The sequence below is a fragment of the Vipera berus genome (genome assembly GCF_964194415.1).
Source record: "Vipera berus genome assembly, chromosome: 1".
NCBI lineage: Eukaryota > Metazoa > Chordata > Lepidosauria > Squamata > Viperidae > Vipera > Vipera berus.
In genome coordinates this window covers 180,768,462-180,829,409 of record NC_138202.1, presented here as the reverse complement: position 1 = coordinate 180,829,409, position 60,948 = coordinate 180,768,462, and the positions used below count along the sequence as shown (strand labels likewise).

Below are 60,948 nucleotides of genomic sequence, written 5' to 3'. Positions count from 1 at the left end.
AATATTGGTCACTCTGCACGATGCTAGACATCGTAGAAAAAAAAACCCCTGAGCTTCCTATTTCCCAGGAAGTTTGCAGCCTCCGTGACTTGGGAGCGGGCGTGGGGACGCAGGAGAAGGAGTTGCAAGCTTTCAATCCGAGTCGAAGAAGTCCCCTGGGGGAGAAACTGTTCCAAATACAATAGCCGGGTAGGGTCCGAGGGGCGCTGCCCAGGTCGCGTGGCGAGGACCAGGAGGGCCCGTCACCCAGTCAGCTCGCCAGGGCGTCAGACTGAAAGGGGGCCGGTCCCTTTAAGAAACCGGCAGCGTGGAGTAGAGGCCCGAGGCGCCGATTGGGCGGCGTGGACCGGAAGTCAAAGGAGGGCTCGTGCTGCCGTTCGGGCGCAGGCTCGGGGCCGTCCGCCGTCCCTTTTTCCTCTCTTGGCAGGTGGAGGAGCGGCTACCGGTGTTAGGGGGCGGCGGGGAGCGGTATTTGGAAGGGGTGCAGCTGTAGGCGCTGCTCCTGCTCTGCAACGCCCGCGGCGGCTTGCGATTGAGGCCGGAGCAGTCTGTCTGTGGGTGGGTCGGTGGTAGGTGGGTGGTGAGTGATTGGCTCTCTTTCTTTTTCCCCCGGCAGGCCTGGTGCCACCATGGCTGACAGGGCTTTTCCGAATCCCTTTGCAGACTACGACAAATCCTTGGCCGCAGGATATTTTGATTCTTCAGGGAAGGTGAGTGCTTGGATTTTGGCTTCTGCTTGCTGCTCCTTTTAAGCGGTTCTTTTCCCTGAAAAATAAGAGTCGATTTTGGTGGCAGCCGCGAGGGAAGAAGAAAGCGTTTGGGCTTTTTCCTCTTATAATCTCCGATAATCTGGAAAATAAATGTAAATAAGATGTAACTTTTATTGTTTCAGTTTGGACTTCATAAAGACCTTTTTACACATCCTTTGCCAGATTCCAGGTCATTAATCTTACTTTGAATTCAAGGACAGTTTGACAAAAATTATATGTATTATTTTACAGCACTGTGTGGTGTTCCTGTTTATGTAATGCCACCTTTGTATAGCATCCTGAGGGTGTTTGTACAGGTGGAAATTTTTAGTTTTTAAGGAAGCTCTGTAAAGACATTGCCTCCCAAAATCAGGCAACATGGGTATGTTTTGAATAAACGAAGATAAATTTTAGTGTCATCTACTGAAGTGGAGAAATACAGTTCCATAATATTCTTTAATGACTGAATGGTGGTGGGAATTGGGGGGGGACTATTTTTAAAGGGTGCTTATTGACTTAGCTACATTAATAGGTCATGTCAATTGTGAGGTAAAGACAGAATTAGTTTAATTGTGTTAAACTATTAGTAGCCTTGGTGGAGCAGTGGGCTAATGCCTCCTTAAGTAACACCAGCTGCCTGCAATCATTGCAGGTTCACATCCCACCAGGCTCAAGGTTGACTCAGCCTTCCATCCTTCCGAGGTAGGTAAAATGAGGACCCAGATTGTTGGGGGCAATAAGCTGACTTTGTAATAATGCCGCTTGGGGGGGGGGCAAAAGCCCTAATAAGCAGGCATATACATAGAATGAAGGCTATTGCTAAGCACATTTGATTTGTGCTTAGATTGTAAGCCGCCGTGAGTCTTCGGAGAAGGGCGGGATATAAATGGGATTAAAATAAAAAAATTAAAAAAAATAAAAAAATTGATTGGGAGCAGGATAGTGGAATTCTTTTTCTTAATTGCATCACCTATGATTTTTCGAAGAAACAGAAGATTCGCTCTCATACATTGGTATGTGGAAAGCATAGAATGAAAACCATGGCATTTCCCCAGTGAATTCTTTCAAACCAATTAAGGAAGCCTTGTAAATATTGAGATTGTCTTGATTATGAAACTCAGATTAAAACATGTTTTTGCAGCTGCTGCTCACTGAATACAACTGGCATTTTTAGAGAAAGGTGTGGCATGAGAGTGTCCCTAGGAAAGCCAGGAACTCTGAACTGTAATTACTCTGTCAGTACCCTTAGGCAGAATATTTGGCAACAGCTTTACTTCTTCAGAAGATAATCTACACATTCACAATAAGATTTTTGGCTAGAGCATAAAGTGTCTAATATCCTGTGGAGAAATATGTGATGTGCTATCCACAAATATGAGTGTAAAAACCCAGGTGTGTTAACCATAGTGTTTGCCATATCTCTGAAATCATAAAAAATGTCAGGCAATTTAGGTGGAAGAGTATCAAAAGGGAACCAATAAATGCTGAGTGAAACATTTAACTGAGGTTTATATAGCAGTACTGAAGAGATGTCACCGACTGTGTATTAGCTTTAAATCAAGATGAGGATCTTGTTATTGACATATAAAGGCCTAACTAATTCAGGGAAAGACTGGTATCACACCAGTTTCTTTCCAAAGAATCACAACATTCAAGAGAAGAATCCATTTTTGTTGGTTTAGATTGTTCTTTGGCAGCAACTGCTAGGACCTGTTTCAGATGTCTCCTAGAGAAGCATCTTTACCCAAGTCTTCCTTTTATAGATATTGGCTATATACATGGATGCATATATTTACATTTAAATGGTTCCAATTATTGTTTTTTATTAAGATTTTATATACCTAACACTTTATGAAAAATGTATTCTGCTTCAGGTTAAACATCAGTTATAAGCAGATGTGTCAGTTATGTTGCATTTGTTTTTAGCTGTGTATGGATGGTCTTCATTTAGCTACCACAATTGGGCCAGCAATTTGGTTATTAAACAAAGCTAAGTGAAACCACAACTATGTTTATGATCTTACTTCAGACTTCATGTGCTTTACAGACTTATGAGGATTGGCCGCAAAGTTAATTTTTCATCATCATTGTAATTGCAAATGGTCATTAATGCACTTGCTAAACTTGCTATCTGTATATTTCAGTCCAAACTTATTTGAAGCCATACTAGCTGAGTTTGACTCTATAAGATGCATGTATCTGAGCCCTTTTCAGACAACACAGTACAGCATTTTTTTTACTTGTAATAGCTGACAATGACTGAAAATGTCTGAAAAGGGCTCAGATACATGCATCTTATAGAGTCAAACTCAGCTAGTATTGTGAGGCTATACATTCTGGAGGCCATTGAAGGCATGTTATCTAGCAATCTTTACAAATCTTAACTCAGGTGCCTAAAGAGCATGGGACAAAGTGCTGCACCAGCAAGCCCGTTACAAAGACATCTAATTGCCAACTCTGTACCTTTATCTTTGGCAAATCTATATAGTCTAAAATGATTTTGAAGTATTTCTTTAAGAACAGATTAAAGGACATATCCAGAATGGTCTGAAGAGGTTTCACCAGAACCTATTTAGTTCCTGCTGTCAACATCATTATGACGCTTGTGCATTTTCTGAAAAGCAATTTAAATGTGTCTGTACAGGGGAATTAACAAATTTTATAATAGGATAACCAATTCTTGGAACTTAACAAAATAAAACAGAGAAAACAGAGAAAAAAATATATTGACACTTGTTTAGTCAACTGGGAATGTAAAGTGGCCTATCGTATTTAGACATCATTGGACTTTCTGTGTTTACATAACACATAACTAGTGTTCCTCTTGTCACAGGGTAGCTATATTTACTTATATCCATCTAAATAATGAAAGGGATGTGGTTCAGGAGTTGGGGTGGAGAGTTTCAAGCACATTACGGTTCCAGTGTCAGAAATGAATATATAAATCAGATTGGTTTGGTATACATCAAGAAGAAGTAATGCTTCAAGCAAAGCAGAGAAGGCTTGACTCTCTAGTATGGCCTTTAGAATATCAAAAGTAATTCCTCCTCAAGCTTTGTTAATGAAGCAAAATAAGCAGAGGAAGACTAAATGTGGATGCTCCTAACTATCTAATGCAGGCTTGTTTAATATGTAAGGGCTCTTTTCAACATGAATTGTATTAGTACAATTTATTATATATCACACATAATCCATAAATGGAGACAGAGCAGCTTAAACAATTGTCTCCAATAAGTATGTAGTGATTTGGTGGGCAGCTGGAAGTGTCAAGTGATAGACTGTAGGGTTCTGTTCTAGCCTCTAGCTATTCAATACATTCACTATTTGGCAGAGGGTAACAAAATATGGTTACCAAATATTCAGACAACATAGGGAGGTAGTAGCAGATACTCTGGAGGACAGTATCAGGGTTCAGGGGGATTTTGACAATGTATAAAAACTGGATGAATAATTTCAACAAGGATAAATGCAAAGTCCTATATTTGGTTGTGGACTTTCAAATGGTGGGAGGGAATTGCTGGGCGGAAGTACTAACAAAAAAGTTCTGGCTGCTTTGATGATCACAAACTATATGAACCAACAATGGGATGCAGCTATAAATAACTGCAATCCTAGGCTGCATCAACATAGATGGAATATCAAAGAGAAATAACCATTTATCTTTGAAATGGTGGATGACAGAAGCCTTCAGAGTTGTACCAGAGTACAGGTCAAGAAATAATGGGTTTACAAGGAGACAGAATTTGGTCCTTTATGAGGCACAATTCTTTGATTTGCTGAAGGTCTTTAAATAGGATGGATCTCCATGTCAGGATCTCCTGTAGTAATGGACTTATGCATAATTTCCCTTTCCCTTTCAACCTTTATGTTATGCATGTATTTCTATATGATGCCAGTGTTCATCGCAAAGTTTCAAACCTGAAAGGGTTTTTAGGCTTAGAGCCTTGATAATACTGGACTGTGTTAAGAAATGGATATCTCCTTCAAGCTTTTTATGCTTACCCCAGCAAATGCTGGTTAATCTATAGTGCCCTGTAGAAAAGCTTCCATGCGGTAGAATTCTGGTGAATCAGCACAGACTGTCAAGTAATATTGTATGATAATATTACTTTGACTAATGGCAATCATCTAGCAGAATCTGCCCTTAAAAATTTGAGTAGCCTTCAAGGCCCCCTCAGGGGAAAGTACAGCACTCCAATAACCTCAGGGTAATAGGCATGGATAGCCACTGTACAGTATCACCAGGGGAGAGAAATACAGTTTTAAATATTTAAGATTCAGTTTTTAATTGTTACTTGGAGGAAAATGTGGCTGAAGACGTAGGGTTTGCTATAAAAATGGATTTGGATTCTTCTTTCCCTTTTTAAATTACTGCTTCCAGTCTGGCAGCTGTTTATTTCCTTTTCACTTCTAAAAAGGTGGTTCTCTTAAAAGTAGAGCCTTTCAAAGGACTTAGTTTGGCACATCTTGATAAGTGACAGTCTGTCTGCTGAGACATAACTGCTGTGTTTTTATTAACATCTACAGCTCACTCCTGAATTCACTCAGCATCTGAATAATAAAGTCAAGGAGCTTCTTCAACACATGGAAAGAGGTCTGAAATCTGCTGACCCCAGGGACTGTACTTGTTATACTGGCTGGGCAGGTAGGATGGGAGACCTGCAAAATGTGAATGTTAAATAGCACTTTTTAAACTCTGGATATTTAAAGAATGGCTGGAGGACATATGGTCTTATTATACTGCTAGGATTGAATTTGTCTTGAAGAAGGAAAGACTTGGGGAATCCTCAAATGTTATTTATCAAGGTATGTGTAAGCTATCTGATTTTTTCATGGTGGATTATCTCCTGAATTTCCAAAGTATTCCCGAATGTGATAGTAATTATTTGGACAGAGAAATAAATAAAAGAAAATAGGTTTCCCCTTTTTGCTGTCGTTGCATCTGATTGATAATGGCTGCCATCCTTTTTACCTTATCAGAGATGTCTCTGTGTTGCTATACTGGAATTCTAATCTAGTTTACTGTTACTTTGCTTTTAGATAAGCCAGTTTCTCACTATTCTTTTGAAATATATTAGGAGTATGTTTGCATCCATCACACTTAACCATGATTAATGGATAAACTATTGTGGACTTGAGTTTTAGAAAAACTAAACCATATGCTGTGCAATCTTGTCACTTGATTCATTTAAGAGCTAGGTGAGCTGCAATGATTCACAGTAGGCTTCTGGGTGCAATTCAAGGTGCTGGTCACTTTAAAGCCACACATGGTGTGAGACCAGGGACTGCCTCTCTACAGTGGTTTCTGCCTGCCCCACCAGATCTGGCACAGTGGGTATGCTACTAGTACTATTAATACAATCATGCCATTTAGCAGGTCCCTGGAAATAATGCCTTCATTGTCATGGCGCCAGCTCCTTGGACAGCCTCCCCCTGAAATAACAGAATCCCTAGGCCTTTCACTAGACTAGACCACCCGCGGCTCCGGAGCCGCATACGGCTCTTTGAGCCATCTCCTGCGGCTCCCAGTCGCCCGGTGCGCACGCACCACTCCGAACGGGAGGAGGTGCGCGCGCACCACTCCAAAGGTTTGGAGAGCTGCGCGCGCTCTCCAAACCTTTGGAGAGGTGCATGCGCACCTCCGCCCGAACACCCATTTGGAGACCTGCTGGTGCTGCACCAGCAGGTCTCCAAACGGGTGTTCGGGCGGCAGTTTGGAGGTCCCGGGGGTGGCTCCGGCGGCGCCCAGGCTGAAGGCGGTGCCGCAACCCAGCGCCCGTCACCACGGAGACCCGTCGCCGCTGGCATGCAGGTGCGTCCACATAAAATAAAGTGGAACCGCGCGCGTGTATCTACGCACGCGCATGCGCAAAAAACAAAACGTTTTTGTTTTATGCACTGGCTAACGGCGGGGGAAGGGAGGGCAAGACTGTCAAACACCGGCGCTAAACCGAAGAGGAGGTAGAGCAGCTCTTCCCAAGACGCAGCATAAACGTGGGGAGGCGAGGGGGAAACCTCAATGCTTCGCTTCCTAAGCAGTCCTAAGGATCGCTAATTTAACAAAAACGGAAAAATAAGAAAAGGGGAAATCGTCGGGAGGGTGTGGGGGGGGCCGGGCGGAGTGGAAGGAAGAGAGAATATAAAATGCTTCAGGCGTCGGGATTTCTCTGCCTGAAGCGCTTATAAACACCGTTGAGAAAGTTTGTGTCAATAGCCTTGCGGCCCGCTTGAGGAATCTCCTCAGGCGCCACTTCTTGGATTATTACAGTCAGGTTGGCGGCCTGTCTCCATTGGTGGAGTCCTCGCCACCAGCCGCTCCCTGGCCCGCCGGAGAGAGAGCGAGTTTTTTTTCCCCTTTTCGGCCGCTCACGTAGCGGCCAGGTGGCTCAAATCTTGTTCCCCTTCCGCTTCCTCTGAGATCGATGCAGCTCCCGCTTTGAATAACTCATTGCTGGGTTGAATAAGCCCCTCAAATCCTTTCCGCGAGTCTACTGGGGGGCAGGGGGAGAAACGGCGATACCTTGGGGAGCACCCGCGGCCGGCATCAACTTCCCTCCGCCCAATACGCTCCCACAGAGAGGGTCTCCTCAGGGTGCCTCCGGTCAAAGAATGCCGACTGGCGGCCCCCAGGGGGAGGGCGTTCTCTGTGGGCGCGCCGGATTTATGGAACCATCTTCCGGTTGAGCTCCGGATGGCGCCCGACCGTCGCTCCTTCCGGCGCGATCTAAAGACGTATCTTTTTGAACAAGCTGGCCTGGCCTGATGGGAGGGGGTTGGGTTTTTATTATTTTTAAATGCGTTTTAATCTAAGAGTTCTGGGCACTTGTTTAATCTTTTTTTAATTTTTGTATTCTGTTTTTTTAACATGTATTGCCCTGTTCACCGCCCTGAGTCCTTCGGGAGAAGGGCGGTATACAAATAAAATTAATTAATTCATTAATTAATTAAGTACCGCGAGAATCAGACCGTTGCCTGAACCTGCGGTTCCTTCCATCTGTTCAGACGGCGAAGTTGGAGAAGGGGAGTGGGGGGGGGGAAACATTACGTCAGTTCCAATTTACACGGAGGGAAATTCGCCAATCCCGCAATTACAATATCTTCCCACCACTCCGCTTCTGTTAATGGTTTCATATATTTTAAACATGGCATTTAAGGGAGGGGGTGGGTGTTCGGCTCCCGCGACCTCTCATTTTTTTAGTCTCACGGTTTGATTCACTGAACAAACGTGCGTAACGCATTTACTGTATTTTCCTCTGGACTATCCTAGCAGCGTGACTTGGACATTTTGTTTTATGCGTGTGCGTGGATGCACGCGCGCGGCTCCCACTTTTTTTTATGTGTGATGGAACCGGTTTCCAGTGGCTCTTTTGCTTTTTCAGGTTGCCGACCCCTGGACTAGACCATCAAGACCATGTTGCTCCCCCACACATTGCAAGCAGGAAGCATTTGGGAGCTTCAGCACGGATGTATATGTGTAATGGTTATATTTTTATTGAGCTTTGAAGCTGTTTTAGTTGATTTTTGTTTTAATGTATACCACTTTGTAACAATATTTGACTCGGATCAATACATTAAGTTCTTTCTCTTTTAGGCTACTATCCTTCTCTTTATGTCTTCTTCTCAGACAAAAAACATTCTCAGTTCTCCTGTTCTGACACAACTTTGGTTTCATTCTATTGGTGGCATGGGCGTTTCTTTAGACCAGCATGCTGGCTGGGTAATTCTGTGAGTTGAGTCCACGTATCTTAAAAGTTGCCAGGATTGAGAAGCACTGCCATAGATATTAAGGACATAAAGGTCCAACATGTTTGCAACATTTACTTTCTAGGATATGCTTCATTCAATGAAACCTCCTTAGGCTTTTAAGCTAAGTGTTCAAACTCAGGGCAAACTCTTTTTAAATGATTAACACTTGAATAAAACATTACATTTTAAATATCAGCTTTGGCAAGGTCTTCAACAAATACTAAATTGTCAATTCTGTTCTTTTTTTCCTTTTTCCTAAAGTACTTCATTAGAGGTAGGAACATGTTGCAAACCAAGTGAGTAAAGAGTGATGTTTAAACCTCATTCACCCCTTTGCATAGTTTCAATCAGGATTGGTCCCACATTCTTACTAGCAGTACAGATTACTTTAGTAGGAATGGGGATATTCTGAGAAACGTTATATTGTAGAAAATGCTAAAGTACTATTTTGGATTCTCACACTCAAATATGCCCATGTATATTCCTTGAAACAATATTCTGCATTCATATTGTAGTGCTAATAAAACATGAATTTTGATGATTGCTTGTTTAAAGAAATCATACCCAATACCTATAAATTTCCACTGTAAATAAGCCCATATAAAGATAGCGGGAGGAAGCATTTCCAAGAACTTTTATTGAAAATCAAGTTTCTAAAAATGTCTGCTCAGATCATGAGGAGGGGGCACATTCTCTTGTTAATCAGTTACACTTTTAATCAGTTCATACAGCTAATCAATAAATCATAATGTTTAATTTAAACTGGATTAAAGTTATTTGTTATGCAAATAACAAAAAAATATACATTTAAACAGGTTGAGTAAGGGTTGTTTTTTTAAGGAGAATTTGTGTTTCTTGAATATAGCTGGTGAAATGGAGGAATTTATTACAGTATTTGTTTTGACATACAAAATCTAGCATACAAACGTGATATACAGTTGCAAGAAAAAGTATGTGAACCCTTTGGGATTACGTGGAGTTTTGCATGAATTGGCCATAAAATGCACTCTAAACGTCATGTAAGTCACAACAATAGAAAAACACAGTCTGCTTAAAATAATACTACACAAATATTAGCTGTTGTCATGTTTTAATTGAACATAACATGTAAACATTCACAGTGCAGGGTGGAAAAAGTATGTGAACCCATAGCCTAATGACTTCTCCAAGAGCTAATTGGAGCCAGGAGTGAGCCAACCTTGACTCCAATCAGTGTGATGATATTGGATGTGTTGCCGACAGCTGTCCTGCCCTTTAAAAACACACACCTGTTTTGGGTTTACTGGTCTCAAGAAGCACTGTGTGATGTGAACCATGCCTCGCAGAAAAGAGCTCTCAGAAGACCTACGATCAAGAATTGTTGACTTGCATGAAGCTGGAAAGGGTTACAAAAGTATCTCCAAAAGCCTTGATGTTCATGTGTCCACGGTAAGACAGACTGTCTACAAATGGAGAAAGTTTAGCACTGTTGCTACTCTCCCTAGGCGTGGTCATCCTGTAAAAATGACTGCAAGAGCACAGCGCATAATGCTTAATGAGGTAAAGAAGAATCCTAGAGTGTCAGCTATCTCTGGCACATGCTAACATTTTTGTTGACACATCTACAATAAGGAAAACATTAAACAACAATGGAGTACATGGTAGGACACCACGGAGGAAGCCATTGCTGTCCAAAAAAATATTGCAGCACGTTTGAAGTTTGCAAAAGAGCACCTGGATGTTCCACAGCACTACTGGCAAAATATACTGTGGACAGATGAAACCAAAATTGAGTTGTTTGGGAAAAACACACAACACTATGTGTGGAGAAAAAAAAGGCACAGCACACCAACATCAAAACCTCATCCCCACTGTAAAACATGGCGGAGGGAGCATCATGGTTTGGGGCTGCTTTGCTGCCTCAGGGCCTGGACGGATTGTTGTCATTGATGGAAAAATGAATTCCAGAGTTTATCAGGACATTTTGCAGGAAAACATACGACCATCTGTCCGCCAACTGAAGCTCCGCAGAGGATGGGTGATGCAACAGGACAATGACCCAAAGCATACAAGTAATTCAACAAAACAATTGCTTCAACAGAACAGAATACGCCTTCTGGAGTGGCCCAGTCAGAGTCCTGACCTCAACCCGATTGAAATGCTGTGGCATGACCTTAAGAGAGCGATTCACAGGAGACATCCCAAGAATATTGCTACACTGAAACAGTTTTGTGAAGAGGAGTGGTCCAAAATTACTCCAGATCGTTGTGCAGGTCTGATCTGCAACTACAGGAAACGTTTGGTTGAGGTTATTGCTGCCAAAGGAGGGTCAACCAGTTATTAAGTCCAAAGGTTCACATACTTTTTCCACCCTGCACTGTGAATGTTTCCATCTTATCTTCAATTAAAACATGACAACAGCTAATGTTTGTGTAGTATTATTTTAAGCAGACTGTGTTTTTCTATTGTTGTGACTTACATGACGTTTAGAGCGCATTTTATGGCCAATTCATGCAAAACTCCACATAATCCCAAAGGGTTCACGTACTTTTTCTTGCAACTGTACATAACACATATGTCATATACATGACATATATACATGACATGCAAAATCTTAAATGATTTATTTAAGGATAGAATTGTCTCGTAGAATAGAATAACAGGGTTGGAAGGGACCTTGGAAGTCGTCTAGTCCAGCCCCTCCTCAAATAAGAGACCTGTGTGATTCAGGACAAATAGTTGCTCAATCTTCTTTTGAAAACCTCCAGTGATGAAGCACCCACAACTTCTGGAGGCAAATGGTTCCACTGATTTGTTCTCATTGTAAGGAAATTTCTCTGTATTTCTAGGTTTAATCTCTCTTTAATCTTACACCTTCTGTCTTCCTTGTCCTGCCTTCAGGTGCTTTGGAGAATAGGTTGACCCCCTCTTCCCTGTGACAGCCCCTCAAATATCAGAAGGCTAATTCATACCTATTTTGACTTGTATTCCTACTTTGTCTCCCACAGTACTGCTTTTGATAGCTTGGAGTATTTTTTTCGTTTGCATAACGACAGATGCAAAGAATGAATTAAGCAGTTCCACTTTCCCTGCCATCTATCACCTCCTTGCAATCTTCTCCCATAAGTGGACCAATTGTTTCCTTGACTTTTTTGTTTTTTATATGTTGAAAGAACCCTTTATTATTATTTTTGACATTTGTTGCTAGTCTTGGTTCATTCTGAGTTTTCTGACTCCAAGAAACTTGCAGATTCAAGCTATTTGCTGGCATTTATTTGGTTTTAGTTTTGTGTCCCTCGTTCTGTTTTTTGTACTTGTCCTTTTTGTCTCTCAGTTAATTAGAGGGTTCTTTATGAAGCCATGCTGGTTTTGTCTATAGTCTCTTGTTTTTTATTCTCAGTGGTATTGTAGTAGATGGGGCTTTTAGAATCTAATTTTACAATCTCAGTACTTCTGTCTCATTTATTTATTTATATTTTATAATTCTTAACCACCTATCTGTCTTGAAGAGGGTCTCTGGGTGGTGTACAATTGAATCAAATTAAACATTAAAATCAAAATAATGTCTTCTTCCCCACCCACCCTCCCATGCAAGGCTACACAGCCAAGTTTTGATCCCTTTGTGGAAGGCCAAGATATTGGGGGCTTTCTTCACCTCTGATGGCAAGATGTTACACAATGCAGGGTCAGCAGCTAAAAAGGCCTTCCTAGATCCCACCAGTCAAATCTATTTTCTGCTTACAGATTTTTCTTTGCAAACCTGGCCATTTCCAATGAAATGAAATGTGTTGTTACCATAAAATGTATTCTTCATTTTTCATACCCAGTACCTTCCAAGATTTTGAATTTACTAAGGTATTCAGTGTGATTTCAGATTACAAGAAATGAATTGGATCAAAGTGTTCTCCTTTAACTGCCTCTGTTGAATATATGACTGCTAATAAATAATGCTGGGAGAGACCATCCCCAACCCTTCCACTCACACTTTATCTGTTGTAGAGGCTGATGCCATTTAGACATATGCTGGGACTGAGGTTTAACAGCAAACTTAATTTTACATTTCTTCCCATGTTAGCAGTAGGGATTTGTTTAAACTTCATTAAAACTGCCAAAATTGCATAGAACTACCTTTTGAAAAGAAGCCATGGTATTTTCCATTAACTTCAAAGATTCCCTGAAGGGCAAAGTATTTCTCACTCATCTAATGATGTCCTCAGTCCCCTTGTATACTGCATATTAAAAGGTGCTGCTGCTTCCTCATCACAGGTTGTGTGGGCAACCTGCAGACTTTCATTTTTTAGCCTTTGGAATGTCCTCTGATTATGATTGCTGAAAATGATCATGTTTCCTTCCATTTTGAGATTGAGGACTGTTGAGAACTGTAGTGTTATCAAACCATATCATGTGAATTTTTTAAAGTAAGAAATTCCCCAAAAGTTATTCCCAAATTTTGGCCTGCCCAGAGGTGATATCACCTTATCTATTATGTAGCCTCCTCTGTTGCCTACCCCGCCTTGAAATCCTGTGCATGGCTCTTACCCTTGAAAGTTCTTCTCCTATGCTAGAGCGGTTAGAGCAGGGGTCCCCAACCCCCAGTTCATGGACCGGCACCGGGCTATGGCATGCCAGAAAGTAGTCTGTGCAAACGAGCAAAGCCCCATCCGCAGGATGCAGACAGTACATGAAACCACGCCCCGTCCGGTCCGTGGAAAAACCTCTCTCCACGGAACTGGTCCCTGGTGCCCAAAAGGTTGGGGACCTCTGGATTGGAGGAGTTGCAGTGTCAGCAGTATAGGGCTTTGCTTACTCTCTGTAAGACAGATTTTTTAAATGGACAGTTTTATAGTATCAATAAAAGCCTAAAGACATGTCATGCTAGAATTCTATAGAGAATTAAATGGATAGAACTCTCTGCCAACAGACAGAAAAGGCTGGAACGTGATCTGTGCAATCAGCCTGGTTTTTCCTTGATACAATAATAACGGGTCTAGGACTTTTAGGCACGGACCCTTGGCCACACCTCCTTTGCTTCCCACCTTAGCCCATTTACGGGTGTGTGCAGGTAAAGCCACAGCTTCTGATGGGGATGGTGGCAGGCCAACCACCCATTGATATCACACTGGCGTGGGCGCCAAACCAAATGGCCAGCCTGAAACTGCCCCCCTGCAATCGCCGCTCTGGCCCTGCCATTCCCCTGCGCATCCTCCCACCTCTGCAATCGCAGACACTGCCCTGGCCCTGCCTTTCACCTGCACTCCCTCCGACCCCCTGCTGTTTGCCTGCCGAGCCTCCCCACAGTGCCAGAATCTGCACTGGCCTTGGTCCTCCTCCTCCCTTCTTTTGTTTGTGTTGTGAGTCAAGCTGTCATTGTGAAGCGCCCTTGAGGCGCCCCTCTGTCCCTTCCTGTTCCCCCCAACACACCCTCGCCTGTCTGCCCCACCCAGTGGCCCTGGTGACTGCTACTTCTGCCACCACTCCCCATCCCTCCAGTCTTGGTGACAGAGCTGCAAGGTCCCAAAACTTTTGGAACAGCCGCAGCACTTTTTAAAAAAATCTTGCAACCCCTACAGCCACTGCGATTGCCCATTGCACGCTGCCCCTGCAGCACCATGACTTCTTCCTGCCATCTGATTGGCTGGTGGCTATTTGTCCCTTGCAGCCAAAGGATGCCTCAGTGAATGGGCCAGGAAGAATGGTGTGGGGCAGAGGGCCAAGGGCCCATTGGCCAGGGAGAATGGCTGGGGGAGGACCAGCAGAGAAGGAAAGCTGGCTGCAAATGGGCTGAGGTGGGAGGCGAAGGAGGCGTGGCTAAGGGTCTGTGCCTAAAGGTCCCATTCCAGTAATAGTGTTAACTTCGCTCGTTCCCCTTGCCTCGGCCACTGTGCCAGCAAGCATCATTTTGTTAGTTCCAAAATTTTATAAAAAGGATTTCTAAAAAAAAAATCACATTTTTTAAAAAGTTATCCTTTTAGAAGCATATTTTCACTCTGCAAATTGTATCTCAGTTTTTAAAATTACAATGTTAGGAAAATAGAACCAGTAAGATGTCAGAAATTTAAGTTCAGATTACAGTTTGGTTCAGTTGCAGTTACCTATTTTCTCAATTGAGCCCTGAACAAACTTGTGATCAGTTTCTATCTCTACTTTTTATCTAAAAACCACAAATTAAATGTATGCTTCAGAGTAGAAATCTAAATATCTAGATATAAACTGGTTTCTTCTATATTGCCAACTCCAAAAACTGTAGAAGGCCATTCCTATTCACATCTTCAGTGGTTTTTAGTGGATATTTCTATTAGTTCCTCTTTGCAAAATATATACTGTAGTGTAAATTATATTTTGTATATACAGCTAGTGCTTTCTTCAGAGGTTTAAGCTCTCTGTAAACAAATGCACAAGAAAAGGATTTTTGGTTCTTTTGTAAACCAATTATGGTGGGGGAGCAGCGCAAACTACTACATTGTACTACTATATACCAGCTCGAGAAATTAGCTGCTTAAGAAAAAAAGCAAACTTTTATAGATAAGATTGGAGGGACTATTAAAGAAATACATAGTATCATACCAGTACCATCAGAGGTAATTACAATAATGAATGTAAGATTTGACCATAACCATAGTGGTTTAACTGTCATGAAACATTCAGTACATTCTGTAGAATTATAAACGTGTCAGCCATTCTTTAAAAATTAAAAGATGTAAATTCTTACTATTCTAAAAGAAAAGGTTAACAGTTTTTTACTTTCAGACTCAGAAAAAGGCAAAAATCTGGATAGTGCTAGGTTTTAAGTATTGGAGTATTAATTATTCTCACAGGCCTGTATAATATATTTTCCTTACCTAGTTTTCTTTGTGAACCCATTTTTTATTTCATCTGCAAACTTCAACCAAAAGTGACATTTAACCCGAAAGTCTGCAAACTCCGTATCATACAAATTGAAATGTGGAAATATTGCTTATTCCATGCTACTGTTAAAATTTTGATATTGTGCTATGACTTAATTAGCTCATAGAAATATGGTGATATCCAGAATAAGGCATTTTCTTCTTAAAAATAGTTTCAGGTACATCGCATTGCAGGTGAGACTTACGATAAAATACCTTTTTACGGTCTTCATTGATAGTACTATCACAGAAACTGTCTAGAGAGTGGACAAGGTTATTAACTTCAGCAGGAAATGGAGATTTGTCCTTAATATACATGCATAATTGAATTGACTATGGTATGACGCTTGGGAGATTACCTATGCAGAATGAGAAAATGATCTAAATTTTAAAAATCCGATGAGCAAGAGAAAGTAATTTTGGAAGCTGCTCTTCTTTCCCTTTATTTATTTTTAATATAAGCTTAAGTACAGAGGTCTGCATCCTCTTAGCAATGGTTAATGAGTTTGAAAGTACACTATAAATTGAAAAAATGAAAAATCTGAAATTACAGTGTGTCACTCTTTCCTACAGTACTTATTTTTGAAAATGCCTCTACAATGCATACTGTTTCCTTGAAGACTTCAGACTCACATTAATAATGTTTCCATTTGTATTTAATATATTTACCAACTTTCCCTCTTTACTGGAAATAATCCACATTTTCTGATGTTCTCTTTTCAGTAAATCATTGTTCCTTTTTTGACCTTGGCATTTTATGACTTGCTAGGTTTATAATTCCTGTTTCCCTAGGTCAATGTTGATCCAGGGTATTAAAGATTAAAAATTTAGGTTTAAAAATTAAATCTATTAATGGCATTAGCATCAAGTATAAATTTCTGTCAATAAGAGTATCATGTATATAGTAACCCTGATTGTCAGGAATACAGACTGTTGTCCATCTCTAAGAGTATTAACCCAAAATTATCTAGAAAGTATCTTTAAATATATGACAATGGATATTTATGGTTAGACTGCAGATAGTACATTTAATGTAACTAATGTATTTCCCTATTTTTGGAAATATTTTATGGTTTGGGATTATCATAAAAATACTAGCGCTGTAATTACATGATTTTCTGTTTTGTATTACTGCACAGTTGAAAAGGCTTTGTCTTATTTTTTTTATTTTAATTCCATTTATATCCCACCCTTCTCCGAAGACTCAGGGCGGCTTACAAGCTTAGCAGTAGCCTTCATTCTATGTATATGCCTGCTTATTAGGGCTTTCACACACACCCCAAGCGGCATTATTACAAAGTCAGCTTAATTGCCCCCAACAATCTGGGTCCTCATTTTACCTACCTCGGAAGGATGGAAGGCTGAGTCAACCTTGAGCCTGGTGGGATGTGAACCTGCACTAATTGCAGGCAGCTGGTGTTACTTAAGGAGGCAATATAATTTTATAGTAATCTTTGGCTTATGACTGCTGTTTAATGGTTTTCCAAAGTTACAATGGCATTGGAAAGGGGGCTTTACAACCTGTAAATCACTTCTAGCCATCATAAATTTTACCATTCCCCTCCTGCACAGTCACATGATTACACTTTGGACACTTGGTAACTGGCTCATTTACAACTGATTGCAGCGTCATGTAGTCACATGATTAGGCTGGCTGTTTTTTGCTGGTTTCTCCTTTTGCTGTTTTTTTTGGTAAAAAGTGAATTCAGGAGAATGGATTTAGACTTAAGACCATGTGATTTGTTTAATACATGATTTAATGCTGTAAAAATGGTCATAATATTACATCTGGTCTTGTGGGTACCTTGACGTAGGACCATCACAACCTATGACCAAAATTCCAGTTCCAGTTGCCATCGTAAGTCAAGGCAATTATAATTAACAAAATGAAACTATTAGTTATTAATGGTTAAATAATAATAGTGCTATTTGTAATATTTTTCCAGGCATTGCTTTGCTATATTTGCATCTATATGAGGTATATGGAGACCCATCCTATCTTCAGATGGCTCAAGGATACATAAAGAAGAGTCTTAGTTGCTTGACAAAGCGATCAATCACTTTTTTATGTGGAGATGCTGGACCTTTGGCCGTGGCTGCAGTTGTATATCATAAACTACACAATGACAAGCAGGCAGAAGATTGCATTGCTCGGTAATGTCTCAAAATATTTGAGTAAATGCTCAGTGACACCTTAAACTCTTCATGATATGTATTGCCTTACTTATGGAGAGAGAAAGCTGTTTCCACCAGAAGGTTGATCTTTGCAGTGCAACATCTATTATTTCAGACATAATAGGATGATGAATAAAGCTGTCATTCTTAACTAAATTAATAATATTTAGGAAGGGAAGTACATTTGTTTTTATAATGATTAATTTTGACAGACTAGACTAGATAGAGAAAACACTGGTAAATTGCATAGGTTTTCCTTGAACAATAATCTGAATTTAAAGTTTCATTGCTAATTGTTTTTCATCCAAATATGTATTTCCTATTTATATTCTGCTAAAATATTCAAGTCTCTATTGTTTAAAGCAATGGTATATGAACAGTGATATTTCTGAAGTCGGAAAAATGAGGACCCAGATTGTTAGGAGCAATATGCTGACTATAAACCGCTTAGAGAGGGCTGTAGAGTCTAAGTGCTATTGCTAAATGCTATTAGTGTTACCACTTTGTCCTTTACTTTCCACATATTCTGTAGTTCCTTCTTCAGGCCCTGTTATTTGTCCAGCTTCTACTCCTTCTTCCTGGTGTTGCTGTCACTTGGGACTGCTACATATAACATCACCACTGTCTTCTTGTCCTTATCTACAACCACAGTGTGTGGTTTATTGGCTAGTATCTGCCTATCTTTCTGGATCAGTCCCACAAGATCTTAGCTCACTTATTCTCCATCACCTTCTGTGGAATTTCCGATCTGGACTTTGGAGACTCTAGCCCATATATTGTGCAAATGGTTATACACAATGCTAGCATAGTCTCATATGGCTTGTTATAAACAGAACTGGAGAGATACACATTCTCTATAAGAACTGTATTTGCCATCGCGGGCGCCGCAGATGCTGGAAGAGAAACTCCATCTTCTGTGTTTGATTTCGTTCCACTGGGGGACCCTGGAAAGGGTCAGAAGATGCCCTGTAGGGGTGACGAGCAAGGAGGGGACCCTCCAAACTGGCGGAGGAAAGACCGGCCATAGCAATATGGCTCATCACCAAGCTGCAGACAGCCGAAGTCAAAGTTACCATCAAGCACGTCTAAAGCAACGCGGATGAAACTGAGTGAGATCTGATCCTCTCTTTAAAATCCTAAGTATTTTCTTTTCCTGCAAAAGCTGCCCAAAGTATTTTTCCCCCTGTGAGGAGAGAGGGAAGGGAATTTTTGCCCCACCCTCTAAGAATAGCGGTGACTGACTACCCAGGGGAGTTAAAGCACTAAAAGAACAATTTCAATCTAATTGGATGTATATGTTTCTGAAACTTGGGTACCAAAAGTTTTCTTATTTTTACTGAAGACTTTTGTTTTTATCTACAAAAAAAAATAAAACTGGAAAAAGGATTATAAAAATTTTGGACTTAAAAAACTTTAAATGGCATCAGTGACATCTTGTGGTGACATTTGGTATTACAACTTGTTATTGCCTAAAAGAGACTTGGCTTGAAGCCCAGACTTCAGATAAAACTCTTTCAACCTTGATAGATACCACCTGTGAGAAACTCAGCTGTTAAAGAGAACTTCTGGGCGGCATAACTGACCTGCTTGAACTATGAATGTAAACTTTTGCTGACTTTCAGAGTTATATGTGGGGAATTGTTTTCCTATTTCTTTATCTGAGGAACATTGGTTATTATATGAGATGAAATACCTTGGACTATAAAATCTTATTTGACAAACAACTTCTACTATAAAGACTACCTATAAACACGTGAAATAGAGGTCCCATACCTAGTTATAAAATTATTTTTACCGTCTGATTTTAAAGTCCTCAACTTAACACTGTCATGGTTCTGACTAATGAGACAGACAAACATATTATTAAGAGAATATGGATGAAGATCAGGAAAAGATCCTGTCCATGTTGACAGCAATACATGAAACTATTTTTTCAGCTTGTGACAAAATAAGACCCAACATAAAAGAACAATATGCCAGCTTAGGTACACAAACCCAAATTTTGACTACAACCAAACAACTAACAACGCAGAAGATAACAGAAGAAGTGGAACAATCAAATACTAAGACAGAGGACTCAATTGACCAACAAATACAGTTAATGGAAAATCCAGAAAAGGGAGTGACAATACTGAAAATGGAAAAGACTTTCTATATAAATCAGAAGAAATTTGATGAGAAATAAGAAGAACAGATTTAATGGAAGATAAACATATCAGGACAATCATGAGGAACTGGAATAACAGGGAGATGATCTAATGAATACAAATGGGCTAGCCGTTCCAAAAAAATGGCAACTAAATGGTCTCTCTTATTTCAAATAATATATACCGGTATATTATAATAGAGGGAGATCTATTTTGATGATTTAAAAGCACTGACATGGAAGGCTAGTTGGCAAAGGAAGAAAGCCAGAATAAGGCTGAAGAAAATTGGGGTTTTGATTTATTAGAGGGTTAAAGGGAGAAGTTGAGATAAGGGGAATTTTGGTCATTAAATTTAAAATATTTGGAAATTAGTTGAAAATAAGGATTCTATTTGTTTAATATTTAAAAATTAGACTCAGAAAAAAATATGAATAAGTTTGATTTATTGATTAACCCAGAAAATATATATAATGGTTTTGATTTATTAAAGGGGATGCTGTATTATTAATTACATGATTTAATATGGTGGGAAATAGATAACTTTTAGGAAATGGAACAAGACTATACTCTGATAAGATGTGTATTTTGAATATTAGATTCTGTTATGAATTGAGATAAGGGAAAGTTTGGTTACCTAAAGCCTGGAAATTATAAATATCAAATGTTAAATTTGAATGTTGATGGGAAACTAAAAATTGGGAAAAAATACCAGGACATTGATTGTCTATAAAGATTGAATGTAAAAGTAATTAAGATATGTATAAGCTAGAAAATTATTGGTAAATGTAACAATGATGTTTTTACTTAGTTGATATAATAACTGTATTAGCTTAAATACGAGATAGTTGATATTAATAGGGCCACAGTGGGTTAGGACGCTGAGCTTGTCGATCAGAAGGTCGGCAGTTTGGCGGGTCAAATCCTGAGTGCCACGTAACAGAGTAAGCGCCTGTTACTTGTCCCAGCTTCTGCCAACCTAGCAGTTCAAAAGCACGTAAAAATGCAAGTAGAAAAATAGGGACCACTACGGTGGGAAGGTAACAGCATTCCGTGTGCCTTTGGCATCTAGTCATGCTGGCCACATGACCACGGAGACGTCCTCGGACAAGCGCTGGCTCTCCGGCTTTGAAACGGAGATGAGCAACGGCCCCTAGAGTTGGAAACGACTAGCACGCATGTGCGGGGGAACCTTTACCTTTAGATATTAAGGTGAAAAAGAGAGGAAATACTTGAAGTTGTAACTTGAGATTTGTACTAAAGTTTTTGCATGTTATTGAACTATTCATTAACCCAGCCACCATATTGCTTTTTAAATACCTAAATGTAAAATTAGAAAATTAATAAAATAGTATTAAAAACAAGAACTGTATTCATGTATTCTTTGTTTCATTATATGTTGTTATATGTAAATTACTGAGAATTTATCCTGAACACAGAAGTGTATAAATTCAACCAGTCAATCAATATGGGGATTATGAAAATGGATGCTTGATAAGTAAAAGAAATTGTTGCAGAAAACAAGGTTGAAAAAGATATTAGGTGCACTGTGAGGAAAAATGTAGAGGAAGAAACAATTAAGAATAAAGACTTCAAAATCACAGAGTGATCTTGATGGAAAATAATATACATATTTTTGAAGAGAGCTAATTAAGGATAATATAATGTATACATAGTCCTCGACTTACAACAGTTCATTTAGTGACTGAAGTTACAAAATCACTGAAAAAGATGACTTATGAGCGTTTTTCACATTTACAGTCATTACAGCAATCCCATGGTGATGTGATCAAAATTCACATGCTTGGCAACTTACTCATATTTATGACAGTTGCAGTGTCCTGGGATAATGTGATCCCTTTTGTGACTTTCTGGCAAGAAAAGTTAATGTGGAATCCAGATTCACTTAACAATCATGTTACTAATTTAACAAATGCAGTGATTCACTTAAAAACTGTGGCAAGAAATGGGGCAAAACTCACTTAACAAATGTCTCACTTAGCAACAGAAATTTTGGTCAATTGTCATAAGTCGAGGACTGCCTGTAATGTAATGTAATGTAATATATATCATATCATATATCATAGCAAAATAAACTATAGCACAATTTAAACATGCTTATAAAGGTTTCTCAGCTTGGGAGTAGGGGGAACTTTTCATGCCATTGAATTATAAAATCTAATAGACCTTTTTCCCCCCCCAAGCTTATTGCATCTGCCCAAACCAGATCCACGAATCCCTGATGAAATGCTTTATGGACGTATGGGTTATTTATCTGCTCTGCTGTTTGTGAACAAACATTTTGGAGAAGAAAAGATCCCTCAAAATCATATCCAACAGGTACTTATCCTTTTTTTTATCCTGTGCTACTTCGATAGAAGTAGTCCTTGATGTACAACTACAGTGAGCCCAAAATTTTCACTGCTAAGCAAGACAATTGTTAAGTCAGTATTGCCCCATTTCACAACCTTTCTCACTACAATTGTTAAGTGAATCACAGCAGTTGTTTAGTAACATGATTGCTAAGTGAATCTAGCTTCCCCATTGACTTTACTAGTCAGAAAGGTGATCACATGACCCCGCAACACTGCAACCATCATAAATACATGCCAGTTGCCAAGCATCTGAATTCCGATCATGTGACCATGGGGATGCTGTAGCAGTCATAAATGTGAAAAATGATTATGAGGCACTTTTTGAACAGTTACTAAACGAATATCTTTTTTTAAAAAAAAGTTGATGGAGAAATATAAGAGCAGAAAGTTGTGGTTTTAGTTTATTATTTTTAATAATTTGTAGCTTGGTCTGCTTTGCTGTGGGTGGCTAAAACTTTCTGGTTTTCATGATTCCTAATTGCCCAGCAATTCTTAAGTGACTTACAATGACTAAAGAAAGTTAAGAAGATGGAGGAGCAGTGCTTTTTTGTAAAAGAAAAAGGTGCTGGAACTCACACATATCATACAACCCACCTTGCCTATCCTACAAGGTTCCATCCAAAAAAAGGTGCCGGAACTCTGTTCTGAGCGTTCTATGACAAAAAAAGCCCTGCGGAGGAGCAAATTATTAGAAATATATTTGAAAAATCTTTAAATAAAGCCCATTAACTATGCTCCAAGGATGTAAAAAAAACTTCTCAAACTACTTTTGTGATGCAAATATGTGTAGAGAGTTGCCAAACCACCAAAGCAATTTTACAAGTAGCTGACAATGCAGAGGATTCAATTGCAATTTTGGAATATAAACCTGATGCCAATTCTTATTATGATGGTTTAAATATAAACCTCCCAATTGAAAGAAGAGCTCCAAGAAAATCTACAACTTTTAAAAGGAGAAGTTTGGAACTTTTTCCTCATAGATATTTACAAGATTGAGAAATCCTTGAGAAAAAGGGAGACGTCAATGCTGCTAACATCGGATGTTCTTGCTTTGACAACAGATGGAAATGCAGCCATTTTACTCTTTTGCTTCTAGAGTTAGTTGATGCTGGGAGGGGGAATGTGGATGAGAGTCCAGTTAGTCATAGCAATAATAACTCAGCCATGGGAATCCAAGGTTATTGCGCCCAGAGTTGATAAAGATTTGGTGAGCTAGGGAGAAAGACCACGCTTCAAGCTAATTGGGGGATGTGATTTATGACTGTTAATTGGAGGAGGGAATTGTGCTTTGTTACTTTGTGTTCAGGGGAGAGGAATTCAGTTTTTGGCTTTAACTATGTAGTGCTGATACTTTGTTCTCGAATCAAAGATTCTTTAAGGTAAATAATGCCTCGAAGTTCTTTTGAAGAGTTTCATCTGTTAGAACTATGACAAGAATTTTATAACTACTTGACAAACATTCCAGAGAAGAAAAAGACTTTATTCCTTGAAGGCAAGCTGGAAGGAGTGACCTAAACTTAATGAGTCAATTAGAATTAAGATGTTTATTAATTGGATATTTGTAATTGAAAGAAAGTCTTAATCTAAAGTTTGAAAATGTATTTTTCCTTTATATATAAAATGCTTAAATAATTCCTAAAGTTTGTAAATATTATTGAAAGTGTATTTGAGAGTATCTGTGTTAAGAGAAAGTTAGAAAAAGATGTATTAGTTTAAAAAAAGTTTAGAGTTTAAAAAAAGATGTATACAAAAAGAAAAAAAAATATTCTGTGAGGGTAGCTTGGAAGGAGTGATCTAAATTTAATAGTGAACTATAATATGCATGTTAAAAGGAAGTTAAAAATGTATTAGAAAGTTTTGATTTTAGAAATGTTTTTAAAGAAAATTTTAATGTTTTAAATGGATAAAAAGTATTTTTCTCTTTAAGGTTAAAGAATCTGAAAGAGTACAGTGAATTTTGTTGTCATAAATGGTAATAGTTTATAAAGACTGTTAAGTGCAAATAGAAATCCATATTATTTCCACAGCAAGGAAGATAAAACAAAAATGGTTAAATTGATTGCTTTATTCAAAGAGGAGAATATATTTAATTATGTTTTTTTATTTGGATATCACTTCTGGACTTTGTGCTTGTGATATAAAAATGAAACTTTGGCTTTGGTTTTGCCGATTAGATAGATTTGTTGTTATAGAAATGGCTAGTTACATACTAAGGTGTAAAAGTAAAAAGTTGAGGTTATGTTATTTTGCACCGTGCTACAAAGAGTCAGAAGTCAACACTTTTTTTCTTTCTTTGTACCTCATATTTTCTTTCCCCCTCTTTTTCCTTCCCTTAATTTCCCATTTTTATTTTTCTTTGTATTTTGTATATTGATAAAAAGTGTGTGTGTGTGTGTGTGTGTGTGTGTGTGTGTGTGTGTGTGTGTATGTAAATTTTTTGGATTGCTAACAGAATTAAAGGGAGATTGATATGGCCATTTCAAACTCATTTGTTCTCATCAGTCAGCCATACCCTTCTGAGATTCGAACTTGGGCCGATTGCACATTAGGCAGTTGTTTTAACCTCTAGGCCACAGGCTCTTTCTCGCTTTGCTAGCTGAGAGGCAAGGGAGATATGTGTTAAGTATTTGTTAAGTATTTTAGAATACCTTGCCAGGCCCAAATACAGGCTAAACCTTATTGCCTGTATCAGCCATATCAGTCTCCCTTTAATTCTTTGTTAGCAATCCAAAAAATTTACATATATATGTATATGTATATGTATTTTTTGGATTACTAACAAAGAATTAAAGGGAGACTGATATGCATTTCAAACTTATTTGTTCTCATCAGTCAGCCATACCCCCCCCCCAAAAAAAAATTTACACAAATATGAGCTGTCACTGCTGTGACTACTGCCTGTTGATGGCCTTGGGTTAGGCTGAAACAGGAAATAAGATTTGTCCCATGTTTGGGGCCTAGCAAGGTAATCTAAATACTTAACAAACATTTAACACACATATATATATAGAGAGAGAGAGGGAAAGAGAGAGAGAGGGAAAGAGAGAGAGAGAGTGAGTCATAAACTAATGGTTGTAAGTTGAGGACTACCTGTATCTAGAAACTCTTTCCACAGTTAATAATGCTAACCCCATTTTAAAAAATCGGCCAAAATTTCATAAAATTTCCAGATCTCACATAATTGGCCAATTCTACAAGATTTGAAGAGTATAATTACAAAATCTCCTGAGATTTGGAAAGGTCTGATATTTTTTTTGAGAGGGGAAGGGGGTTCCTGGAAATATTTAAATATAAATTAAATATTTATTTATTTAAAAATGCAACACTGTTCCTTAAATACCAACTAGCATGATAGTTGTAAGTTAAGAAAGTTATTTATTCAAATTGCACTTGGCTGTGAACAGGTAGAGGTGTAGATTACATAATCATTTTATCTGTGAAATTCCTGTGAGGCAGTTTCTTAGCAAACCTCATGGAGGGATACTGGAATATTTAAAAGTTCAAGTCCATCCTGCTATCTAAAATACCTAAAGTAAATTATTGTCATACTTTTCCCCTTTTATTTATGCCGGCTATAAAATTTTGAAGCAAAGCCATTATTATTTCTGATTTCTCCTATAGGTCTGTGAGGCAGTTGTGGCATCCGGTGAGAATTTAGCCCAGAAGCGGAACTTCACAGCTAAGAGCCCACTCATGTATGAATGGTACCAGGAGTATTATGTAGGAGCAGCCCATGGTCTAGCAGGAATCTATTACTACCTGCTTCAGGTGAGAGGCATCCTGCAGTAAGGAAAAGGTCTGTTTAGAAGTGTAATGTCATTCATGTAATGGCTTAGGTATGGCCAGAGATTTCATCACCATTAATGTGGCACAAGTTGTAAAATAAAATAAAACACTGTGAGTTTGCAAATGGGGCAAATATTCTTTTTCCACTGAAATTTATATCCTGTGTGCAAAATAGAGTCCACTGATATTTACAACCGTATGCCAAAAATATAACTAAGGTATTTTAAAGTTTTAAATAGCAGTACATGAAACATAAGACCTTATGAAAACATAATAAACTCAATATTTTAACTGAATTTTTTTAAAGATTAAAACCTGAAAAAATAAAAAGGCTGCCATAGTCAGAGCACTTTGCTTTGATTCCCCTTCTGCTAGCTTTTTCAAATAATTGGTAAATGATACCTTTTTCTTCTGCTTTTAATATGACTTTAATAGTACTCTTCTGAATTATGATACTCCTTTTTAATAAGGTAAATTAAATCTTGCTGTTACTTTAATTTGTTATTAGGGATCAAGAACTTGGGCATGCATATATTATATTTAATGTTTGGAATATTTTACAGTCCCCTTCAGAGTCAGACAATTTAGGGGCAGCCGCATCCTTTGTATTTGTAAGGCCATGCATAAACTCAGATGAAGTTGCATCTTATAATTGATTTAAGATCATGTGTATTTTCTTATTTCAGCCTGGGCTTGGTGTGAGTCAAGCAAAGTTGCATAACATGGTCAAGCCAAGTGTGGATTATGTCTGCCAGTTAAAGTTTGTCTCTGGCAATTACCCCCCCTGCATCGGAGACAATAGAGATTTGCTGGTCCATTGGTGCCATGGTGCACCTGGTGTTATCTATATGCTCCTTCAGGCCTATAAGGTAGGTAGTAACAACTAGACAACCGAACAAGATTTTATCCCTTCCTGTCGGATTGTTTAAAATTTCTGTTCTAACTAAAATGGATATTAGATGTCTCTGCCATGCGTTTTGATGGTCTTGCTGTTGTGTAATAGCGACAGCTGGTAGTGACATTCCTTCCATTTATCGCTCAAGAGATCTTTTCAAGGAAAATGACAAAGTCTTTCTGTTCTTGTCCCAGAGAGATTGAATAGCCGCTAATTAGCAAGAATATGTTGGCCCTTTTCTGTCTCATCCTTGAATGATGGAAGAAGCTGCCAATAATAAGGAAGACAACAAAATGTTGCTTGTTTTCTCAGGTGTTTGGGGAACAGAAGTATTTCAGTGATGCCTTGCAGTGTGCCGATGTGATATGGCAGTGGGGGTTGCTGAAGAAAGGATACGGGCTGTGCCATGGTACTGCAGGCAATGCATATGCCTTCCTGGCACTGTACAACCTTACTCAAGACATGAAATACCTCTACAGAGCTTGCAAGGTGAGCACATGTTTCACATAACTTTAATTATCTGCCTTGAAAGACCGGAAAATGGACTTCTTATTCTGATTTTATTTATCTGGATTTTTAAAACCCCCACAAACTGTTGGGAAAAAAAGTTAGCAAGTTGCTTGGGATTCAGATCTGCAGACCTTCTGAACTGCTACCTTTTTTTACTTTATTTGGCAAATATGCAAAACATGGTTTACCATTGGAAAGTTGTTGGTATTGTAGATTTCATACACAGAAGCCACTTTAGTTAATCTATGATTCCCCTATTAGTCACAGCTTAAAGTGAAATTACCTCTTTTTACCGTATTTTCCGGCGTATAAGACGACTGGGCGTATAAGACGACCCCCTACATTTCCTGTTAAATTATAGGGTTTGGGCTATATTCGCTGTATAAGACTACCCCTCTTCCAACGCACACCAAATATAAATTAAAAAACATCAGATTTGATTTTAATATGGTAATTTTAATTCAAATGCTTATGACATGCAGGTACTTATAACTGTCACTTATAAACATAAGGCTGTTTGTCATCAAACATGTAAACATAAAACAGTGCAAGTGGATTAAACTTTTCCTAATTCACTCTAAAGCTTTCCCTGCGCAGACCAAATGGGAGATCCGCTCCAGGTTTTCCAGCCAGCCCACCCAGTTCCTGAGTCAAATGTGTCCTTAGACCTAAGCAGCTGCTCTGGCTGCTGCATTCCCCACCTGCCTTTCAAGTTGGGATAGACTGCAGCTGCTCTTCAACTTTAGAAGGAAAGACGCCCAGACCCCAGCCTGTAAAAAATCACAGACTGCAGCTTCTTCTCCAATTGGTCCTGCTTTCCCTGCGCAGACCAAATGGGAGATCCGCTCCAGGTTTTCCAGCCAGCCCTGTCCCTAAAGTTTCAGCACCCGGCGTATAAGACGACCCTGACTTTTGAGAAGATTTTCATGGGTTAAAAAGTCATCTTATACACCAGAAAATACGGTATTTTCTTTTTCCTTATATAGTCACAGGCTTTGAATTTTGGTGGTAATGGTAATTGAAATTTATTGTCAATATTCCATGCTTTTGTAGGAGAAAGAAGTTACTTTTATCATTTGCCCTACCGTATGTTTATAAGTGACAGTTTTCCTACTAAGTACCTACATGTCATAAGCATTCGAATTAAAATTACCATATTAAAATCAAATCTGATGTTTTTTAATTTTTATTTGGTGTGCGTTGGAAGAGAGGTAGTCTTATACGGCGAGTATAGCCCAAACCCTATAATTTAACAGGAAATGTAGGGGGTCGTCTTTTACGCCCAGTCGTCTTATACGCTGGAAAATACGGTATTTTCTACAGCCCTTTCAATCTTAAATAAAAACCTGCTCTGGAGGATATGAGGTCTTCTAGTACAGTGTTTCTCAACTTTAGCTATTCTGAGGTAATGAGCTTAAATTCTCAAGTTCCCCAGCCAAAATTCTAAGGCTTGAAGTCCACCCATCCTAAAGCACAAGAACAATCAGGATTAGGAGCCTGAATGTGAAGAATTCGCTCAGCCTTCTTGTCTAATCTGCCTACCCTAAGCTTTCTTGTCCCATATGTGTGCTTCTATTCAGCTTTTGGGCTTGATTTGTGCCAAAAGGTGGCTCTTCCTTCCCAAGCCCAGCCTGGTTTTCTTTTTTTTCCAGTCATTTTTTTAGTTTTCCTAGTTAAAATGTTTGCAAAATACGTAGAAAATACTTGCAAAACAGTTGCAAATATACTGTTAGCAGCAGGTAAAGTTCTTGAATATTCTATATGTCCAGATTGATTGATTTTCAGTATTAGCATATCTTGAGACATATCTTGTGAATTGAATTAATGACTGTAAGAAATGATCCCTACAAAAAATTACTTATACTAGATAAAAGTGTGCTTTTTTTTAGTTTGCAGAATGGTGTTTAAGTTATGGGCAACACGGATGTCGAACACCAGACACTCCTTTTTCCCTTTTTGAAGGTAATAGTCACTTTCCTTTCCTCTTTTCAGAATCTTAATGTTTTGACTGAATAATAGTAACAATTTGGCTTGGATAACTAAAATATTGACTCATACACTCAAATATCTGCCTAGGCTAATAATAGCATACATGTGGATCAAATCAAATTATTTGCAGCTAACATTACATTTCTATATGTAGCTTCTTGCATCAGTTGCCCTCCAGATGTGTAAGAATTATTTATTAGTTGAGATTGCTGGTATATACCGTAGTTACCCCAACCCATCTAAAAGTGTTCATGGTTAAATAAGGCTTCTGTTAGAGCAGACAAATGGGTTGTTGTTGGGGGGGGGTTGGAGGGGGAGGGTAGAAATCTCTGACCTTACTAAAATGGGTTCAGCTGCTTCTTTTGCTTATCCATGACAGACTGAAACAGAAAGAAAAAGCATTTGAGGACCTCAAAGTCAAACTGACGAGAAGTAATTAAAAATATAATATGGACTTCTCTGTCCCTCTTCCATATCATATTGGAATTGATCATACTACTATTAGCACCAACACTTATATAATACTTGAAATATTTTATATTATCAGAAACTGTTGTATTGCAGATACTGAGAGAAAGTGTCCCACCGTAAGGTTTTTGGCTAGTTAATTGCACACCTGAAATTAATTGTTCAGAAACTGTCCTGTTTCACCGTTCCATCTAACAGTCACTGTGCAACACTTTCAGTTCATTCTTTATTTAGAAATGTTTATTACATCTAGATGTTTGCTATTTCACTATTACCATAAGTAAATCATTGCAAAATACATGTTGTCTGTTCTTCTAAAGCAGGGGTGTCAAACTGCTGGCCCGCAGGCCAGATGCATCACACCAAAACCGTGCCCACCCCATTGCCGACAATGGGGGAAAAGTCGTGATAACGTGACACGTCACGTGACATCACGAGTTTGACACCCGTGTTCTAAAGCAATCTTCTTCCAACCTAGGTGCCCTGCAGATTAAATCCCCAGATTTCTTTAGCTACTATTGATATTTGCTAATAGTTCTGGAAATTGAAGGCCAGGTATCTGTTTAAGGATAATTATTGTTGTCTGTTGTTTTTACAGGAATGGCTGGAACAATATATTTTCTTGCTGATCTTCTGATACCAACCAAAGCCAGATTCCCAGCTTTTGAACTATAAATTCCTTCTTAGCCAATACTAAATACTGACAAGAAGTTGGTGCACTTCAGTTCTTTGGAAAAGGCAGATTAAATAGGTATTGTCTTGTTTCTTGGCTAGAAATTTCAAACCTTAAGGGGAGGAGTATTAATATTTACATTCTCTTCTATGTGTGATCTACTTTTAAAAACTATTAGTCTTTTGTCTAAGCATTCTAGGTTTTATTGAAGGGGGTTTCCAATTTGACTGATGTTTTTTGGAAGATAAAAAGTAATATATATTTGGCAATCAATTATTTTGCCTTGTTTATTAGCTATAGGACAAATCTTGAAATTATCTGGCAGGAAATATTCCTTGTGTTGGGACTCCAAGACACAGCAAAGGCTATGGCTAACACAAGAATTTATCAGCGCCTTTTCTGAAACATATATCCTTCTGATTTCTCTGCACGTTTGTTGTTAAAGCAAATGTATTGCTTTTATCAGCAACTTGTCACCAAGTGTATAACTGCTAAGCTTGTAAGCCGCCCTGAGTCTTCGGAGAAGGGCGGGATATAAATGGAATTAAAATAAAATAAAAAAATAAAAATAACTCTTGGATGAATGTCCCTGTCTTCAATGAATGCTTTAAAGCTGTTTATAGCACACTTTCAATAGGAATTGAATATGTTTGGATATATTTACTGTTGCATTTTTCTTATCTGTAACAGATTAGAATAATTTGGCTTATAGGACCTGTCTGAAATCTTTTTGTGAACAGCACATATTACTCAGTATTTATCAGAAGCTTGTAAACTAATAAATCTATTATATAAAAAAGAATTTACCAGTAACCTAGTATTAGCTAGCATTAAGGTAAAATGTCAACTGTACTTCAGCTTTAAAAAAGGCTGAAATGATTCTTCTCACTTTGTTAAATTAGCACTTGGCTGATCTTGCGAGGCAAGTACTGAAATATGCATTTCATATAAAAAAGAGAGGTAGTAGCTGACTGCTTTGCACCTCCAAATGATTATAAGAGACTGTTCTGTAGTTCTTGCATCTTAAGAGTGGCATAAGTGACTTGAGACTGCAATAGTTACCAATATGAACGGGGAAAAAGGCATTGTTACCTGGATGTTCATCATAACTTTCAGACAATAGTATTCAGTGTGTTGAATATTATCTTAATACAAGTATCTTGTTCATTTGACTTTTAGGTACATTATAAGCTCTGTTTATGTGGAAAATTAGTTTGAAGTCTTTGGAACATACTCTAGCCTGCTTTGTTGCTAAGGTTCATTGAATTAAAACTGTTTTAGACAAACACCTTGTTTCATGTTCTTTGTAAATGTCATATGTATATACATACACACACACACATACATGGAGAGAGAGAAAATATAATAGCCCTTTGAAGGAAAGAAATTCTACAAATGGTCAGAATACAACTCTGCTGTATAAATTAAAGATGAACTACACAAGTAAAGAATCACCCAAGTCACCTGCAATTTTTGATAACCATATGGACTTAGTTATATAGGGTTTTTTTGCTGCAATAACATGGCTTGTTATTGCCATGTTTATGCATACAAAATATGTACATATACATCCCACTATTCCCTTTTGGGATAAGCAATAAGATGTCTCACATATAGATACAAGCAAGTGTGGCCTATTTCTGTTTTTCTGAGGTAAGCCAAGTTGGTTAAATGTTGCTACCCTAAGTTGTTCTTCTATCAACCTTGACTCTTTTAGACTGGGAGGATATGCCCATCTTGTTTTCTGTGCAGCCATGCAAAAGTAGATAAGATCACAGAACATGGAGTTGCCATCTATGAAGAAAACCAAGGTAATCTTTGAGAAAAAGAGATGGAATTACAATAAGCTGCAAGGGAGGCACCCTTGAGTACATTTTAATCAAGCTTTGAATGTAGAAATAAGATTGCTCATACATGATTGTGGAACTAGAAAGTAGGAATGGGGCAGTGCTGAGAGTAGAAGAAAGTGATCCATAAATGAGATGCATAAAGAGAAGGAAAGCATGGATCATCAGGCTACCCTCATGGGTTCAGAAAGGAGCAAAGCAATGGGCCAGAAGAGTAGGCCTTGCTGTTTTGTACCTAAGGAATCTCCAGAGACAATTAGCCAAGTGACTGAGAGGGAAAGGGAGAAAGATGCATCTCCCGCTGCCTTGAGAGCCACTGTGCTGGAATCAGTCTGCCACCTTTGATCAGGGAGTTGCCATAATCTGTGTGTCTTCAGCTAGAGCTTTTTATCCCAGGGGGCTAATTGTGGCACGTTTAGCATATTCATTCATTCATGTCAGAAATGTATATGGCCATCCATCTCATATCTATCACTCTGGGAGGCTAACAATAAAAACTGCCTTTGCTGTGACTAATTTTTGTTTAGAAAAAAGTATCATTTAGAACAGACATGTCAAACACAAGGCCCGGGGGCCAGATCCGGCCCGCAAAGTGGTTTCATGTGGCCCGCGAAGCCATCCTGGAAACAGTGAGGGAACGGCCCCCACTGCCTTGGCCCTGGCCCAGAGGCCCTCCTTCTGCCAGAGACCCTCAGATCTGTCCCACTCCTGCCCAGGCCCCCATAGGCACCCTTGATGTGAACGATGTAGAGCTGGCCACGCCCACCCAGTAGGCCATACGCACTTTAGCCATGCCCACCCAGTAGGCTACGCCCACCCTGACCATACCCACCCAGCCCCCTGAGGGCAACCGCAATGCTGATGCGGCCCTCAATGAAATTGAGTTTGACACCCCTGATTTAGAACACTCATGCCAGCAGATAGTTTGAAGATCTTGAAAACTATAGGCAGAGATAATTATTGCTTCAAGTTGTGAGACTTGAGAAAATCAGTTCCTTTGATCCCTACCTTGGTCTCTTCTAGGGCAATAATTATGTTATTGGCATCTTTAAAAAAATTCCCCAAAAGGTGGAAATACATTTATTACAATATAATATAATTTATTATAGTGAATACTCGTAGGGCAACTGATAAAAGTAAATAGATGTTTTGATTTAACAGCTGTATAGATTTTATGTTAGTGTGCCTACAGCCTAATAACATGAAATCTAATGTAAATGTATAAAGGTTTTATGCAGAATTATTCATTACATAGGCAATTTTAGTCCCTTGCTCAAATATTTATGTGCTAATTGTATGTTTCCACTGCCAACAGATGGCAGTATAGTCCAAAGTTTTTTACTAGTATGCTGATAAAAAGGTAAAAATAAAAAAGTAGTTACATTTTTAAAAAACCATTAAAAACCATATTAAACCTTAATCATATGGAATGATATTGATCATTATGTTGATAATTTTTTATGCCAAAGGTGAAAACTAGTCACTTAACTGTCTTTATTATAAAACAGTAATAATTTCTACTGTTCCTTTCACTCAACAAATCTGATCCTACAGATATCAATAAATTCATTTTTTTTCTTTATAACCTCAAATCATATATCTTTAAATCATACTACCCTTGTTAAAAGGATATCAATAAACATGGATATTAAACAGGAAAACAGCATCATATGCAAATGTTCTATCATTTTTTGCTTGGCATGAGGAGACTTGATGGCTAAGCTTTTAAAATATTCTCTGAAGTGCCATTATGTTTTAAAATGTATGAAATGTATCCCACTTTAAGATAATAAGGAACATTTTAAATGTTCTTTAAAACCCTTAACTACTAAGAAGTTATGTTAACATATTATTTATTTATTTATTTATTTATTTGTTATTGGGACTTATATGCTGCCCTATCTCCCGAAGGACTCAGGGCAGCTAACAACAATAACATACAATAAATACAGACGTTAAGATAAAATTAAAATTAAAGGCCTCTGTACAATAAATTAAAATTAAAAATTAAAATAAATTAAAAATTAGAGTTAAAAAATAAAAAATAAAAAAAACATAATTAAAATCCCTGTCAGTCCAGGTCAGCCAGGTGGAAAATGAGTGTTTTGAGGCCGCGGCGAAAGGACTGGAGATCTGGGGCCATCCGAAGCTCATGGGGGAGCTGGTTCCACAGGGCTGGCGCTCCCACAGAGAAGGCCCTCCCCCTGGGGGTCGCCAGCCGACATTGTCTAGCCGACGGTACCCTGAGGAGGCCTTCTCTGTGTGAGCGTACTGGGCGATGGGAAGTCGTTCCCGGCAGCAGATGGTCCTGCAAGTATCCCGGGCCGAGGCCATGTAGGGCTTTAAAGGTAAGTACCAGCACCTTAAATCTCACCCAGAGGGCAACCGGTAACCAATGCAGCTCACGCAGGAGGGGTGTAATATGGGAGTATCGGGGTGCTCCCATCACTACCCGTGCAGCCGCACTCTGTACCAGCTGAAGCCTCCGGGTGGTCTTTAAGGGCAGCCCCATGTAGAGAGCATTGCAGTAATCTATACGGGAGGTAACGAGTGCGTGGGTGACTAAGTTATTACTACAAAATCAAAAGGTGTTTTAATTAATTTTAATCCTACTGCTATTTTGAAATTTTGCTGGTAATTCAGTTGTGGATGGTCACTAGGATGCTGTTGAAAGATAATTAAATATATTGTCAGATGTTAACGTATATTTGCCTGTTATATTAAATTTTATACAAATTACTGAATCTCTTCAGTAATTAGATAAAATGCATTGATTCATCTTTCAATGGCAAGATACTTCTGTTGCCTCCAGAATTGCTTGATCCTTTATCATTTATTATTGTCACTTTTGAACACATCCCAGTTCTTTTTTACAGTAAACTGGGATATAGAAGTATAGTGAAATGGAAACTCAGTTAAATGAGTCTACCCAGTAGAATTCAGAGTTCTTTTGGAATCTATCCTGGTTAAATGTTCGTGTAACTGATCACTTATAAAGGAACTGGAACAAGACTGGAAGAAGAACAATCAATCCCTCTTTGGGGAATGCTGCTGAATCTACTGAAGATATGTATAGATTTGCTTTAAGGAATTCTACCTGAAGAAAAAGTTCTGTCAAAGTATGTTCTTTATATGTCCTAGAGCAGGGGTAGGCAACCTGAATCGGTGAAAGAGCCACTTGGAACCGGTTCTCTCACTAAAAAAAACCACTGGGAGCCGCAAAATACACGTGCGCATGAGCATGTGCGCGCGCATGCGCAGAACAGGATTTGATTAAAGTGGAGCTTATCTAAGCGAGACATACACTGGAGAGGAGGCTGAGCAAATTTTCCCCTCCTTGCCAGGCAGGCAAACGGCGGCTTCAAACACACACGCGCACACACACACACACACACAAACACGAGGAAAAGGTGCAGAGCAAATTTCCCCCTCCATCCCCAGAGGCGGAACAAAGCAGAGAGGCGAAGAACGTGGAAGAAAAGGAAGGAAAGAAAGAAGATATAACCTTCAGCAAAGCAGCTTCCATGCAGAAGAAGCACATTTGCACTTATGTGAGCAGGCATGTCCCCCCACAAGCAGCTCCCCCTCCCCCCAGCCTCCCCTGAGCCAAAAAACTCACCCTGCCTTAATTGCAGGCAAAACCTGCAGAAAGGCCAACCAGCCCGTGCAGATGCGCTGCCTGCTCGCCTTTCCAAGGCACTCCAGTCCAGATTCTTTGCTCCCTTTTAGCTGGACAACCTTTAAAATTGGCTCCCCCCTCCTTCTCCAAGGCAAGCTGCCCTCCTCTCCATCCTGCGCCCCCACTCCCAAAGAGTTTGGCTGGCAGTTTGTCAATCACAGCTCTTCCTCCTCATCATCTCCCTCCCCAATCCGGCTTCAGCACAGTTTTTGCCTGAAGAAGAAACGGGGCGCTCCCCCCCTCTTCCCATCACTTCTTTGGCGCGTGTTTGCTGGGAGCCCACCCAGATTTGAACACCTTGGCGTCCCCGTTTCTCACCAAAAACAAAACATTGGGAGCTGCAAAATTTAGGAAATCGCTGAACTTCTACAAATATTTTTTTTTTATTTCTGTATACATCAAAAACATTTTGAACTTCCAAAAAAAGTCGCTGGGTCGAAGGTTACTTTCAAATAAAATACTCAATGTCCATTTGAGTCCTCTTCATATTTATTAAATAAAAAGACAAACTTAACTTTTCCCCATGCAGCAAACCCAAAATGCTGTCTGCTTGTCATTCTGTCCGTCCGCCCATCTGCCCACCCGCCCATCTGCCTGTCTGCCAGTCCATCTGCCCATCGTCCTCTTGTCTGTCCACCAGTCCATCTGCCTGCTCATCCGCCCATCTGGCCATCCGTCTGCCTATCCACCTGTTCATCTGTCCATCAGCCACTGACACAAGGTGGGTGGTGTTGATTTCATTGGTTCTAAAATAATCCAAGACAGCCTCACACATGTCCTCTCCCCTTGTTTGGCCTTTCAGTGGTATCAACTCAAACATTTCTTCTTGTGGCCCAGCAGAGTTCACATATCGGCAGAACAGCGCTATTTGTTCAATATCACCTGTGTCTTTGGATGCATCACAGGCAATTGAGTATGCCTCATCTGAATTGATGTCTTTAATTTGCTGCCTGGTGATGTTTTCTGCCATTTTTAGGGTTCTGTCTTTAACAGTCTTCGCAGAGAGGGGCATATCTCTGATTTTCTGCACAATTTCACTCTTGTTTTTGAAGTCTGAGAATAGATGTTCTGAAATCTTAATGAATGATTCCTTCATATATTCTTCATCTGTGAACGGCTATTTCCTGAGCAGCCACAAAACTAGCATATGTAGTTGAACTTGCAGACGTCACCCACTTCTTAAATTGATTCTTGCTCTGATCAACCTTCCGCATCAATTCCGAAACGGCTTTTTTTCTCTCTTCTCCTTCTGGGTATTTTTCAGCAAAGGCTGTGTGTTTATTTTGGAAATGTCTTGCAACATTAGACTTCTTGTTTGCAAATTTCTCACCACATATTAGACATACTGGTAAACCAGTCTTGTCAGTGGTGAAAGCAAATGAATGTGCCCATTCATCATTAAACATTCTGTGTTCTTCCGAAATTTTTCTTCTCTTGGATGATTTGTCCATGGTTGGCCTATTGAGGGGCAAACAGCAAAATAAATCTCATGCTAGTGGGTGTCGCACGGTGGCAATTATAACCAGTATTGTGAATCAAATAATGTAAGAACCAGTTTCCTGCAAAGATTCTCCCCCCACACACAGAGCACCCAGCCTCCACTACTCCCCCCCACCCGATGGAGCTTTCCACTGCCACTGCTGCTTCCCCCCAGGACAGAGCGCTCCACCGCTGCTTTACCCAGTGGCAAAGGTGGAGGTTGGGAGGCAACGGCAGGACATAGCACGGGCATTGCCAAGCAAACCACAGCAGCAAAGCTTGTCCTCCCCCCCCCCACACTCAAGGTCACAGGTCGGCAACCTGCGGCTCCGGAGCCGCATGCAGCTCTTTGAGCAGTCCCGTGTGGCTCCCAGACCTCCTCCCTCTGCCATGTTTACTTTTTGGGGGAAAAAGTGGCACTAAAAAAATTTAATCAATTTAAACTTCTCACAAAAAAACTTGAAAAGTTTAAATTGATTGGTTGGTTTGTGGGACCACCCACAAACCTCTTTGTTTTTCTAACTGCACTTGGCAGAGTGGAGGAAGAGACGGGAGAACTAAAAAGGTGAGTAGGGTGGGGTGGCGGAGGCTTGCAGATCTGCTGCCTTCGCCACCTCTTCGTTTGCAGTGGGTTTCCCCCCCTTCTCCTTGCTGTGGCTAGCAGCCCCGGCAGTGAGAAGGAAGGGGCATTTCCCCCCCTTCTCCTTGCTGTGGCTAGCAGCCCCGGCAGGGAGAAGGAAGGGGCGTTTTCCCCCCCTTCTTGCCGTGGAAGGGGCGTTTCCCCCCCTTCTCCTTGCCGTGGCTAGCAGCCCCGGCAGGGAAAAGGAAGGGGCGTTTCCCCCCCACTTCTCCTTGCTGTGGGTAGCAGCCCCGGCAGGGAGGAGGAAGGGGCTTTCCCCCCCGCTTATCCTTGCCGTTCCTACAAGCCCCAGCAGGGAGGAGGGAGGGGCGTTTCCCCCCCTCGCTTATCCTTGCCGTGGGTAGCAGCCCCGGCAGGGAGGAGGAAGGGGCGTTTTTCCCCTTCTCCTCAGAAAGAAGGGGCGGTTTTCCTCCCCTTCTCTCTGCGAGGCTTGAAACTGTTCCTCCATAAACATGTAACCGAATCATTACTTGACTCTTTCACAAAAACTAATACATTAATCTCTGTTTTCTTTGTGCCTGGTGCCTGGCCAGCAGGGAGTTCAGTAGGGAGTCAGCGGTCCCACGCTGCTTTCCCCCCCTCCTTTGTGTGTCGGGCCCACGGGGATCAACACCTGATATAGATTTTTTCCAGAATTTGAAATCTCAGCAAAAGAACAGCTGGAAAAAATTAGAATTTTTTTTTGTAATTTTCTTTGCCTGATTGCTAGCAAACAACAGCCTCTCAGTGTGATTATTTCACATCTGTCCGATAAATGTAGTATTTCATCTTGGTTGGTTAAATGTTCTGGATAGATCTACCTTGGAGCATATTTCTTCGAATTCCCCCTCCATTTGCTCCAGATACCTTTGCCACATCCTCTCTTGTATGGATATCATGTCAAGCACTGCCCCCCCAAAATAACAACATAATTAGTACTTGTGAAGTTAAACTTCAATCAATCACTTTCATTTTTAAAATGAAAATAATTAAAATGGGTTAAAAAAATACATACTTTCTCTAGTTTCCTGAAGTAGCTTCTGAAGTTGCTCCTTTACTTTGTTTTTTTCCTCAACAAGGCTTGCCATCTCTTTGAGTCCCATGCGGCTCCCAGGCCTCCTCCCTCTGCCGTTTACTTTTGAAGAAAAAAAGTTGCACTAAAAAAAAATTAATCAATTTAAACTTCTCAGAAAAAAAAACTTGAAAAGTTTAAATTGATTGGTTGGTTTGTGGGACCGCCCACAAACCGTTTATGGGACCACCCACAAACCGTTTGTGGGACTACCCACAAACCTCTTTGTTTTTCTAACTGCAGTTGGCAGAATGGGGGAAGAGACGGGAGAACTAAAAAGGTGAGTAGGGTGGGGTGGCAGAGGCTTGCAGATCTGCTGCCTTCGCCACCTCTTCCTTTGCGGTGGGTTTCCCTCCCCCGGCAGGGAGGAGGAAGGGGCGTTTTTCCCCTTCTCAGAAAGAAGGGGCGGTTTTCCTCCCCTTCTCTCTGCGAGGCTTGAAACTGTTCCTCCATAAACATGTAACCGAATCATTACTTGACTCTTTCACAAAAACTAATACATTAATCTCTTGTTTGCACATTAGTTTCTAGCTTCATAAAAATGTTCTGCACTTGGAAGCAAAAAAGACATCCAAATTTTAAGGGTTTTATTTAAACTTCATTTGTGAAGCATGTAACTTTAACCTTGATAATCATAAGCAGCTAACATTGCTTTTTCATTTTGTGCAATTACTGTATTAAATTTGTATGTATATTTGGAGCCGGTCTTGAGCTGACTTTACTACTTTTAATTCCTCCCTTCTGTTTATTGTTATATTTAGTTGTATAGCTAAAGCACATTTATTCTTAAAAGCTTTTCCATTGGTATTTTGGGTCACTGGACCTACTTCTTAACATCTTAAATCCAAACTAAGGTAACATACGACATACGACCGACAATCTTTGCTGGCCTGGCGAGTTTCTAGTTGTTTTGGAACTGTTGGTGAGACCGTTAAAAGTCGTTGGTGCTGTTTGAATTTGTTCTACCAGCAGCAAGATCTGACTGCTGGCCCAGTGATGGATTCTATTGCAAATCAGGGCTGTTTCCAGAGGAGGCAGAGGAAGAGAGGACCTGGAGCTTATGGAGCGAAGGAACTGGATGAGGCTGTCTGCAGGCCCAGAGGAAGAGAGAGAGGCTTTTGGAGAGTTGGTGGTGGCGACAGCAGCGTGCTCCAGGGGTGAAAAGAAGCAAGGCCTATTTAAGGAAAAGGTGGAAGAGTCAGCATCAGAAAAAGGAAAGAAGGCGAGGTTGTCAGAATACAAGCAAATTTGAGGGCTAATCCACATGGAGCCCCATTTCCATCTGTCCTCTTTGCCATCGTTCACTCCCTAGAGACTAAAATGGACAATGTGAAATTTGAGCGGGCCCAGAACAAGGAGTATATATTGGAGGTGGTGACCCTTTGAGAGCTGTATGCAACGAAATTTCATTTTGATGTATGCCGATTGGTGTACATTCAAAGTGACAATAAAGTTATCATTATCAAAGTGACAATAAAGTTATCATTATCTCCAGGTAGAAACAATAAACAACCAATCAAGAATCAAAAAAATGTTATGTGATGGATATTTTTATTAGGTCCAGTTTTCAAGTGTTTCCATAGCTATAAAATTCCTATCTTGTGAAACTTCTAGAGCAGACCTTACGAGCAAGTTACCACTATTATTGCAGAGAGCTTATCCTTGTTTGGGATTGTGATCTGAGTTGGTAAAGGGATTTCTAGAGAGCTGCAAACCGAGTATTTTATAAGGGACTTTATATTTCACACAGATTGTGCAACCCTCTAATAAATGTTTCAGACTCTGCAGGGGGAGCTCCTCCTCTCCCCCCGCCCCCCCAAGAGATGGAATTGCAGCTTCTCTTGCTTGGTGGGCTTCGGGAGGGGGGCAGGAAGACCCTTGGCTCCTTCCCTCCCTCTTTCTCCTCCTCCTTCTCACCCTCTGCTCTTGGATCAGGCTGCGAGGCTCGGCTGGATGGCTTTGGGTGGTCCTGGCAGCTGACATGGGATCTCTGTGTGTGCGTGTGTGCGTGCATGTAAGTTGTACATAGACCGGAGAGGCGCACAGGCTGGCGTGTGGGTGGGAGGCCCGGGTGGTGTATATTTCTTCCCCTTTTTCCCCCGCCCCCCCGCCCCCCGCCCCCTCCTCGATCTGTAAAGAGGTTCCGTAACCCCGGTGGGGATATTTGGGTGTTTTCCCCCCTTCCTCTCCCTCTCTCTCTCTCTCCCCTCATCTCCCCTTCTTGGTGTCTCCCCGTTCTTCTCTGTCTGCACCCCCTCCCCCCGTCCTCGGAATCCTTCAGAGAACCCCTTCCCCATCCCCTCCTTTTCAGATTTTCAAAGGTGTATTTTGTTTTTTTCCCCTTTTTATCTCTTCGATTTTTCCGGTCCTTTCGTCGCGACCTAAAGACATACCTTTTCCAACAGGCCGACCTGGACTGAAGACGGGGTTTTTTAATATTGTTTTAATTTTTATTGGTTTTAGTAATTAATTATGGGGCTTTGTAATTTAATTCTTTTTAAATATTTGTATCATTGTTTTTTATAGTTGTTTTATTGTTGTGAGCCGCCCTGAGAAAGAATTTGAAAGAAAGAAAGATTTGAAGCACGCATCTTCAAATTTAGGAGACAGAGCTGTACTCCTGCATCTGAACAGATTAAGGAATTGATATGCAAGTTAAAAAGCCATGAAAAGCAATACAGAGCTTCCTTTCTCAGCTGAAATGCCCTTGTAAGTGGTCTGGTGAGTTGTATAAAGTAAAGTATAAAGTAGCTTATATGTAAGGAGGAGGAAGCGCTTATTTACAGTGTAAGCCATAAGCTTTTCATAGAAGCCTGCACGTAGATACACTTGGGATTTCTTGGAATTTCTTTCAGGCATATATTCTAAACAGCATTTCTGAAGTTCTGAATACAATCAGCCGTTTTCCCTAGGATTAAAACCACTGGTTTACCACAGACCTCCTTGTAGCTGCTATTCTACCAGAGACTGTCAAGAGATTTAAAAAGACTCCCAGTGGCTGGATCAAGTGTCACCAAGCACTCAGTCCCAGATTGATCCATCAAATATGGTCATGCACAGATCATATTCTAATTCAGATCATCCCAGAAATAACAATTTACAATATAAAATATGTGTGGCATTAGGGATTAAAACAGTACTGTGTGCAAAATATGTATTTCTTAAAATATTCTGCTGTGCACTCACTGTTCAGAGCAAGCCTCAAAACAATATTCTTTTACTATGTCCTGAAGCTAAAAACTTTCCCAAATAAGGTTTCCGTGTGCTACATCAACCTCGAGCTCAGGGTAGGGGAGGTGGCGTGGCGGTCGTTATCAGAGAAACCCTCCATCCGATGGAGGCCACTGCCCCTCAGATAGACGGATGTGAATCCCTCCTCTTAAGATGGGGTCCTGGTGGTCAGTTGGGCCTACTTCTGGTATACCTCTCTCCAAGCTGCACAGCAACGGTTCTACCCAAGCTACCTGATGCCATCTCAGAATTGGCGATCGAATTTCCAAAACTTATGGTACTGGGAGACTTTAATCTACCTTCCCTGGGCAGTGCATCAGAAGTGGCCCGAGAGTTCATGGCCTCCATGACGGCCATGGACCTGACTCAAATTACTCAGGACCCAACTCACGAGGGAGGAAACATGCCTGATCTTATTTTTATCTCTGGGCAATGGCTAAATGGACTGGGTGGGGTCACTCCAACATCACAACCCCTTTCATGGACAGACCATTACCTCCTGCGGTTGGGCCTCCGTCACGTCACCCCCCGCTGTCAGGAGGCGGAACCGACCAGGTGGTTCCGCCCCAGGCGCCTGATGGACCCAGATAAATTCCAGATGGCGCTTGGACCGATTCCCACCTCCCTCTCCCACAACCCGGTCGAGTCCTTAGTTAATGCCTGGCAACAGGCTGCTTCGGAGGCTCTCGACCGCGTTGTCCCTTTGCGGCCTCTGACCCGGCGCAAGTCCCGACTCGCTCCTTGGTTCTCCAAGGACCTGCGGGAGATGAAACGCCAGAGAAGGGGCCTAGAGAGCATTTGGAGAACCAGTCGGTCTGAGTCTGAACGAACACAGTTAAGATCCTTTTCTAGATCTTATCTTGTGGCAGTGAGGGTGGCAAAGCGCGCCTACTTCACCACCCTCATTGCGTCTGCAGATAACCGCCCGGCCGCCCTATTTAGAGTGGTCCACTCCCTTTTAAGTCAAGAGACGGGAGAGGACCCCCTACATGGACGGGCTGAGGAATTTAGTAAATATCTAGTGGACAAAATTGCTCAGATTCGGGCTGGTCTGGACTCTAACTGGGCAGTATCTAACGAGAGGAAAACGATGAAGTTGGCCGAGTACATTTGGGAAGAGTTCGATCCTGTGACTCCGGATGAAGTGGACAAGATCATGGGGAAACTAAGTGCCGCCACATGTTTGTTGGACCCGTGTCCCTCCTGGCTAGTCTATGCATCTCGGGAGGTTACACGAGGCTGGCTCCTAGCAGTTATCAATGCCTCACTGAGTGAGGGGTACTTCCCTGCCGCCTTGAAAGAGGCGGTGGTAAGGCCCCTCCTCAAGAAACCGGCATTGGACCCAGCTGTTTTAAACAACTTCCGTCCTGTCTCCAACCTTCGCTTCCTTGCGAAGGTCGTTGAGAGCGTGGTGGCACGACAGCTCCCTTTGAACCTGGAGGAATATGAATATCTAGATCCGTACCAATCGGGTTTCAGGCCCGGGCACAGCACGGAGACGGCATTGGTCGCACTGGTGAATGATCTCTGGCGGGCCCGAGATAGAGGTTATTCCTCTGTCCTGGTCCTATTAGATCTATCAGCGGCTTTTGATAACATCAACCATGGTATCTTACTGCGTCGTCTTGAGGGGCTGGGAGTGGGAGGCACCGTTCTGCGGTGGTTCTCCTCCTACCTCTCGGACCGTTCGCAGACGGTGTTGGCAGGAGGGCAGAGGTCAAGCCCTAGGCCTCTTAGTTGTGGAGTGCCTCAGGGTTCGGTGCTCTCGCCCCTCCTGTTCAACATCTATATGAAGCCGCTGGGAGAGATCATCTGTAGCTTCGGGGTGAAATATCATCAATATGCTGATGATACCCAGCTATTCATCTCCACCCCGAACCAACCCAGTGATGCCCTCGATGTGATGTCCCGTTGCCTGGAAGCGGTACATATTTGGATGGGAGAAAACAGGCTTCGACTCAACCCGGCCAAGACTGAGTGGCTGTACATACCGTTATTTCGTTTAGTCCAAGAGGTTCCATCTCTGACTATAGGAGGAGAGATGTTACCTCCCATTGATAGAGCACGCAATCTGGGCGTCCTCCTAGATTCATGACTCAGTTTTGAAGATCATATTGGAGTCTTGGCTAGGGGGGCATTTGCACAGATTCATCTTATATACCAACTGCGCCCCTTTTTGGACCGAGATGCCCTACGTACAGTCACCCACGCACTCGTTACCTCCCGTATTGATTACTGTAATGCTCTCTACATGGGGCTGCCCTTGAAGACCACCCGGAGGCTTCAGCTGGTGCAGAATGCAGCTGCACGGGTTGTGATGGGAGCACCCCGATACTCCCATATTACACCCCTCCTGCGTGAGCTGCATTGGCTACCAGTTGCCCTCCGGGTGAAATTTAAGGTGCTGGTACTTACCTTTAAAGCCCTACATGGCTTAGGTCCGGGATACTTGCAGGACCATCTGCTGCCGGGAACAAATTCCCATCGTCCAGTACACTCACACAGAGAAGGCCTCCTCAGGGTACCGACAGCTAGGCAATGTCGGCTGGCGACCCCCAGGGGGAGGGCCTTCTCTGTGGGAGCGCCAGCCCTATGGAATCAGCTCCCCCCTGAGCTTCGGATGGCCCAAAACCTCCAATCCTTTCGCCGCGGCCTCAAAACACTCCTGTTCCACCAGGCTGACCTGGACTGACAGGCATTTTAATTAATTTATATTTAGAATTTTTAATTTATTTTTTTAATTCTTTAATTTTAATTTATTGCACAGATGATTTCAATTTTATTTTTATCTTGATTTCTGTACTTATTATATGTTTTGTTGTTAGCCGCCCTGAGTCCTTCGGGAGATAGGGCGGGATATAAATCCCATCAATAAATAAATAAATAAATAAAATAAATACATTTACCGTATTTTCCGGCGTATAAGACGACTGGGCGTATAAGACGACCCCCTACATTTCCTGTTAAATTATAGGGTTTGGGCTATACTCGCCGTATAAGACTACCCCTCTTCCAACGCACACCAAATAAAAATTAAAAAACATCAGATTTGATTTTAATATGGTAATTTTAATTCAAATGCTTATGACATGCAGGTGCTTAGTAGGAAAACTGTCACTTATAAACATAAGGCTGTCATCAAACATGTAAACATAAAACAGTGCAAGTGGATTAAACAATAATAATAATAATGAAGAAGAAGAAGAAGAAGAAGAAGAAGAAGAAGAAGAAGAAGAAGAAGAAGAAGAAGAAGAAGAAGAAGAAGAAGAAGAAGAAGAAGAAGAAGAAGAAGAAGAAGAAGAAGAAGAAGAAGAAGAAGTAGTAGTTGTTGGAGGGGACCTTGGAGGTCATCTAGTCCAACCCCCTGCTAAGGCAGGAAACCCTATACCATTTCAGACAAATGGCTGTCCAGTCTCTTCTTAAAAACTTCCAGTGTTGGAGCATTCACCACTTCTGGAGGCAGGTTGTTCCACTGGTTAATTGTTCTAACTGTCAGGAAGTTTCTCCTTAGTTCTAGGTTGCTTCTCTCCTTTACTAGTTTCCATCCATTGCTTCTTGTCTTGCTTTCAGGTGCTTTGGAGAATAGCTTGGTTCCCTCTTCTTTGTGGCAGCCCCTGAGATATTGGAACACTGCTATCATGTCACCCCTCACCCTTCTCTTCGTTAAACTACACATACCCAATTCCAGCAACCGTTCCCTATTTTCCTAATTCACTTTTTCACTTTTCCTAATTCACTCTAAAGCTTTCCCTGCGCAGAGCCTTAAGTAAAACCAGCTGCCTGCAATTAGTGCAGGTTAGCATCCCACCAGGCTCAAGGTTGACTCAGCTTTCCATCCTTCCAAGGTAGGTAAAATGAGGACCCAGATTGTTGGGGGCAATAAGCTGACTTTGTAATAATGCTGCTTGGGGGGGTGGTGAAAGCCCTAATAAACAGGCATATACACAGAATGAAGGCTATTGCTAAGCACATTGATTTCTGCTTTAAATTGTAAGCCATCCTGAGTCTTCGGAGAAGGGCAGGATATAAATGGGATTTTTTTTAAAAAAAGACCAAATGGGAGATCCGCTCCAGATTTTCCAGCCAGCCCGCCCAGTTCCTGAGTCAAATGTGTCCTTAAAGCTAAGCCGCTGCTCTGGCTGCTGCCTTCTCCACCTGCCTTTCAAGTTGGGATATACTACAGCTGCTCTTCAACTTTAGAAGGAAAGATGCCCAGACCCCAGCCTGTAAAAAATCACAGACTGCAGCTTCTTCTCCAATTGGTCCCGCTTTCCCTGCGCAGACTAAATGGGAGATCCGCTGCAGGTTTTCCAGCCAGCCCTGTCCCTAAATTTTCAGCACCTGGCGTATAAGACGACCCCTGACTTTTGAGAAGATTTTCATGGGTTAAAAAATAGTCTTATACGCCGGAAACTACGGTAAATATGTAGGCTCCGATATGCATTTTCGATCACTTTATAAGTGTATGATGTTCCCACTCCCCCTTTGGCAAAGTTGCTGATGTTGTTTCTCTGCAAAAGCTGAACAAGGATAGATTCTTCATGAATCCCCATCATTTGTGAAAAGACCTTCAAAGTAGTCTTTTTTTGTCCCCATGTTTAAATAGGTTTTTATTTCAAGAAGTCTGTAAATCAGACAACCCTGCTAATTTTGATGTTTTGGCTGCAGATTTTCACACACTGTCCAAAATGGTGATGGGGACAGGTTGGAAAAAGGAATGAGCCAGGATGTTTACTTTTTTCATGACAACACAAAGAGTTACATCTTTCTCTTAGAAGAGAAGGTAAGAGAAAGGAAAGGTGAGGGTGGGGAGAGGAAGAGAAAGGGGAAAAATAAGACAGTAGACATCTAGTTTGGATATCTCCTTGCTAATCTTTGATTGGTTACATCTTGTCCTGCCCTCAGGTGATTTGGAGAATAGGTCAACCTTCTCTTCTCTATGGCAGCCCCTCGAATATTGGCAGACATCAATCATGTCACACCTAATCTTTTTTTTAGACTAGATGTATCTAATTCACTGAACCGATCATCATACGACTTAGCCTTTCAGACTCCTAATCATCTTTGTTGCTCTTCTCTGAACTCTTTCTAGACCAGACATGTCAAATACAAAGCCCGGGGGCCGGATCCGGCCCGCGAAGCGGTTTCATGTGGCCCCCGAAGCCACCCTGGAAACAGTGAGGGAACGGCCCCCGCTGCCTTGGCCCAGAGACCCTCCTTCTGCCAGAGACCCCCACATCTGTCCCACTCCTGCCCAGGCCCCCATAGGCACCCTTGATGCCAATGATGTAGAGCTGGCCATGCCCACCCAGTAGGCCACACCCTCCCTGGCCATACCCACCCGGCCCCCCAAGGACAACCACAATGCTTATGTGGCCCTCAATGAAATTGAGTTTGACACCCCTGTTCTAGACTCTCCAAATCTTTTTTGCATCATGGAGATCCAAACAATGTGATCTCTCTAAGTGTAGTATAAAGTGGTACTAACACTTCACATGATCTTAATTGTATTTCTCTGTGAATGCTGCTACGACTGCATAGGCTTTTGGGATAGTTGCAGCTCCCACCAGACTTAAGTGGTTGTCTATTAGGATACCTAGATTCCTGTCACAGTTACTGCTGTTGAGCCAACTACCACCTCTTCTTTGTTCATTTGGTTTTTCTTTCTGGATGTAAAACTTTACTTTCTGACCACTGAATTGCATTTTGTTGGATAGGGCGCAGTGTTCAAGTCTGTCTTCTAAACTGTTGGCTGTTCTCCCCAGCTTGGTGTTGTCTCCAAATGTGATGGGTTCCCTTTTATTCCCACTTCTAAATTATTTATGAAGATGTTAAAAAGTAACAAATCCATGTAGTTGTGAGGCTGTCTCTCCCACTACTTGAGGGGCTGACACAGAGAAGAGGAGGTCAAAATATTCTTCAAAGCACCTGAGGGCAGGACCAGATTATCTGTTACAGATATTCTCTTTTTGTTGGGCTTGATGTGTAATAACAGATACATTTATTATGGCTTTGTAAGGGGAAACATCTTTTCTTCCAGCTGTTGTGAGTAAAGCTGCCTTTTGCAATTGACCAATCGTGATTTTGGCAATGGCAATGGTGTCCAAATGGTGCTCCAGTTGTTTTGGGATTGCTCCCAAGGTGTCCCTTACTACTAGTACTACTTTGCCTTTTTCCCCCCAGTTGTTCTATTTCTATTTGCAGGTCTTTGTATTTTGTTATCTTCTTCAGTCTTTATCTTCTCTTCTACTGTCTCCAGGTATTGCCCCATCAAATGTCTAGACTTTTCTGTTTTTCTTATTTGTAATTGGCTTGTTATTGGCAGGTGCCTATCTGTTTGAATTCTAAAGTCCCAGAACACTTCAGCTTCTTCGTTTTATGTCTATTTTACGGTCCCACCAGTTTTTGCTTGCAGGAAAATGGTATTTCTTGCAGATCTTGCAATGTACTGTGTTGCTCCTTTGTCATGTTTGTAGTCAGTTTGTGCAATTTTCTTTGGTTGGACTGTTTAATGCAGGGCTTTCAACTTTTTCACCCATTGTACCACTTTTAGGATATGGTAACATCCGAGTACCACCATTTGCCTAGCAAGGTGGAAAGGAAAAAAGTGATGAAGAACAGGTAGTCCTTGACTTACAACAGTTCGCTTAGTAAATGTTCAAAGTTACAATGGAGCTGAAAAAAGTGCCCCCCAAGCCACAGCCGAGCAGGACACCTGCCTGTCCACCCGGTGGCGCTCTTTTTCCTGTCCGAGGTTTTCATTGTTGTGAGCATTTCTGTTGAGGATTGGCAGCCTGGGTGGGGTGGGGGTGGGGTGTTTGGTTTTTATTCCCCCCACCCTCTACTGGGTGGTTGCAGCAGATTTTGGTCACTTCACATGACCCTGGGACACCAAGCATCTGAATGTAAATCACAAGACCCTGGAGTTGCTGCAACATTCCAGCTGATCAGTGCTTCTTCTGGGCTCAGCAGAAGCACCAGGAACAGCGCCCGGCTACCAGCTGTAGCCTGGTGCTGATCCTGGCTCTTCCGCTGAGCCCTGACAGCCCTGCAGCTCCAGCCATCTCTCGCTCAGGCTTGTGCAGTGCTACCACCGGTTCAGCTCATTCCTCTCCCCCACTACCAACTTTTCTAGGATGGTCACGTACCACCTGCCAGGTGCCAATGTACCACAGGTGGTACCTATACCACTGGTTGAAAAGCCCTGGTTTAATGTTAGGTTGTTTGGCAGTTCCTTGACTGGGATGTTGTTTACTTCTGGATTGTTGGTCTGATGTTAATCTTGGTGTTATGCTCAGTGTTGATTGCTGAAGTGTTTTGGTCTTTTTGTTCCCTTTTTGGCTTTTTGATTGTCTCTTTTGCCCAGTAGGAAGATGTTGTTTATGTCTACATGTCTATTGGTGGCCAATTGGTAAGAGTGAAGAGTGTAGTCTACTTCCAGGAATTCTCCAGTGTTTTTGAGCTTGGCTTGATTTAAGACGGTCAATAACATAGAGGCATAAAGGTAACCCCTTCTCTGCCCAATCAGGTTACATAACAGATGTCAATGGTTGGCCAATGTCTTTTTTCAGATTTGTCGTTGTTTTAGCGATTGTCTATCCACTGCAGGATGAAGGCCTCTTCCTCATGTTTCCAGCCAATATGGTCTTGAGCTTTCTTTTGCCAATTGGGCCCCCAATAGTTGCTGTTGTCATTGATCAATCTTGTTTTAGGTTTTTCATGGACATTTTTATCAAATGGTATCCATTCTATGACTGCCTTGGTCCACCTGCCATCAGTTCTTCTTGCTGTGTGACCATTTCCATTTCCATTTCCATTCTTTTACTCTCTTGATGATATTGTATACTTTCATTTGTTCTCTAATCCATGTGCAGGTCTTTCTATCTTGTCTTGTAATGCTAAACATGTATCTTTGCATGGCTCTTTAGGCCACTTGTAGTTTTTGTATCGATTGTGAGGTTAGTGTTTATGTTTCACCGGAGTATGTTAGAACAGGTAGCATAACACTAATCAAAAACATTTTCTCTTCAGGCATACGGGAAGGTTGTTCTTGAAAATTACACTTAGCTTGTTGAATGCCTGCCAACCACATTTAACGTGCCATTCAATTTCCTTTTTGTATCACCTTCCATTGAGATCCATTGGCCAAGGTATAGGTAGTGGTCTATTACATCTAGTTCTTCTTCAGATATAATTTTCTGGGTGAATTTATTAAACATAACCTGGCTCTTTTTCAGGTTTATTTTTAAGCCAAATAGTTCTCTTTTGTGCAACCATTGTATGTGTCTTTGCAGCTCTTCTGGGTCTTGTGAGAAGAAAAGAACATCTTCTGCAAATCTTAAGTAATTTAAGTAGGTGCCATTAATTTTTATTCCATCTTTTGCCCAGTCTAGTTTGTGAAATAATTCTTCAAGGCAGACTGAGAAAAGGATAGGTGATATTGTATCACCTTGTCATACCCCTTGTTCTATGTTGATTTTCAGTTTAAGAGCATTAAGGCAAATAGTCACCGTTGTTTTTTATTTGTTTGTAGTAAGTTTATGTTAGCAGTATCTATGCCTTTTTTGGACCAGTGCTTTAATTATTGCTTACTGGAATGCTGAGTCAAATGCCTTTTTGTAGTCAATGAAAGCCATGCACAGAGGCATGGTGTATTTGTTCTGCCTTTCAGTGACTTGCTGAACAGCCTGGATGTGATCCATTGTGCTATAACCACTTCTGAACTCTGCCTGCTTCTTTGGCTGTGCGTCATTTAATGTTCTCAATATTCTTTTTGCTATTATTTTAGTGAAAACCTTGTAGACTGAAAGAAGGCTTATTGGGCAATAGTTCTTTAAATCATCTTGGGGCCCTTTCTTTCTTTCTTTCTTTCTTCAGCATTTTTCCATGCATCGAGTATTTTTTTTCTCTCAGGCATCTTGAGTATAATTTTGCTAGTATCTTGTGTAAAAGTATTTCATTTGTAACACAGTCATTTCTGGAAGCCCTACCATTTTTCATTGATTTTATGGAGCTTGATACTTTCTCCACCAGGATATCTGGCATTTCCTCCTTCATGGGTGTTGTTACTTTTGAATAATCTTGATGCTTGTATAGCTGTGAATACAATTTTTCAATTACTTCTAACATTTCCTGTCTTGTTCTACACAAAAAGCCATCTTCATGTTTTAATGTAAAAACCTTCCATCTTGTATCTATAAGCTTGCATTTTGCTCTATTAATCCCTTTGTTCTCTTCAATTGTCTTTTTCACAAGCTTCATATTAAACTAATGTGTTTCTTCCATATAGGCCAGTCACTTTTTCTCCTCTTATTGTTCTTCCTATTCTTGCATTAAAGTCACCCATTAGTATTTTGTATTGGCATTTTTCTTTGTCTTGAAGACAGGCCACATCATATCACTCTTCCACCTCATCATCACTATAGCTTATTGTTGGAGCATAAGCTTGAATGATTTGAAGTTTGTATTGTTTGTTCAATTGACTGATGCATTGGGCTACTCTGTCTGATATACTTTCAAATTTTACTACAGATTCTTTCAGCTTTTGATTGATGAGAAAACCTACTTGGCCACATCATCCATCTTTGGGAATAGAGCATAATCTGCCATGCTGATTCCAGTGTGGGTCGGCAGATGCAATTGGAGTGAGTCTTGGTTATCCATCATGGCCTTTTCGCCTTGAGTGTCCCTACTAGAAATATACATGTCTTTTTTAAAAAATATATACTTTATTAAACAAGTTTTAAATAAAAACAACAAGAACATTATTACAAAGTACTGAAAAGTGCGTCAAATAGAAAAACACCAAAACACCCTATACACCAAAAAACAAAAACAACAACATTAAACAAGACCGGGGAGTGTAATACTACCCCTAATTTTCTTTTTCTCATACATCCCAGGCTAAGTAACCTTTAATTACCAAATATTAGAAATCTATAATTGTATATATCTCCAGATTCTATACCTCAAATAATAATACACAATTACAAGAGGTGATGGGGATCCAAATAGTTAAAAAAGTTAAATATTTAGGTATTTGGTTATCTTCAAGGTGTCCATCTATAAAGGAATTAAATTATCAAAAATTGATGACCGAGATGGAGAAGAAATTAGCCAGCTGGAAAAACATTCAATTCTCAATCCTAGGACGAATCGCAGTGATTAAGACTCATATTTTGCCAAAGTGGTTATACCTATTCCAAACTGCTCCTGCAAAACTAGGTAAGAAATTTTTTAAAAAACTAGAACAGATAGTTGGTAAATTCATATGGAATAATCGAAAGCCACGTATTAAAAGGAGAACGCTGCAAGAGCACAAAACAAGGGGAGGACTGGGGCTCCCACATTGGGAGCTGTATTACCATGCCTCTGTCTTGGCTTGGATTAGGGACTGGGTTGTGTTATCTAGAAGGAGGGTGTTAACTATTGAAGGATATAATTTAACGCAGGGATGGCATGCCTATCTCTGGCCAAGGAAGGATAGTCAATATAAAGTTTTCTCTAATCATTATATTAGGGATGTATTGATAAACTCTTGCGGTATGGTGAGAGGGTGGATCTATACAAAGATACCTGGCTGGTTTACTCCTTTGGAAGCTGTAGCTTATTCGACGTTACACAATCCAGACAGAAATTATAGGTATAAGGATCTCATAGATCTGAGAGGCAATCTTAAATCCAGGGAGGAGTTACATTCTGGGGGTATAGAGTTGGATTGGTGGTTGTATTCTCAAATGAGCTCAAGGTTTAATAGGGATAAGCAGGAATTTGGAATCAATATAATCCCACAAGAATTAGACAAGATTTTATGGGGAAGTGATGCTAAATTTTTATCTAAGACCTATAATCTCCTTTTGTTTCATGGGATGGAAGGGGGAACAATAAATGATGTAATGATTGCCTGGGGGAGAAATATTGGTCGCACTATAGAATTAGAGGAGTGAGAACAAATTTGGAAGAAAAATATAAAATTAACGTTAACGGCATTTAAAGAAAATATGTACAAAATGTTGTATAGATGGTACTTAGCTCCCGCACGAATTTCAAAAATGTTTCCCAATACAAATGACAAATGTTGGAAATGTGATTCTGCCAGGGGCACTTTCTACCATCAATGGTGGACTTGCCCAAAGGTTAGACGTTACTGGACCAATATAAAAAATTGGTTATTTCAAATAGCAGGATATGATTTTCAATTGGACCCAGCTATTTTCCTCTTGGGGATGAAGCCACAAGAAGTACCAAAAATGTTTGGTATCTATTAATACATATTACAACAGTGGCGCGTATGACTTATGCGCAATATTGGAAGACAAAGGAAATCCCAACGGACTATCAAGTAATAGAGAAAGTATTACTATGCGCAGAGTCAGATCGAATGACATATATTCTCAAAGGGAAAAGTGAATCACTTTTTAATAAAAGTTGGGACTCCTGGTATTCATGGTTACAAAATAGAATATTTAACTTCAATAGAAATATACATGTCTGATGACATAGCCCACAATTTCATTTACACACACAAGCCCCTTTCGCCTCATCAAGGCCCCAATCATAGCAGCAGCTTTCATATTTGTTTTGAGGAAAGATAAGAAGGCATTTCTGGAAAATTACATTCCAAAGCTTTTCTTCAGATGTAGTGTGAAGCATCCCTGGTGTCAAAACGTCCTTCTCAGTGTGAAAGTAACAACCAGTAGGCAGGATGACTAACAGACAATTTATTCCCATCCCCACAGCTGCCACGACGGTTCGTCCCTCGCCCTGCTGGTGCCGCATGCCAGAAGCCACGAGGCGCCCCGCCCCGATGGTGTTGTTGGCTTGCCTCCGATGGCCTCCCTGTGCTCCAGCTGCACCGCCGTCAGATCCGCGCTGAGCCACTCCTTGTTGCAGTGGCATTACCAGGCTCTGGCACCCAACAGCTGACGGCCTCCTGGAACCGGCTCCTCGACCGATGGAATGCAGTCTGCGCATTGTGCTCGTCGGGCTGCCCAGCTTCCTGGTGACAACCCTGGCCAGCAGGGAGTTCAGTAGGGAGTCAGCGGTCCCACGCTGCTTTCCCCCCCTCCTTTGTGTGTCGGGCCCATGGGGCTCAACACCTGATATAGATTTTTTCCAGAATTTGAAATCTCAGCAGAAGAACAGCTGGAAAAAATTAGAGAGAATTTTTTTTGTAATTTTCTTTGCCTGATTGCTAGAAAACAACAGCCTATCAGTGTGATTATTTCACATCTGTCCGACAAATGTAGCATTTCATCTTGGTTGGTTAAATGTTCTGTATAGATCTACCTTGGAGCATATTTCTTCGAATTCCCCCTCCATTTGCTCCAGATACCTTTGCCACATCCTCTCTTGTATGGATATCATGTCAAGCCCTGCCCCCATTTTTTTAAAATGGGTTTTAAAAAATGCTTACTTTCTCTAGTTTCCTGAAGTAGCTTCTGAAGTTTCGCCTTTAGTTTGTTGTTTTCCTGAACAAGGCTTGCGATCTTCCGGGCCAGTTTTTTATTTTCTTCCTCCAGCTAAGATACAGACATTATAAGAAGCATCACTCAGTCACAGAATAGAAATAAGCAGACAGAAAGAGAAATTTAACACAGGATTGTAAGGAAAATGAATTACTCACGCCTGTGATTCTTGCCAGTAGTCCATTGATGTACTCCTGTTTTCTTTGTGCCTCTCTGTATTTCTGGAGACAGATCTAAAAATTTAGATTTTTAGCAGTAAAATTAAACAGGCTGATTACAAATGAGACTGCTGAGAATAATTACGTTGCTGTCCTTGCCTCTATTTGTAAAAATCTGGGAGGAATAAAAATTTAATCCTCTAGCTCTAAATAGCTATACATTAGTGAAAAGGGTTCCTTTTTACTGGCTCTGCCTCTGCAGCTAGCAGCCCATAATAGTCAGTTTTCTGTAAAGTAAAATCAGGCCGACAGTATAGGAGATAAAACTGAATTTGCTTGGGATTTTATTTATTTCTTTGTTCATTAGGAGCAGTGGGTATAAGTCAACTAGTTCATCCTCATGTTGCTCTAACCATAGCATGAAGACCCTCACTAGCCATTGTTAAGCAACAATCCTCATGACATCGCCTGACTTTCACCTCTAGGGGGAGCTGAAGCTGCCTTTAGCTGCTCTGCTGTTAAAATGATGTTTTAATAGCACTCTTCTTACAGTATAAATGTAAGAATAATCGACAGGGCCTCCGAGATAGTGTTGATAACAAGATGGTCAGAGGTTAGGATCCTCCCATCTCTCCTTTAGCATAAGGTAACTCTGGACCTCCTGCCTACTAGTTGTATGGATTTTATGCAGCTGTTTGTAAATTGTCAAGAGTTCATATGGAGTCAGCAGTATAAAAATACTATTAAATCATTCGGTCTTGCCAGCCTACAGCTCCCAAATATTAAAAAGATGAGCACCATTTATCAAATCTAAAAGAGGCAAGCGATGTTGCAAATTAATTAGGAAGAGGGATTCCTAATCAGCCCCATGACTACCTACTTTTCTGTGCACCCCAAGCAAGGCCACAGAGTCATGTTTCCCAGCCATTCTGGATGTGGGTCCCGAGGACATGTTTAAATGGAACATGTTAACAGAATTGACCAAGAAAGGGCCTGAAAGAAGATGTACAGATATTTTTAAAATGTTAATCTAAAGCAATTTTTGCTTGTTCCTACATTCCTTTGATTCCTCTTTGATTTCATTATTATTTATGCCATCTTACCTGTCATGTCATTTCTTGGAATCCTAAACTAATCCTAGACTCACACATGTGAGTCAATAATTAAATAAATCAAATAGAGGATCTCTTAACCTCAAAAAGGAGCTTCCCTCCATAATAAAGGAACGCATCCATCATAAATAAATCCATCATTAACCAAACTAAGCTACTCCCAAACTAAATTAAATATATTAAATATGGTAAATAAACAGTGTGTGTAAACTAAACTAAACTGAGTAAGTAAGTATGATATTAAATAAAGAAGCAAATACTGTAAATCAATTAAACCGAAACTATGTACAGCTAAAATAAAAACAAAACCAACTCTAAGGAGAGGTGCACTCTGCGCATTCACTGAGAAAAAGCTCTGAGTGAATAGCTTTCATTCAGCCAACCATCCAGTTCTATTTACTTCTGCTTTGTGAGCTCATGTACCTGCACGCTCTTATGACCTTAGAAATGAAAAGCAAAGAAACTGACTGGCTGAATGAATGCTACCCAGAGTTTTATCTATTTTTCAGTATCGGTAGAAACATAAGTAGAAAATCCTGCTGATGCGTTTGGTGGAATCAGGGGATAAGCTAGCAAGAAAATTGATATAGAAAAATTAGCGCCACTGAAGAAAGCAGGGGGATCTCTGGAGAAATAGGCACAATTTATACTGAAAAACTGGTGCAAACTGGAGAGAGGTCTGTCCGTGGCAGAGTAAATTACAGTATGGTTCTTGCTTCACCATACTGCAGTTGCCCATTTCTCTTGAAAGAACTTCAAGATGGCTACGGATCTACATTTGGTGGTTTGCAGACAAGAGTTTTCCGAGAAAGAGACCTGGCTGAAGATATTGCTGGTTGGGGGAGCAAAGTAGGGTAGATTCTGTGAGGGTATATCTAGTAGTAAGAAGATTACAGGTCGAGTTTGGCAGGATTCTGTCCATCAGATGTGGCAAATAAAAGACTGAACTCAATTGGATTTTGTTTTGTTTTTTAAAAAATCTATTGTGTGCTGCCCAAAGTCACCTTGGGTGAGATGGGCAGCTATATAAATTTGATTAGGGAATTGTTTTCTACTTGGATGTTTGTCAAAAGGGGTTCCTTTAGGGGGGAAAAAACTCTACAATATAATTCCTCTCACTTATAAACCATGCCAGGGAATAAATGGAATAATCTCAAAAAGAGATGATACAGGTCCTATTTCAATGTTGTGGCTCTGTGAAAAACTGTGGCACAGGTTATGATGCGTAACCACATGACATCCCTGAAGTCGAGCAACCCCCGAGGACTGCTTCCAATGGCCCAGTGGAGATCAGTCTGGATCGCTCAAAAGACATCAGAGAAGTCTGTCATGCTCAGTTGCAAGTGTGCATGCACAAAATTTCCCTGGCCTAACAAATACAATCCTCAGGCACTTGCTAGCCATTGTTATCACAGGCAAGATGGTGTTGTCTTTGTTTTAAACATTTCTAGTCCTTGAGGCCAGGAATTATAAATGCATAATATATAAATAACTGTTCTGGTTCTGCCAGACAAAGGATGATGGAGAAAGGAACTGATTCTATAATGTCATCATCTTATCTTCAGTAAAACTACAATAATCAAACCATTGAACTATTCTCCTCAATAAATATTAACATTATGCATCTTGATCTCCCAAAAGATTTATTTGTATGACAGCGGGTACAGAGATGTGTCTTTTCCCTTTAAAGTGAATTTTTTGAGATAAGTATTCAATAAAACCATCTTAAAACTAGGTCAGCTTCTGTGATGTAAATCATGAGTTTCTCTAGAACTGTGTAAATGTCTCAAAGTACAAATGAATCTTGCCTCACATTTTCTTTTACACTGGATACATGGATTCCAACAAAACCACAGAGAGGTCCATAAGCATTCTAATGTTATGATGGTTCCTATATTTCGTTTCTACAGATCAGCTACAGCAGTGGTTCTCAACCATTTCTTCACCATGCAACCTCTTTAAATACCTTTTTGTGGCCAGGGATCGTGGCTACAAACCCTTCAAGATTTGAATCATAGCATTTCTTCAAGTCTTTGTGGACCCCCTGTGACAACATGTGGACCCTCAGCAAATCACTGAGCTACAATATTATATGAACCACGTTTCATGCAATTAATATAAGTGCTTTTAAAAACATATACGGAAAAAAGAATAATTATTTGATTTTAAGAGTAACCAGAGTATGAATACTCAGAGAAAAAGCAGAAGAAAGAATAGTGGAATGTGAAAGTTCATACCAATTTTGATGTATGGACATTTTTAAAAGAACGGCTATAATATACATATCTTCTTTTAACTTGGAAGATCAGACAGTCGGGAAAGGCTGTGACCACCAACTTCAGTTTTTCTGTCTGGTGAGGCCACTTGAGTAATGAGATTAGAGAAAGACTTGCAAAGGCGCTCGGCACTGAGCAGCAACACTTCAGAGGGATAACCTGAAAGAACAAAACCAAAAAAATATATATGTGGAATCAATATAGGTTTGAACTGATAAACATTCTACTGAGCCTTGGTGGAGCAGTGGGCTAATGCCTCCTTAAGTAACACCAGCTGCCTGCAATTAGTGCAGGTTCGCATCCCACCAGGCTCAAGGTTGACTCAGCCTTCCATCCTTCCGAGGTAGGTAAAATGAGGACCCAGATTGTTGGGGGCAATAAGCTGACTTTGTAATAATGCCGCTTGGGGGGGGGGGCGAAAGCCCTAATAAGCAAGTACATACATAGAATGAAGGCTATTGCTAAGCACATTGTGCTTTAGATTGTAAGCCGCCCTGAGTCTTCGGAGAAGGGCGGGATATAAATGGGATTAAAAAAAAACTTGGCTCACAGAAAGCAAAATATTTTCAGTTGAATAAAGTTGCATACAAGATTGTGATCAAAGTTATTTGATACAAATCTGAAAGCTCAAACATAAAAGATTACTAGATGCAAGAGAGCAGAGGCTTCTAAACACTATTGCCTCTCTCTTTGTGTTTGTGTGCATGTCTGCACTTGTTCATTGAGAAAGCAGATAAGACAGTTTACCTACTTCTTCAAAATGTCATTCATTAGAGCCTTTTTAATAGAAGATTAATTTACTAGGGCCATAAGGACATGTCAGCTATAATGATATAAAATTGGCGTAGACATTCTCTGCACTTTGGCCCAATTACAATTGCCTGGATTTTGAAGGAAGAATCTATCATAGGGAATTGATAATAGAAATAAGTCTAGCTTAACCATCATGCTGCAATTTGTTCTTATACTTTCAGTGATTTTAAGCATTTAGCAGGTTCCAATCCAGTTATTCTTACTCCTGTTTTTCTGGTCTTCGTTAACTCTTCAACAATCAGTAGCCATGCATATCTGCTAAGTATTGTCATGGGAAGAGCAGGATCCTCTTTATTTTTTCTAAGTTGAACATCTGCAAATTCAGGGCATCCATAAGTCTTCTAATGTCATCACTTGCACTATTTTGCGTCCATGAAAATCCAAATCCAGAGAATGAATTTGCTATGGGACTACAGCAAGAGACATGCAACCTTTCCATTCCTTTTTATCCAGTCCCTCCACAAGTTCATGCCATCAAGCTTCATTGGGATAAGACTAAAATAGGCATATGAAGCCTCTGGTAATTCCAACTTTGAATATTTCAGGGAATCTCATTGCATTACCTCCAAACCCACTATTTGTGGGATAAAACACTTTTTACAAAGGGACGGTTCACATTTGTGCTGCAGCTGCCAAGAAAGCCAATGCAGTCCTAGGCTGCATCAACAAAGGCATAGTATCAAGATCACATGAAGTGTTAGTACTGCTTTATACTGCACTGGTAAGACCACATTTGGGATAGTGCATTTGAGATTCTAGATAGAAGAGCAATCAAGATGATTGGAAGACTGAAGGCTAAACTGAATAATGAGTGGTTGTGGTAACTGAGAATGTCTAGTCTAATGAAGAAAAGGACTAGGGATGCCATGATAGCAGTCTTCTAATATTTGAGGGGGCTGTCACAAAGAGAAGCATGTCAACATATTCTTCAAAGCATCTGAGGGCAGGACAAGAAGTAACAGACTTACTGTATCAAGGAGAGATCCAATGTAGAGTAAAGGAGAAATTTCCTGACCATCAGAACAGTTAATCAGTGGAACAGCTTACCTTTAGAAATTGTGGGTGCTCCATCAGGGAGATTTCAAGAAGAGATTGGACAGCTATTTGTCTGGAATGGTATAGGTAGTATAGGTTCTCCTGCTTGAGTGGAGGCCTGGACTAGAAGAACTCCAAGGTCCCTTCCAGCCATATTCTATTCTAAATAAGACAACATGAGTTGGTCAAAAACAAATCATGCCAAACAAATCTTATTTCATTCTTATTTTTGACAAAGTGATTAAATTAGTGGACCAGCAAAACGCCATGGACATAGTATACTTGGATTCATCAAGGTAAGCTAAAAAAATGTGGGATAGACAGCATCACCACCAGATGGATTCATAACTGACTGACAAATTGTACTCAACGTGTAGTCCTTAATGGAACTGCATCTACATGAAGGGCAGTAAGCAGTGGGGTACCCAAAGATTTGGTTTTAGGTTCAGTACTCTTCAATAAGTTCATAAACAATTTAGATAAGGCAATAGAAGGGGAAGTCATCAAATATGCAAATAACACCAATCTGGCAGGAATAGCCAACACTCTGGAAGATAGGGTGGATCTTGAGAGACTTGTATACTGGGCCATATCTAACAAAATGAAATTCAGTGTAGAGCAGACATGTCAAACTCGCAACATCATGTGACGGCGTGCAACGTATCAGGACTGTTTTGGCATTGCTGGCAATGGGGTGGGTGTGGCTTCCACATGACACATCCGGCCCATGGGCCAGCAGTTTAACACCCCTGGTGTAGAGTAAGGTTTTACACTTAGGCAAGAAAAA

The 60,948-nt window shown here is 40.5% G+C and overlaps 1 protein-coding gene across 6 annotated transcripts; it reads left to right on the top strand.

Moving 5' to 3' along the window:
- The first annotated feature begins 367 nt into the window (after positions 1–367).
- Positions 368–51,945, top strand: LANCL1 (LanC like glutathione S-transferase 1). 6 transcript variants are annotated; one of them, XR_014024446.1, is made up of 12 exons: positions 474–710; positions 5,277–5,394; positions 17,305–17,512; positions 21,882–22,017; positions 25,674–25,820; positions 26,525–26,707; positions 27,046–27,222; positions 29,133–29,205; positions 30,299–30,451; positions 41,596–41,778; positions 46,969–47,083; positions 51,832–51,945. XR_014024446.1 is itself a non-coding variant. In XM_081312495.1 (10 exons), the coding sequence occupies exons 2-10, from the start codon at positions 630–632 to the stop codon at positions 30,373–30,375; spliced, it is 1,200 nt and encodes a 399-aa protein (XP_081168621.1). In that variant the 5' UTR covers positions 368–427; positions 617–629; the 3' UTR covers positions 30,376–31,659. The 6 variants fall into 6 exon arrangements, 3 of the variants coding, with proteins under 3 accessions (XP_081168621.1, XP_081168623.1, XP_081168622.1); XR_014024447.1 differs by lacking the exons at positions 41,596–41,778; positions 46,969–47,083; positions 51,832–51,945 and adding exons at positions 32,091–32,184; positions 40,039–40,101; XM_081312495.1 differs by lacking the exons at positions 41,596–41,778; positions 46,969–47,083; positions 51,832–51,945 and adding an exon at positions 368–427 and having other exon boundaries at positions 617–710; positions 30,299–31,659.
- The last annotated feature ends 9,003 nt before the right edge of the window (positions 51,946–60,948 follow it).

Coding starts and splice junctions, on each gene's coding strand:
- LANCL1 (XM_081312495.1), top strand. CDS start 630: ATGGCTGACAGGGCTTTTCCGAATCCCTTTGCAGACTACGACAAATCC. Junction 17,513..21,881: donor GCAGAAGATTGCATTGCTCG/GTAATGTCTCAA, acceptor TCCCCCCCCAAG/CTTATTGCATCTGCCCAAAC. Junction 22,018..25,673: donor CTCAAAATCATATCCAACAG/GTACTTATCCTT, acceptor TTTCTCCTATAG/GTCTGTGAGGCAGTTGTGGC.